We start from the raw sequence: 72089 nt of genomic DNA on the forward strand, positions 1-72089 counted from the left end.
TCAGCGTTTATTTGTTTACCTCCTATTTATTTCCCTCACTGTTCGTAATTTTAATTTATAGTAAAATTTGAAAAAGAATTTTAAAACTTAAATCTTTCATATTTTTACAGAAAGGAGGATTCATTTGTTTTTTATTACACTGAAAGTATGCTGAACAAATTCGAATTCTTATTCTCCCTTGTTACTAATTATTATTTCAGATTATTTATAAAACCTGATCTGCAATTTTCTCTTACAATATATTTGAAAGAACTTACCTTACTTTCTGATAAGTAAATAGATAAATTTTTCAGTGACTTGACGTTATATGATGTATGCATGAAATTTCACATTTCCTAATATGTAAATTTCAGAATGAATTTGAATTAATATTCATTTACATAATTTATTATTAAATGAAACCAAAACTGATTTTTAGCATTTTGAAATTATTCTATTTTAAACATTTCATTTCATTTTGATACTAATACTAAATGTCTCTGAAAATTTTTTCGCAAATAAAGAATAAAAATATGCACTATTCTGAAAAAAAAAATTGTGATTTCCAATGCTTAAAAATTTATACACCAATATAGAAAAGAGCTTTTAATTATTAAAGATTTGTAGAGTAAAAAAAAAAGAAAGAAAGAAATAGAGCTTATAATTATTAGAGGTTATAATTATTAGAAAGTTATTAGAAAAACAGCTTATAACTATTAGAGGTAGAAAAAGAGCTTATACTTATTAGAGGAAGAATATATACTTATTAGAGAAAGATTTCGGAATAAATTGATGGCAGTCAATAGATTGAGTTTCCGGCTTTCTTATTGGCATCACTACCTTTGTTCTGAAATTAAAGTTTGAATCATTAACGCACTGAAAATTCACCAATTAAAATAATAACACTGTCTTCAGATAAAAATAGACAAGGAATGTAAACTTTAAAGGAAGGTTTGAAAATGCAAAATGAGTTTATGAAAACATTATCATTACTAGAATTTTAGTTAAACACCTCTCGTACAGTTATTTTAAACTAGGCTTGATTCTTAATGCAAAACAGTTATGCAACATCATTAAATCTAAAGTCTTGGTAATCGCTAGCTCCAAATAACTGTAATTGTCATCAAATATTCCATTCATTTTGCTTCAAGTCCTCATTTATAACTAGGTGCGACGACGTTTACGTGTCCTACAAGACCTCTTAAATACCCAGAGGAATAAAATAAAACGATGTTAGCTTCCTCATCGGGGAGGGAAGAAATCCTTTTTAGCATTTGAAACTGTCGTTATCATCCCAATCTCCTTACACTGCCTAAATGTAGGCGATAAACCTCAAGCCCGAAGTGAAATTGTTAGCGTTAACACAAACGCTTCGCTGCCCAATTATTACACACGGGCATTTACACTAAACACATCCTCGCCCATATGATCACGTCCACGCTATTATCTGCTCCTTCTTTCAATATTGGAAATGGAATGCGTGCAGGCAGCAGTGAACAAGACCCCAAAAAGACAAGCGTGGGCAGCAATTTGTTGAGGTACTTTGGTGATAAGATTTTTTTCAGTATCTATATAGCTGGCTAATTTACCAGGGCTATAAGCGTAGGTAGGTATCGCATCTCGTCAAGGATGGTCCATCAGCAATACTTCATCAGCGTCTGCAAGATCGTTGCACTGTTGATGGATGCGTTTAAGGAGTAGCTGCGAAATTATGCCCTGCTAGAAACTTGGCCGCACCTTTTTCTTCATTTTTTAATTTTAACTTTGTTTTCTTTGTTTTTTCTAGGTTTTCAAGTACTTAGTTTAGAAAAATCACCACTTTTTTTCGATGTAATTCCACACCGATTGCTGGCGAAATGATTGAGAGATCTTGGATTTTCTTTTCTTTTTTGAGTATATTCTATGGATTTGAAGTGATATCTTTTCGTTTACAGCCAATCAGTGTGCGATTAGAAAGGAAGATAATTACCCTTAAACCTCATAAAACTACTTTAGAATAACAACAAAGTGTCAAACTAAAAGTTAAAAATCAAGCTTATTGAAAACATTCAATTAAATTTTTAATGGATTTGGAGATCTTTTGGCCTGTGATTAACGAGTGGAGGCTGAATTTATGGAATTTCCACGTATTCTCAGCTAATGGCAAACACCCTCGAAAGCCAAACTACAGAAATACATGTTGGCTAACCATGCAATTCAATAATCTGTTAACAATTTATTAATTTGACAAAACAGGAACTCATTGGGAACATTTATGGAGGTCTTATTATTTATTTAAGCGTCTTTAGAATTTTTTCTCGTGCCCTTTTTTTCCGAACAATTTCAAACAAAAGACTTCCTAGGACATTTAATCTACTTATGAAATCGAAAATTTTAATAATAGCTTTTAAATGATAAATTTTCCTATCAAATTTTCTGTGCTTATTGTTGCATCTAACTTTTGAAAAGCTAAAAATTCTAATTCAAATGTTTTATTTCATCAATAATAATCCTATACTTATGATATATCATGTTTCTTTCCTAACAGTTAAACTAAACCACTAAATGGTTTATTCTAAAGCATTGAATAGTTCAGAACTTCATTATTGAAAAATTCTCTAATAACCTTCCAAAGGTTATGGACATGAAATTCCGCTTAATTTGTTAAAAGATAGTTTCTCTGTTCAAAAAACAAATTCCTAAAAAATTTCGGCCAGCTTCTGATAAATTCGATTCCGATTGATTTGTGTGTAGTATGTTGGAAGAAAAGAACTGAAGTTACAAAGTGAAGTGGTCATTTTAGAACTATAATCAAGAAAATACCATGTATTCTTGACATTTTGTGGAACTTTGGAGTTCGGGAGCACCAAATTTTTTACCATTAATTTTTGTTGCTGACTTCAGTTTAACTGAGATGCCTCATTATCTGAAGACGCCTGTGTGTGTAATATACTGCATTTCTTATAACTCACGGAAATATATTTCTTTGAGTACTATACTAAGAGTACAGGAAATCTATTCAAGTTATCTTGTTATTGTACATAATCGAAATACCTTTTTGAATAGGCCGTCGTCGAATTTGAAACTCAATGAATTATTACAAGGGGAGAAAGGCAAATTAAATTTAAATTTTCAAGAAAGCGATTAAAATATGTTACAAAATGATTTGGCTTTGTTATTTTTTTACCAGTTTATTTTCAACTTCAATAGAAAGAGAAATATTTATAGTGAAATACAATCTCAACAATACACATTTTCGATCTTAAAGTTGATGCATAGCTCATGCATAAATTAACTGTTTAACAAGTCCTCGTTCGTATAACAAATTCCTAGTCGGTATACTGTATAACAAATTCCTAGTCGAAAAACGTATACTTTTCTTTCATATGATCTCAAATTCTGGAATACATAAAAAATTAAATATGATACTTTGCAGTTTAAACTTCGGCTATTTTATAGCAGAAATTTTGATCTAATATAACTGTGATGTTCCGTTTTGTACGAGTTATTTAAAATTACTCGTGCAAAACTGAATAATGTAATATGTATGTTAATAATGTTTAATATATGTTAATAATATATACTATACATTAATATATTTTAAGTTAACTTAATATATTTATACGTTAATTTTATTTATAAACTCTTAATTATTTTGTACAATTTATTTAAAATATCATTGCTGCACATTTCACGGAATAATATGGATTTCGTTATATACTCTATTATTTTAAAATATTTCTTGACTAATTAATCACTAAGTGATATCTTTTTCACTGTGTCGGACGGCTCACGTACTGCGACAGAATGATTAAAAAAAAACTAAAAACTAAAAAAAAAAAAAAAGTTTAAAAGGTTTCAGATTTTAAATTACCGTATTTGACGGCATATAAGACGCACTATTTTTCCTAAATTTGGTCTCAAAAAAGTTACCTGCGTCTTATACGTGAAGGATACAGGTTAACTTTCAATACTGAATGCTATTTTTAGCCCGGATAAAGGTCTAGACACACATAACTTTTTCTACATCTGCCATAATTATTCTGCGCATGCGTGAAATATCTGTCGCCAAAAAGCGCCAAAGCTCGAAGCTGATGTCGAAAGTTCGAACAGGTTCGACGGTCACATTACGTCTATGGAGCCTTTCCTTCTTTACATAGACTTTCTTTGACTCAGCCGACACACGTGTCGGTATCGGTGCTACTCTGTATAAACGTGTCGGTATCGGTGCTACTCTGTATAAATGTGTCGGTATCGGTGCTTAAAACTATTTGTTTAAAAACAATACCCTGGAAAATATGACTACAGAAAACAAGAGATTAAGCTATACCATTCAGTATAAACTAGGAGTGTTAAACTGCTCCGAAGTTCATGGAAACAGAGCAGCAGCAAGGCATTTCGTTGCTACGTACTTGGCGACTGCAGGAAGATCAACTGAAGACTGCTAAAAAACAAAAACATACCCTTCGATGCCCAGCTCCATCTTGGCCTGAACTCTGAACTTGAAAATGCTGTGAAAATGTGGGTGATAGATAAGAGGATATCTGGGACAAGTGTTTCACCCAAAATGATAATCAATGAGGACAAAGGATTTGCAGAAATACTAGCATTTCATAGGTTTGTTATAGATGCACGCAAGAAAACTTCTTTTGAGCTCGGTCAAATAGGAAATATGGATGAAATTCCACTCACATTTGATGTACCATCCAACAAGATTGTGAGTATTAAAGGGTCTAAATCAATAACCATAAAAACCACAGGTCATGAAAAAACTCGATATACGGTAGTTCTAACATGTTGTGGTGATGGCACAAAACTACTGCCGTTTTTCATATTCAAAAGAAAAACTCATCCGAAAGAAAAACTTCCAGCGGGTGTTTTTCGGTTCATGCTCATCCGAAAGGCTGGATGGACGAAGCTGGAATGAAACTGTGATTACAGAACGTATGGGCGAGGCGACCTGGTGGACTCTTAAGAAAGCCCTCTCTTTTGGTTTTGGATCAGTTTAGCGCCCATAGAACTGAAGCCATTAAGAATAAAGCGAGAGAATTAAAAACCCAGATAACTGTCATTCCTGGTGGACTGACTAGCCAATTGCAGCCTTTAGATGTATCGGTGAATAAGCCATTTAAGGAAAAAGTGCAAGAACGATGGAACAAGTGGATAGGAGAGCCACCTCACACCCTCAGGTAGAATGAAGCGGCCCTCTATTTCATAAGTGTGCGAGTGAGTAAAAAGATCTTGGGAGGACGTAAAGGCTGGAGTAATTGTTAAGTCCTTTAAGAAGTGCGGAATCAGTAATGCTCTTGACGGAACAGAAGACGAGGCATTATTCGAAGAAGGTGATACTAGCGATGACGGAAATAGTAGTGATGACGATATTCTCGTTTTCGATGATGATGATAGTGAAAAGGATTTTTATGGTTTTGAAAGTGTTTAAAATCTAATTTCATGATAGGCAACGTTTTCCTTGAATGTGTTTTTTGTTGATTCTGCTTTATTTTGTATTGTGTTTGATTGCTTTCGTTTATTCATTTATCCATTATTGAAATTTACATATCATGTTCAAAATAGATTGCCGTTTGTTAATTTCCCTTAATAAAAAATATGTTTGGTAATTGCATTCATCGATTGTTTATTTGGCTTTTACGAAAAGCGAGAACTAAAAGAAACCACATTTTAAGTTATTGAAACTTTTTTTTTTCCTTGTGTGGGGCCTTCTAAATAAGGGTGCATCTTATACGCCAATGTGTCTTAGTATATGCCGTCAAATACGGTACGTCCAAAGGGGCATTTTTTAACGTTTTGTGTGTTACCTTTATTTATTAAATACCATGTTCTTTGCACTTAAACCATAAAATTCAGTTCAACAGCAATATCGCAAAATATTTTAAAATGAGCCTATCCTTTAGAATTCCCGATACACAGTTCCGCGGGCTGGAGATAAAAAAGTTTTTATTTCCCCCCCCCCCCGTAGAGTCTTGCCATTGCTCGCTTTGAAATCCTTGAGCTTGTTAATCAAACATTCGTTTTTTTAAAATATGAAATCATAATAAAGCAAATTCAAATTTCAAATTTGGGCTTTCCTATACGCATATTCGCAGTAGGATTACGTCATTCAAAATTCAATGGCTTTATGTACCGTTGTTTTATCACAATGCGAGAAATATGCATACATTTATGCAGATTTTTCCTTATTTAATTTCTTCAAATATAATGCAGGACTCTAACATTTGGTGGCAACAGTTTGAAAAGTGAAACGGATATTTATAGTGATTCACCGCAAAATCGCCAAACGAAAACAATAGTTATTCAGGAACAAAGCCTCTTTGGACTGAAAAAAAGAGTACTTATGATAATCTGGACTTGATTCCAAACACTGTGAACATCCCTTCGAAGTCTTCCTCAAAGTTTTCAAAGTTTCCCTTTTTAAGATAAATAGACCTGGAATCCTTTACCGGTTAACGTTAAGCATGCATTTTCCCAAGAATTAATCATCCAATTTATTTCGTGTAGGGAAGGTAAGGAAAACATTTTGCAAAAGTTGCGGTATGTATTTCAAATGAAGTAATTTTTCATTTAGAAATAAGTTTCTTAATAGTTCTGTCATTATTCTTTCAACTTTAGAATTATTATATGTATAATAATTGAAATCTTCATGGGTGTAACGAGATTACTAACTACAACAAACAAAAGTTCGAAATAATTTAAATTCAATTATGTCGCACAGAAAGGGGGGAACGGCCACTGATCTTCATCCATCAAGTGGCATTCCCTTTCTGTGGGAAGGAAATAGTTTTCTTTATTCATCAGTCGCTATGCCGCTGATAGTTATTAATTACTAAGCTATCTGGCGTGACATAGCAACTAATAATTTTAACGAATATTTTGTCTACCAGTCAAAGCTCGTTATAAAATATTTCAAATTTATTCTTTCTTTTTAAATTTATGTTTAGTCGGAAGTGTTTATTTGTCTCTATTTAAGTGTATTTAAAACTCTTTTATTTATTTAGTTAAATCAGCCCTTAAGTTTGCCTTACGATATGTAAATATAATATAATTTGCATGTATTATATGTGCAATATAATTTGTTACATTTTAAAGTAATACTCAATATTTTTTGGCAGTCTAATCTAAATAAATCTTAATAATCTAGTCTAATTTACACTCATGTCCATAAATTAAGGATAATGCAAAATCAGGCAAAGGAAGAGCTAGAAGCAAAACAAATTTGACTTATTTGTAAAACTTATTTATTAAACAAAAGGTAAAGAGCAAAAAAAGATCGTATATGTTTGATATTATTAAAAAAAATAGCGATTTTTTATTCCTGGAGCAAATTACAAAAAAAAAAAAACTATTTACAAAAAACCAATATTACATGGTTGGTATGATTGTTAATACATTGTACGTCTCCCAGACGATGCAATACAACCCATACAACGCCTAGGCAGGCTGAGTATCAAATGATCTATCTAATCTTGGAGGATATTACACCACTCAAAAAGCAATGCTCTCCGAAGTTCCGGTATACATGTAGGAGGAGGTTGACGGAGTGCAACTCGTCGGCCAAGCATATTCCACACGTGCTCTACTGGATTCAAGTCCGGTGAGAATGCTGGCCAGTCCATAGGGGTGATATCCTCCGATTGAAGGCATTCCCTTACGATGTTTGCACGGTGAGGCCGGGCGTTGTCATCCACAAACGCAAATTGTGCGAACATGGCGCCCCGAAACAAATGTACATGTTGTTCCAGAATGACGTCCCGATAGATTTGGCTTGTCATGGTTCCAATTTGAACATGCAGATCAGTTCTGGAATTCAGAATAATTCCACCCCAAACGAGCACTCCTGCACCACCGTAACGGTGTCGTTCAATGATGTTTTCTTGGTGGTAACGGGTACCTGGAGCTCTCCATATGAAAGTCCGACGAGAATCAGACTGCAGGCTAAACCTGGACTCGTCGGAAAACATTACCCAAGCCCACTGTTGCGGTGTCCACAATACATGCTCTCTACTCCAGGCTAACCGCAGGCGACAGTGAGTTGCAGTAAGTGGAATGCATCTGACAGGTCTACGAGCATATAGACCAATCTTCCCTAAGCGTCTGTACACGGTCTGCCTTGAAATTGTCGTACTAGTGGCCGAAGAGAGCTAACGAGACAGGTCTGAAGCTGTGCTCCGCCTGTTTCTTTTGGCAGTAACTGCCAAATACCGGTCCTCATTCGGCGCTGTAACTCTGGGGCGACCTGTGCTGTAACATCTACTCACATTACCTTCATCTTGAAATCGTTGCTAAAGCCTGGAGATGACACTCTGGGCAATTCCAAGTTCGTCTGATACTTCCAGTTGGGTACGCCCACATTCCAGACGCCCGATAATTCTACCACGTAAAAATTCATCCGTCCTTTGTGTCATAACTATTCGGTTATTGCACTGAAAGGCTTATAAAGCACCTGCGAACAATTTTACTTCTTTGCCTGTATTCCTTATATATCACCCTCTTACACTCTCGTCATTGTGACGTACCATCGGTGTCATCTGGTTACTTCCTGAAATTTGCATATGATTCTTGAAGATGTGTGTAGTGATTTTACAGGTGATATATTTGTTTTAGAGTTCGATTTCCGCGTGACTCCGAATTATCCTTAATTTATGGACATGAGTGTAAAAAGAATGTTCGATAGCTGTCACGTTAATTGTTCATTATTTAGTATCTGTGTTATTAAAATCTGTCTATTTGTTATATCATCTCCTCCGAAACGGCGGAGAAAGGAGTTTCGAGGGAGGTACCGCGGAATTCCAAAAACTCGTGGGAAGCCATTTCGACCATTCTCATCTTCGTACGCCTTTAATCAGCCGAGATATTAATTAAAAACTCTGAAAACGCTGATTTTCGTACTCATTTTTCCGAGTGGCAACAGCTCCATGCGTTGGAGATGAAAATGCTTTATTTCGAAAAGTGTTGCCACTGCTGGCTTTCAAATCGTAGAGTTTGTTAATCAAAAATTTGTGAGTTTTACAAAATATGAAGTAAAAATAGCTTTTCCAAACATTATACATATTAATATGTAATGTTACATTCTGACGTTGAAGAAAGCACGCGACTGCATGTGATGTTATTGTATGTCGACACAATATATTACTGCCACGTCAATTCTTTTATTGATATTGAGAAAAAAAAATTTATATTCCATTAAATTTAAATAATGATACGATGAAATCAGGTCATACGTATACTTATTAACCTGAAGTGTCAAAAGTTTTCGTTTCCTGGTTTGCAACAAAAAGATTATTTACGCACTGGTTTGCGCTTGGAAAGATTGAACTGATTTCATTTATATTGAAAAGTCTTTATGCATTTTCTTTTCAGATGTACACAGAAGTTATAAATTTTGTTTTGACCGCAGCTAACAACTTTGTGTACAGTACATTAAATTAATAGCTGATTTTATTTTCAGTACATGGTACTTATAAATATTGCTTTGACCACAGCCCGCTCATTTGGCGGGCCTACCAGCTAGTTTAATCAATAAATACCGTTGTAGCTACATTAAGTAAAAGTGTTCTTAAAAATTCGTCATTGTCATTACAGCTTCATTATCAAAATATTTTTGACAGAGTTTTAAATATTTGGATGTGTTTTTATGATTAATAGTAGTGAATAGTATCATTAATTATAGTATAATATTTAATAGTACAATTAATAATAGTAGTATCTAATATTACTTAACATAATTTAAGGCTAGCTTTCGCCACAAATTTAATAATACAGAATGTAAGTGCAGCAAAAGAAACTTACAGTTAGTCCGGGCTTATGATTACGGTTAAAAATTGTAAATTAAACAATTATTAACTAAATGAATTTGCAAAAGTTTATTATATCTCATAACCAGTAACTATTTCAAAAGCAGCAACTTTTCCCATTATTATATGGTAATTATTATAATATAATTATGTAACTCTATGATATTTAGATAATGAACAGAAAATAAATTCAGGCCTCGTTTACGAATAAATCAACAAGCTTTCATTAGATCAGCCCACTTACTAAATTTTCTTTGCACAAAGTAATATTTGCTAGGTTCTGTGAAATTCCGAAAGATAGTTAAAGGTGAAGGTAAGAATTATTAATCAGCCAACTAATACTATATCTAATATGCTTCTCTTCTTCTTTCGATATCATATTAACGCACTGGTTTGCGCTTGGAAAGAATGAACTGATTTCATTTATATTGAAAAGTTTTTATGCATTTTCTTTTCAGATGTACACAAAAGTTATAAATTTTGTTTTGACCGCAGCTAACAACTTTGTGTACAGTACATTAAATTAATAGCTGATTTTATTTTCAGTACATGGTACTTATAAATATTGCTTTGACCACAGCCCGCTCATTTGGCGGGCCTACCAGCTAGTTTAATCAATAAATACCGTTGTAGCTACATTAAGTAAAAGTGTTCTTAAAAATTCGTCATTGTCATTACAGCTTCATTATCAAAATATTTTTGACAGAGTTTTAAATATTTGGATGTGTTTTTATGATTAATAGTAGTGAATAGTATCATTAATTATAGTATAATATTTAATAGTACAATTAATAATAGTAGTATCTAATATTACTTAACATAATTTAAGGCTAGCTTTCGCCACAAATTTAATAATACAGAATGTAAGTGCAGCAAAAGAAACTTACAGTTAGTCCGGGCTTATGATTACGGTTAAAAATTGTAAATTAAACAATTATTAACTAAATGAATTTGCAAAAGTTTATTATATCTCATAACCAGTAACTATTTCAAAAGCAGCAACTTTTCCCATTATTATATGGTAATTATTATAATATAATTATGTAACTCTATGATATTTAGATAATGAACAGAAAATAAGTTCAGGCCTCGTTTACGAATAAATCAACAAGCTTTCATTAGATCAGCCCACTTACTAAATTTTCTTTCCACAAAGTAATATTTGCTAGGTTCTGTGAAATTCCGAAAGATAGTTAAAGGTGAAGGTAAGAATTATTAATCAGCCAACTAATACTATATCTAATATGCTTCTCTTCTTCTTTCGATATCATATTAATTTAAATATTCTAGAAAGAATGGGTGCGGCTACCAGGTTTGATGAGATACTGTAACTAAAACTATAATTCGTTATTCAAAATTAAAATAAAATCTTATTAGGCAGTTATCGGTGGTTTTATGAGCCAAATAAACCAATGAGGTTTTATGAGCTTCTTCAGCTGAGGTTAATAAAAGGTTAATTGCGTTGAGAGTCATAATTTATAAACCATGAGAAGATTCTGATGAAAATGGAGTGAAATTTATGTGAAAGATCGGATGGACAATTTAAAATTGTTTAAATAACAATTTTGTTCAGATAAAAAATAAATTAATCTGTTAACACAAATGCAGGTATGAATTTCGTAAAGCAATGACTAAGCAAAATAACGTGCCGGTAGTAATTATTGCATTGATGTTACGCAACTTTCTGGATAGTATTATTCAATCTCAACTCAGAAGTCTTGATGCAAAAGAATACATTATGCAATTTGCTGTTTAATATCTAAATTGTCTAAAACGTATAAGTAATTAAATTTCTAGTGAAATTCTTAATAGTGATAATGTTTTTATATACAGTAAGGCCTAAAAAAGGGGAGAGGCTATATATCTTCCATTCTAATTAGCCGATAGATAAAATTCTGTTTACAGATAGCACTGTTGTAACATATGCAATATTTTGACGAAACGTACTTTTCTGAAATGACATGCCGACTTTTTCGCTAATTTGACTCTACGCCCATGATTATGCAAATTAATACAGCAGTAATAGGTTTTTTTAGAAGTAACACTGAAAATTTTACATGTGTGATGTTAATTGAATTGGTTTTTATTTGCTAATATCGCTTATGCTCTTATACCTTTTTGCGTAATGTGTAATTTAGGCTTAATTCAATAGAATTCCATACATTATATACTATAATGTGTATTAAAAATTTTTATGTGTTTCTTTTAATTTCTGAAATTTTTTTTATTTATAATCTATGAATAACTCAATCTACTTGAATAATTTAGTATTAAAAAATAGAAAATATTCGGCATGTCATTTTAGAGTGTCTCCAATTTTATGTCAATGTATTGTCCGTTATGTAGTAAGTCGCTGAAGGTATATATAAACCTAATAATATTTCCCAAGTAAGTGAGGCTATCGAGCTATGAAAAATGAAGTTGAATTTTGTTGAATTAGAATCCATGATTCCAACATCAAGCGGTTCCAGAATGTTAGCAGGCATATATGTCCATTCCGATACGTCTAGCTACAGAACCATTTATGATGACAAAAAACATACGACCACATAATCTACTGTAGATGTATTTATGAGATAAAGCTCAAAACATCGCCCAGACGAGCTCGATTAATCTCAGCTTTCAAAATCTAGAGATGTAGAAGTTGCTACAGAACAACATTTCTCTTCATAATCATCTAATTCTAGTCCGATTCTACCATTATTGAAAAGCTGTAATGCGACATTTTTTGATTTCAAAGTGTTATTTCAGTACTTTTTTAATGTTTTACATATATAGTATCTCTTTTCAGCTTATATCGATGGAAATATTATTACGAGATATTTCATTTTAAAAATAGCATACTTATACGTGCATAAAATAATAATGCTTTAATGGGAAACGATGGATTAAAAATATCGCTCTGGGATTTATTTCTAAAACTCTCACATATGCTTCATATGATCCTAATGTTACAGCATGCGTTCATAAAAGTCCATTACCACTGTTCTTTTTTCTTGACCATGACACAATGACAAAAATTGGGCTCCTACCCCCCCCCCTCTCCAAAACTGGATGCCATATTTTCAAGCATTCCAGACATAGCTTACTATCTATAGGCTCATTTGATATTCAAATTGGTCAAAAATTGGGATCGCAAGGCTTTATTTCCTTATATATTAATTCCACACGTGTACTTATTGTTGCTAAATATTTAAAGTAAGGCAGAGAATTTTTTTAAATAGTTTCAGTTTTGGAGATGGAAAGGTTCTGTAAATATGAGACATAAATTTTTATATGATTTCTAAAAGTGAAAGAAATGATTAAAATATCCAATATGCTTCCAAGAACTGAAAGCAAATCTTCAGCACTTTTACGTATGTAAAATTCCCAGAAATGTACATAATTTATATTTTCAAGAGGCTAATTATAAATTGAATAACAAATTCTTCATATATATATGAAATAGTAATAGCCAGAAAGAGCAACTTTTTTTCTAAACTTGATCCTTAAATTTGGTTGGAAAATCGTACATTTTGATTATTAAAAAATCTTGAAAAAGTGATCTGTAAATTCGTTCTAGGGAATGTGGAAAAGAGCTGAAAAGTCCAAGATATAGAACTGTTGTTCATAAAAACTTCTCGAACTTTATTTATTGCTTATTTTTATCACGCAACCGTAACTGCTTTCTAAGCTTAATATTTGCATTATTACTATCTTTTTCTAGTTAATGAATGGAGGCTACTGCTTTATTATTATCTGCTTGGTGCTTTTGGTTAATTATGACTTTCTTCATAGGGGTATTAATGATCTATATACGCTATCCAAAGTTGTTTTTATTAAATCCTTCGTCTCAGGGTTTCATAAACAGTATCTTGGAATAATTAAAAACTATTAATTAATTAATTAGCAATATAATAAATCAATTTGTTTGTTATAATATTCGATTCTAGGTTAAATTCATAGGACAAGTACCTGATACGTTTACCTCAGCGAAAACAACTCCATCTAAAAGGTGGCAACCATCTTCAAAAACCAAAATGGCATCCACTTTTAATGACAACCTTAGAAACAGTGCATAGACTTCCAATCGTATTCGCTATCTATTTAAGGAGGCATTTTTTATAGGTAAAATCTGATGGATGTCGATGAAAGTCTACATTACCATGCAAATTAAAGATCCAAGGCTATAATTTACAGGAAGCGATTTCAAACACTTCCAAATTTGCACCTAGATTATCCTACGATCGACATCTTGGCTAGCGCTGTCTGTACTCTTTATTTATTTATTTATATCTGTACATATTTTTGTTGGACATTCCATGCGATTTATCTTAATGGAGTTCTTTTTCCTATCCTCATTCTAGATACTGTTCTGCTCAATAGATCTTGAGGTAAAGTATGTAATATCTGGCTATGCGGAAAGGGTGTTATGATTAATATTGTGATTACTGTTTTTTGCGTCCAAACCAACTCTGTCTTATGAATTGAAAATTGTCGGGTTGTACAGGCAAAATAATAAAGAAAGAAAATGAAATAACTTAGATAGTTTTAATTTTGTATGTACCTCGAACATATCTGAGATGCATTTGCATATTTTTTAGTTATCATCTAATGTTAAGTGTATTGCGCATTTGTATATATGAACTCAATGTAAATCAGATTCTTTTCGCAGATTTGAGCCATCGAAAGAACAGACTCACTACAAAGGCTGTTCACACATTTTTTAGACGATTGTCATTGTATTTACAAGAATATTTTACCTAAACCTTTTTTAAGTTTTAATCGTTCCATTTGATAACCCCTATTCTTCATTATCTTTGACACCGAAATAATGACAATAATGCGCTTTGTAGTACCAGAAAAGGTATTTTATCACATTCCTTTTGAACAGCTTTCCAAAGTTTTCCAAATCTGAAATGTTTCAAATGTCCAAAGATTTTGAGCATCAAATATAATATGTATATAATGACAAAACAATTTTCTTAAAAACAAAATATAATCATGCCTATTACTTTTTGTGAGTTTTAATTAAGTCTTTTTACTAAAGTTTTATAATTTCACTTACGTGTAAAGGTAAAATTTTGATTTGAATTTATCACTGAAATATTTTATTATTTCACTTACGTTTTCAGTTCCTTAAATAGAATACTCTTTATTTAAGGTACAGGTTTCTAATTAGAATTTTCTTTGTTTTTCCTTGCTTTGGGGAGGGCTAGAATTTTCGGGTGAACTATTATGATTAAAATACATTGAAATGGTTCATCGGTTAATTCTGGATAAAGAAAAGCAAGAATTTTTCTGGAAGAGAGATTTCGATTGATTTCAGGGTTCCTCCTCCTGACGAAGTGACATTGAGGCTGATTGAATTCCTCTTCTATATAGTTCGCTTTTCTTTAAATTTCATTGAATTTGTGAATTGGGGTATTGCTGATTTGAAAAGTTTTGTTTTAAACATTTTTAAAATTCTTTATTGCATTTATAGGATTATTTGAAATTTATTACTTAAGAATTTCTATTTTTGGTCTTTGTGAAAAATTAGTTCTAAATTTTTTACTATATATATATACATATATACGTTTGTTGTAAGGAGGGTTGTAGGTCGAAGTTTGGACAATCCACTTTTTAAAACTTCAGAGGCACAAAAATCTATGGGTGAAATACCAGAAGATTTAGTAGGGATGTGAGTGAATGATATGGCCTTGATACCCGTTCCTTAATCCCTTTTTTACAGATAATTAACAGCGGATTTTGAGGTATGGCTGCTTGCTTTGTCTTGATGCAGTTCTACTAACTGATGGCACTGTGGGTAAAAAGAAGGTATTTCATATTTGAAAGTTGGATATAAAATTTGTTCCTGATAATATGTACAGTTGATATTAACATACTTTTTCACTCCTTTTATTTTTAATTTGACGTAATATGAAAAAAAGCAGCAATCATAAATCTCTTTGAGAAACTTTCTTTAGATTCTTTGAACCATGTTTTATAACTTTTTTTCCTCCTCTTTGTTAATAATAAAGGGATTTCTTTTAACTGCAATAATTTAAATCATCTATTGGGACAATATCAAGTGAGAAATAGAACTTTTGGCTCGAGTCTTGCAGCTTTATTTTTCTATCGCTTAGCTCTGCCAGTTAATATTCTGGCATTAGCCATTTGCTAGTCAACATAAAATCGCGCCATTAAAGTTCAGTTAGGCCAAACTTGTGTAGTCTCGGGCTACAATCTCATTTTAATTCAATTCAGTTTTGATTCGATTCCTTTTCAATTCGATCCCTTTTTAACTGTAAATTCAACTTTGTTATTTTTAATCCCCGCAAATGATAGAGTTTAGAGTGTACGCACAAGCTGTGATTTCTGTTCAATTCAATCTTAAATAAAAAAAAAGGTTTATTTAAGATTGAATTCATAAGTCTTTTTTGTACATTTTGAGTCTGAAGGATTTCACGTAAATATTACACAAATGTGCAAATAAAATTTAGAGTGTAAATTGTGTAACTGTTTTGATGTCCAAAGGACGCCATCAAAAAAAGGGCCTGTCATTTATCTAAAGATGCTTTTTTGTTCTTTTTTTTCAGTCAAATAAGAAAACACAAAAAACAGGAAATAAAACTGAAATTGTCCGAGTTTTACAAACTTTCTTTAGCTTTAAAGGAAAATCAAATAGAAAAAAGGAATTATGATATTTGTTTTTTCCAGTTAATTTATTTGGTAGTATTCTTATATCTTCTGAGTAACCTTATTTAAAATATAAAGCTTGTTTGCCTAATAGCATCCAAAAATTGGGTTTTTTTTTCCAAAATTTTTGATGTGATGTATTCCTTTAAATAATAGTCACTGTCAAAACTAAACCAACATTCATTAGCATTAGAAATTTCGGGTTTATTATTAAAAAACTGTTCTTTAACAAGAGAAGACAAGAAAGGCTCTTTGCAAAATATTTTTATTAAAACATACAAATTTATACCTAAATCTATATATAAATTACACAAAATTTCATATATACATTTCTTTTGTACGTATTACAATGTAAATTAGCGATACTGTTTCATATGAAGATATTGCATTTCTTTAATTTACCTGTAAAGAAAAAATAAGCATTAAAAATGTGCACATATTAAAGTCATTTATCAGACAGCATATGCAGTTTTGAATTTGCATATAAAATTATAAAGTCGAGCAACACTGATCCAAAATCCTAAAACCGAAATGTTTGAAACGGACAAAGATTTTGAGCAGCAAATATAATATATATATATATATTTGTGTAAGACAAAAAGCATGTAATCCAAAAAACTACCTTTAATTTTCAATAGTATCTCAGTTCTCTATTTTAAATTAGATAATTCTTCTTTCTATTCTAAAAATAGTTATTGTTTATAATAAATCTCCTTAAACTGCAACATTTCAGAATTTATCTCACGTCATATGAATCTTGTGTAACGCTAGTCATGCAGATAATTTGCAAACTGAAAATCAAACAACAAATATCAAAACTTTTAACAGATAATAGAAATATTTGAAAAACATAATTTTTTTCCTTCTGTCCCAAGCTTTCATTTAGAATGTGTTATGTTTTCGCTCTAACTTCTGTCCTGCTTGGTGACACTTGCTGATTAAAACGCATTTCGAAATTTTATAGCTGTCGATGTAGTTGAGAAAATGTGCACGCTGCGTCCATTTTGTATATGTATGCTGGTTAAAATGCTTCCCTAACGACAAATTAAAGGAATTATTTAAGTTGGCCATTACTAAGAGCTTCTTCTTTATGCATTTATTACACCATCAACATTTCTAAAACATTTCATATATATACTAGCCGCTACGCGGTCAGTCTTAGTCTGGCTTTTAAATGTACCGGAAAATTGCCTAACACCAAACATTAAATTTAAAAACTACACAGAATTTTACTCTGCAGAAGAACTTTATAAAAAAAAACTTAATAAAAGTGTATACCATGTTAAAAATCACAATCAAATAAGCAATCAAACAAGTAAACATGCTTAAACGTAATGTTGTTGTTCAATACATAGCATTATCATTAGCAAAGTTTTAATGTAACAGTGTTTATGGAACAATGAAATATTTCTTTTTTGTACTCTTAGTTATTCATTTATTCATTAATTTTTTGTTCTCGCATGTTAAAATTCCGCTTAGTGAAGAAAATGAAAGGGAGAAAATTAGGTGTTTGTCTCTTTACCATTATATGTAAATCACATATAAGTTAATATGAAGTTCTGCTTTTTGCAGAGGAGAATTTAAAGAAAACTTACCTGAAAATATTTTGACGCTATAATTTTCCTGATTCCATTTGACTAGAATTTCAAGATGAATTACTCCCTGTTTTTCGTTTTTTACAATTCTTCCATCTTTCGCTTCAGTAGCTGAACTTCCTTTACGAAATCTGAAAGGAAAAATAGAATGGTATATTTTAATCAGCTTGTCTCAAGTCTTCATATTCTCAAACCCTCAGAACTCGTATGCGAAAATATTTTTACCTTGGCTTATCGCTAATACGAACACCAATTTCTTTTTATTGGTTGAAAACAAAATTTACCTGCCTTAAATGTATCCAGATCTTTTATATCTTTAAACAATTTTCATATAATGTTTTATTCTTTGAAATGGTTACCATACAACAAGAAAAAGGAATTTGGAATTTGTTTTACTATATATTTCATATTTTGTAAACCTTTAACGAGTTTTTGATTAACAAATTCAACGATTTCAAAGCAAGTAATGGCAACACTGTATGGAAAAAAAGAAATATTTTTATCTCCAGCGCACGAGACTGTTGGCTTAAGTGCGAAGAACGTGATATTTAATAAATAAAGGTAACACACAAAACGTTCAAAAACACCCCTTTGGGCATAACAAAATCTGAAAGCTTAATTTTTTTTTAATTTAATTTAATTCTCTCCCTATCGCATCTTAACAAACAATATGGACGCAGCAAAAATCGTCACATAAGTACCATCGCATCTTGCAACGTCCTTGTACTAAAAAAGACCTTTACGGCCCATGATTAAAAAAAAAATTATTTGCCCACTCCTACTTTAACCTCCTCTAGTTGCCCAAGACTGATTTTCTTTTAATCCGTCAAGTTTAACAAAGATATATCAGTAATGGTTTCGTCTTCGTAACACAAATTATGTCTTCAATAACTCTGGCTTTCACATTTTAAATCCTTCATTGATGGTGTAGTTTTAATAGCTAGTAGTATATACCAATATCTGGGTGCTTGACATTTATAGTGCACTGCATTTAGTGTAACAAATCATAAAATCCTGGTAATTCAATAATATATTTTCAGCGATGGTATACAAGCTTTTAAAATTATATTAATAAGATAGGGTTAATTCCAGTTTCACACTTCGGGTTGTTTGGCGGAGCTATTAAAAAGCGATAAATCTAAAATATGGTAACCTTCCCATAATAACGTAAAAGAAAAAGTGAACTACGTTTCAAATTCTGGGCCGTGGCCAATGATTTACGATCTGCAAACCATAATCACGCACACACAGTCAAGGACGGATGGACATTAGGACGGTCTTTCCGGTTAGAACCGAGGGAACATCTCTGTAATTAAATGCATTATCGTAGCTCGTGGAGGAAAGGGGTATGCAACTTGCCATGAAATTCCATTCACTGAGTTGGAACTGAATAATGAATTGGAGACTTAATCGAAATTCAGTATCTTAGATCAGAACATCGTGTTTCAGTTTCGAAGTCTAATGGCTCGGGGTTAAAAGAACACAGAAAGAAAAGTAAATAACTGCATATTTCGTTACAGTTTATCCATACACACACACACATATATATATATAGGTACACTTTGCCACATATTTATCATTTATACACCATGTATTACGTGTTTGAATATGTCTATATACATGTTTATATAAAACCAAATAATTGCATTCTGAGGAATGACATAGTATATGGTCTTAGAAACGTCTTTTGTTTATAACAAATAATCAATACTGTAAACATCATAAATTTATTTTTATTTATATCAATCAATGAGATATTTTACTTAAAAATAAACAAGGATTTAAATTATTAAGAAATGCTTTTACTGTATTAAGTCCTTCCTGCTAGGCAATTACGCTTTGTTTAAATTTAAAAGATGAATTTAAGATCATAAGCTCTGTTGAATATTAGCAGTCTGCAGAATGGATATTGATGAAGCCCCATAGAAGGTAAATTAAAGATCTTACATTTCAAATGATAGCAACACTTCCTAAGTCGCACTGATGATGAATGCAGAGTACTGTAACATAATCTAAAATTTTAGAAAGACTTCCGTAAAGAAGTTTCTAACATCAGGATGTGATAACTGCTTTCGCCAATAAAAGGAGAGAACGTATTTAGAATTAATTAATTAATTAATAAAATCAGTTTGAAATCTAATTTTTCAGATTATACATAAACACCAGAAATCTACGTTACGACTCTGTGTGGAACATCCAGTCCAAAACTGATATTGATTTTTTAAATATAAATTGATATAATATATAGTTTTTGATATAATTTAATGTAATACATATTTTTAAAACAATTTAATAAATTATAATATAATTTTATAATATTTTATTATACTAATATTTATAGTTTTATATATATATGTATAATAGGGACACTAAAATTCCTGTTTATTGATATAATACCTCTCGAATGATCAATTAAAGATCCTGAAGTAAAACAGGAAAAAATAATTGCAAAAGTCTTGAACGATAAACCTGCATCCAGTGATCTGCCACAGTTAATAATCCAGCGCGCATGTCTCCGATATAGCAACCTCATGATGAGCACGTTCTTTTAGCAGTATTTAGGAAGCATTTTGGTAGCTGCTTCGCACCATATATAGTGTAATGTTATGAAGCAAGAAGAGGAAATATTGATGATGCTGTGATGAACAACTCTGAAATACTGAACAAACTGAACTACAAAATTCAAAATGTTCCTTCGAAACAATCCAGTAATCACGTTTGCTGAAGACTAAATCATTGATCGGTTTGAAACTGACGAAGCTGAGCCAAATATGAAAAGCTGCTTTAGTTCAGAATAAGTACTTGAAAATAAGGAAGAAAATTGACCTAACGTTGTTTGGCATAAGATTGCCGAAACTTTAAATACATTTGTACAATCTGATATACAGCATTGGCAAAGAATGCACGCTGATATTCTCTGTAATGTTTTCTTGAAAATAAAAGCTAAGTCCATGAAATAGGGGATATTGTAAAACCATTTTGTCATATTTTACCGATATAATTATGCGAGATATATTATTTTTACTATTAGTTATTTTAATTTGTTAGCCTTTTCTGTCCTTTCCGGTTTTCCTAGCTTTGTCTCGCCGGGATGTAAATCAGTTATGATGATCCAGAGTATATTTAAACTGAAGTAGCGAAAACGTTAGCCAGCGCGTGTTTTCGCTATTGAGTGTGCACGTTGTTACTTCTACTAACAGTTCGATTTTGAATCTCGGCTTCGCATTCTTGCCGCCAATCGTATCAAATCGTAGTTAGTATCAAATCGGTGTAGGTTTCTGAGTTAACCTGCTAGATTAAATTGACTTGGGTAGCCTTGAACTTCTAGTTTATCTCGTAAATTTAGTTTATTACCATTATCTTTACGTTTCTCATCACAAGTATCTGGTGAAATTGTAATAATTGTAATCAATAAAAGGGTCTTTTACACCTTTTTCCTGTTGCATTCATGTTCTAGTTTGAACGATCTACACAAACTGTTAAGTAGGTTTAGTATCAGTGTGTGTTAGCAAAAAAGACTATGTCTTACAATGCCATAATCCGACATATTTGATAAACTGGAGTTACCAAAATCCCAAGCATGCAGAATTATCGGATTACAATTATTACTATTTATTAATACTACTTAATAACTATTTAATAAGGGGTCACCTGCAGAAAACTTCTTATTTATAACTATCATTTTACTTGTGTTGATACTACCTTCTATTCTGAAAAACGTAGTTTTCTTATAAAAAAGATAGCACCTTCTTTCAAATGTAATAATTACGAAATGATTTTAAAATTGTTCACACAGCGCAACAGAATGTTTTTGAACATTTGAAAAACTATTGAAAGGTTAAAATTTTTGAACTCGTAGTAAACTTGTATCAAATGTTTTATTAATGATGTTGAATTTATGTTAATATTTAATGTTAAATTACTTTGAAATGAAGTTATTTGCTATTTAGAATTATAATTAAGGTCTTATATAATTTGCTCTTCGTCGACATAGATGTTAAGAACGAAAGTTGCTTTGTTCACCTAGAAAATGACTTCCAAGAAACAGAGCGAGAAAGGAAGGCAAACTAAATAAAAGGAAGAAAGAAAAGAAGCTGTCGCTAGCTTATGCTAAATAAAATATTTCCTTTTTCTTTAAAATTATAAAATATACATGATTTATCAATGTCGTATGCTAATCGTATGTATAAAACAATAGCCTTAATAGCATTGCAGTAACAATGAGATTATTAAGTTAAAATGTACTGTTCTAAATGCTGGTTATGAAGTATTTTCACTTATTATTTCTTAAATAGTATTTATACCGCAAATATAATTAAAACTATATTTCTAAACAAGGATCTTAAATCATTAAAAATTGTACAATGCGGAAAAACCTTAAACGCCAAATAGAGCTAAAAGCAGTTAAAAATTGCATTTTTGCAATTAAAATTAGAGTTTTTACGGGAAAACAATCAATTCGGCCAACGATCAAGAAGACAAAATTTTCGGTGCAAAAACATTTCAAGTCAACTTTCGGTCCCACTGGGCAGAAAGATACTGAAGTTGCTAACTTAATTCATTTCACGATTTGTACCCTTGTAGAAAACATTAATTTATGGATCAATTCCTCACTCTACTAATTCTTCAGGTTGCCATCTTTAATAGTTTAAGAAATGCCTCTATATATCATCTAGACAACGCATATACAGAAACTAACACACAAATCTGTGTATATGATTTACTGCTTTCTCATCAGTTATTCTCAACTTAATTACTGTGTTTCTACCCGTGTGGGTAGACAATTAACTTTAGCACGAAAATCGTCACGCCCAGTTTGGAATCATAATTCTCCTTGCCAGCAGCATAAAACAAAAAGGAATTTTTTGAGGTGGACATACGCCACATTTTCATTTTTACCAACATTAAAGAAAAACATCAGTGTCTATCGAAGATACTCTCGACAATTATGCAATTATGCATTCATCCTATTAATTTCTTTATGTTGCGAAACATGGAACTGTAATTAAGGCATTATAATTTAATCACAGTGGAATGTAATTAAGACTTTTAAACGTAGTGTTTTGTATGTTTAAAATGGAGAAGATGGCATTCCATTGACGATGTCACACATCAGAAGATTAATCAAATGCTTGTATGCTAAACATATTACAGGTGTTGCGGATATTTTATTGGTGTGTCAGTCACAAGTGACATACACCGAAGAAGTATAAAAAAGGAATGCGCATTTATCACTCGCGCAAAGATATGTAAAATCAAAAAAAGCAAACAAAAGTTGCTATTTTATTCTCTTTTTTGGGGAGGATCTGTTCTTCATTGTCTCGTTTTCTAACTAATACTTACAGCTGAAGGGAAGACATTGACATCATATTTAAAAGAAGTAAAATAAACAGGTGAGCATAAATAATCAGATTAGTGACAAGGCAACACCTCTGCCTGATTGCAAATGCATTTAATGTGCAACAGCTTATTCCCAGCCAACTCCTATGCAACAGCATCGTGACGAAGCTATGGCGAGAAAAACAATAGCGATGGGAATACATCGTGGGAGAAGGAAAAAGGAAAGATGCTATTTCCCAATGTTAAAACATCGTGGCAGAAGAAAATTCCGTAAGAAAACTTTCAAACAAATAGTTTCAAAATATTTTCACGCAAATTTTCATGGTAAAATTAAACAAGTTATACGGCTAGAGCCCCATTTATACAATTGACAAGTTAAAAAATCAATTAACATGTACTTTTATGCTTGTTTTGTTTTTTACCGCGATATTTTATACTAGTGTTTTCCAACATTGCGCTACCACCCCTCATTGGGCACTGTGAAGGGGGACATTACTGATCCGAATGGCAGTAATGGGTCATTGAGATCAAACTGGTACTAAACTTGGATGGAAAATCTGTTTACTTAAAAATTTTTGAAACAAACATTAAAAAAAATTCACGTGGACAATGTCTTTTTACAAGAAGCATACCAAAGCACGCCAGTTCATGCATAGGTACACTCCTTGTGTAGGTTCACTCTTTTTTTCCAAAGGAAAGGAAGTTTCAAAGTCTAATATTCCAAAGACATAACCATACTTACAGTGATATTCAGTACGCGCAAATATCATTTACTTTCATTATACGACACTATAAAAATTCTTTACCAGGAATTAGTGCATGTTTTGTTAAATTCGTTACAAAATCTTTTGAGAAGCTTTTAATCATTACCATTCTGTTTCCACATTATGCAATGTTTTTAATTAACAATATGAGGCATTACAAGGTGCAATAAATACAAAAATGTTGATGTTTTCTCACAATTAGTTCCTACGGATTATATTCAAAAGACATTTAATATATAATTATTTCAAGGTGTTGAGGCGGCGCTGAAGATACTTGAAAGAACCTCTGAGCAAAAACATTCGGAACAGATATGATAAACGAAAAACAAAAATTTTATACTACGTTATTTCAAAACTGCGTAATTTTATTGCCGCTTTGACTTTTAAGACGGTGTTTCAAAAATGCGAAGCTTTTTGCTAGGTTTTTCTCAGCGAAGTTTTATTTGGTGATATTTTCACTTTGCATCGTTTCCATCTTGAGTACTTTCCCAAACAATATTTTCGGTATCTATTTGATTAAACAATAGCTTAATTTAAATATCCCGGAAATCCAACATTATTCCACTAGATTATAAGTGAGGGAATATTTTTATCCTAGATAAAAAAATATTTATGTTAGGTACTGTGTGCTCCGGCCAGAATAAAGTGGAAACAAATTCTTCATTATTTTGTTAGATTTATTACAGTTATTTATCATGATTCTTTAGCTTACGACGAAGCGAGTAAATGCCGAGAAAGACTGCTAATTCTTCCCAAGCTAATTTCCAATATAAGTTAGCTATTCAAGGTTTTCATAATATTCCTCATGAGTGCCATAAATACCAAAAATACCAACCCTTTTCTCTTATTGGACCTCTGAGCCTTTCCATAGGCAGGTAACTATGTAAATTTGGCATATCTTTGTCATAACTAGAAATCCAACAATCAGCATACATTCACAAGTATCTGCGTAGCACAGTCTGGCTGCTTCTACATCTTTTTAAAACAGCAAAAGATGCACCATACAAGTAAGTTCTTACATTTAATAAGTAAAACTCTCGAAATATGATAGGTGAATTTAAATAAACTGATTAAGACAAAACATACCATGGGCTATCTGCCTAAAGAAACGAAAGTGAGGACTTTTAAGGATTTCCGGGAAGAACTTTAGGAGCTGTTACTGTTACGCTGAAGAAAACCACAACACTCCCATATAGCTTCGCTGGAATTTAAACCCCGGCAGTCAACAGAGCTGTTTAGTATGTTTGGCCTTGAGAATGCGCAACAAGCCACACACTTAGTTTGGTTATTTATTTTTAATAATTAAATTACGCATATCTATTCGATACTTAATTTAGGTGTCTTTTCATACTTATAGTTATTTGAAGCATAATTTCTTTAATAACAATACACATTTTCTCCTTTTTCTTTGTAAAATACTCATGTAGTAAGAACATAAGTAGTAAATGTAATAAAAAATATGTTTGCAATAGTAATATATAGCAAAGCTACGTCTGCTTATATTATGAAAAGAAATACAGTTTATAAATGAGTAAATAAATGTCTATTATCAAATTTTTCTTCAGTTTTTCCTAAACATTTCTTTATTATTAGAAAGAAGTAACTATATAAATGTTTTTAATCGTTACTTGATGAAATATCTTATTAAGTCTCAGTTTTTATAAATTTCTTATTTTCTTTGTTATTGACTTGTAATTATAGGCTCCTTTGTACACAGTTTACCACTTTAATGTCTTTACTTATGCATGCCTCAAGACAATTTCACTGCACGTGCCTTTGATTGACATTTTTGACTAGAAGCTAAGACGAGCGTACTTATTAAGTTTATTCCCTACAGTTAAGTTTGGCAAGTTTGTACAATGATTATTAGTCTGCTGAAATTATATAGGATTTTATCTTCTGTTATTATCTCTGTGTTTCCTTTGTCAGACTCGGATTTTTACATTCCTTTGGTTCTGATTCAAATGAATAGTTTCAACAAGTATCCGATAACATTTCAGCTGTCTTATTTAGGATTTAATCACGTTGAATTTGTATTATTTTATCGCTACAGTCATAGTTTTGTTAAAGTCGGTTTCTGATTCACAGGTACCTATGTCCATTAAAATATACATTATGTCTATTAAAATAAACATTGGTTATACATATTTTATACAGGTTGTGGTCTTAAGCGGGTACCATTTGCAATTGAGTTTAATTCGTTGACATTCAAATTAGAGCAGATGTTCCCTACGATCAGTTCATTCATATTTTTCCCCTTCTGTTTAGTGCGGGACGTGTGCGGGATAGGTACATTGCGCCCAAAAAAAAAAAAAAAAAAAAAAAAAAAAAAAAAAAGTGGGGGATAGTTCTATATCTCCCGTTCTACTGGGCCAATTGATGAAATTCAAATTATGTTTTTCATGGCTCGAAAGCACGACTTACTATATATATTAGATTTTTATATAGCATTGTTCTAATATAGGTATTTTGACACATAATCGGACTTTTTCTGAAATGACATGCCGATTTTTTTTAATATTTCGATTCTATGACTCAAATTATTACTAAATATTAAATTTTGTAAAATTTGGTCCGAAATTTACAGAGAAATTCAAAAATTTATCTTGGCGTATTTTTTCAGTTTTCGCCAAGAATAATTTCTTGGCGAACTTCCTAATTTAAAGCAACCTATTTTACTTTTCTTTTTTTCATTGTAGACGATCGGGGGGGAAGTCATCATTCATACTTTCAAATAATCTTAACAAAGTTCATAAACCACATTTGGCGTTATTATCGCTAAAAAAAAGATGCCAAAATTCCAAACCCTCCAATATGTAAATTCATGTATATCTTAGAAAATTTTGAATACTCTATTTTTTTTGGCAAGTGCGCCTAGAAATATATCTACTTTAAAATGAGGTTAAAAATTTTATAGTTTATAATACAAAATGTTTTACGAAAAAATGTAAAAAAATATATTTAAAAATACAAATTTTAAAATTAAATCATAAAAAATGTGTGAATTATATTTGGATTAAGCCTACATTTCGAATTCTGGAAGAAGAAACCAAGTTAGTTTGATAAAAAAAGAGATATTAATAAAAATATATTAAATTCCATTAACATTGAGGAGCTAAAATTTTGAGAGCTAATTTTTTAAAAACCACTCGTACGATTTTTACGAAACCTGGCAGTTTGGCGTGATTTGAGTCGTAGAATCGAAATATGGAGAAAAATTGGCATGTCACCTAAGGAAACATCCTATTTTGGCTTTCGAGACGTGAAAAACGCAAGTTGAATTTCGTCAATCGGCCCAATAGAACGGGAGAATTAAAACTGCCCCCCCTTTTTTTTTTTTTTTTTTTGAGCAGTGTACATCGTCGGGGGCCGATAGAGAATCAGGATAGACTACTAGCTCGAAAACATTTGAAAAATATATAGGATATTAAGTAAAATGGATATGTGCATGGGATATTAGGTAAAGGTGAAAATGTTCGTTTTTGAAACAAAATAAAAATTTCTCGATATTTGACAACATCAGGACGTCTAAAACTACGTCTATTACTTCCTCAGGATAGCCATATTTCGAGTCAAGATGTCTCATCTGTGACGTCATCACGAGAGAGTAAAACATTTGAATTAAGAATTCATGGAAAAATGGCCCGAGATCGCGAAAGGAGCGTAGAGACAGGCACACTGTATCGTGCTTGATTACTTGAAATTTCCCGTAGATGTTCTTAATATCTTCTATAACTAATATATCCGCTATCCTTAATATATGTTTCAATCATGAAAATACGTTTTGAACAAAAGATGTATTGATCATTTGGATTGGTGTTACTTGATTAAAGATGAAGACCGCCTACCGGCCCTCGCAAAGGATCGACGGAAAACCGGTAGGCAAATTTTATGTTTCTATCATTGATTTAGTTTTGAAATACCCCAAGCCATGTGGCTTCTCTTCCCCCGAAAGAGTTTTACGCTGATTGGACCCTATTTTAAAGATAGGAGCTTCGACCTAAGGCTTGAATCCATGTTCCCTTTTCCTCGTAGCTTGCTATCGGAAGCTATCGAAGCTATCGAAATTCAGAGCCAACTTCCTGTAACTCCTGGTTGAAGTAATAATTGCATTGGCGATATAGTAATTTATAACCGCGCATTCTTCACAGCGAAATTCTGGGAAGTAACGTAATTCCACTTAAAGTACACTTTATGTACTTTACTGCATTTCCCCTCGTATTTTTCATTTTTGTTGCATTTTCAAGTTAAATATGAATTTTTCAAATGTAGGACTAAGTGAGTATTTTTTCGGACAGAGTGCGTTGATTAACAGGAGCAATGATTTTATAAAACATATTTAAAATGTTTGAATTTTATATACATGCCCCGAACAATCAGAGATTTTTCTCAGTAAACCACAAGTAAGTAGCCTCTTTTTGCTTGGTATGGATATTCTCAAAGTAACACGAAAACTGAACTAATAATTCGATTATTCATAATAATAGTTAGAGCAGATAGTAGCACATTTGAATTGAATTAGAGAACATTTAATGAGTTTACATTCGTTATTACATAAAACCATTAATGATTTCGTAATTTCTTGATCTGCTATGACATTTTTCCTGCCTTACGCCTTCTTTAACATCAGCATTTTTAGCATCTCACCAGGTTGATTCACAAGAACCATCTGGAAAATGTGATTTTTCTTCGATGCAATAAAATTTTATCCACAATTTTTTTCAACTTTAACCATTCTCTTTTACCGCTGGGATTAAAGTTACGAATCTTTCCAGTTTTCCATTTTTAATTCCTTTTTTCTTAACTCTCCGCGCGTTTTAAGTTTGAAGTTAAGCCTGAGCAATATACCGCCGAATCAGGTCGTCGTCTTAGAATAACCTTCTTTACTCTACATTTAAATGTTCCTGTCTAATATATCTAGTGTACTCGAATATTACATTTTTCATATAAATAAGGGTGTACAAATTACGAGTAGGAATATGTTACGTCTATAAATCATTAGGACGTTGATAATTTTTTCAACTATTTTTAGGACATAATGAGCTTTTTCAGGTTATTTAACATCGTTTTTAACATCATTTCAGGTTATGAATTTTTTCAGGGTATTCAACATGGTTATTTAAGATCATTTCCGGTTACCTAACATCATCAAATGAAACTGGTGGTTTTCCGAAACTTCGTAACATCTTTCATAATTCTAATGAAACAACAGATGATAAAGACCTAACCTCAGAATAATGCATTTACGAGTATTATGGCTTCAGATTAAATATACATATATACAGCACTTATCTTTACACGATCATACTATTCATACTGCGTCTTAAAAATCATGCCCCAAATCTTTAGAACCGTTCTTTCAGCTATTTATCTTTTCCCATGAGAGCAGTAACATTATCTTAATAGGAAAAGGTTTAAAAAAAAGAAGCATCTACAGTTTTTGATGTCATTAAAAGCTTGCGAGCTTATATCACGTGGTTTCACTCATTATTAATCATTCTGTGGAGGGAAATAAATGATTGTCCATAAACTCTTATCGGATGATTAAGAGATACCTTTAGATTTTTAACATTTACTGCTGTTGAGGTGTTTATGAAAGGAAATATCCAAGATATTTTTTAACTAGGAAAACTATAAACATTTTATAGAACCCGAAAAGTGTTTTTAATATAAAAACATTACATCTATTTCAGTCTATTACACATTAGTGTAGTACGTATTATTCATATCGTAACTGTGCTAGAAAGTACATTTCATTTTATAATCATATAGACTACGTGTTCTGTGAAGAATGTATTAGCGTTCAGTCTCGTTTACACAAGAACTGTCGTATCTTGCCGTACATTTTGACGATGCTCAGGTTGAGGGTGTTTCTTATTATTATGAAATTTTTACTAAATTTTTAATGGAAAAATGTTTTCGCGGTACATTAGACTGCTGTCTGAAGTTTTCGAAATGCAAATTTTTAAAGTTTATTGAATGTTTTAAAATCAACAATTAAAAGCCAACAAAAAACGTCATTTTTATTTTAAAAAGGAACTGAAATATTCTTATGATTGATGTTTTGATAGGATGTATCTATTTGTTTCATGATGTTTCGGTAATCTCGATTTGCAAAATTCGAAAATTTACATTTCCTACTTAACTATTTCAATTAAATATTAGAATACATTTCTCACTTTTAAGAAAATAATCTTCAATATGAAAATTTTAATATACAGTTCAACAATTCATAGAAAATTTTACTATTAAACCTTTACAAAAGGATACCAATTTCCCTTTTTAGACAAAAGGGATCGTACTTGCTGCCAGTTCATAAAAGATTTTATATAGAATAAAATTAAAACCGAACTCAAAAAGTATTTCAATTAAAATTATATACACAGAGAAGCTTGTAATCTATATTCTATGCCAAAATAAAATTGCACTGCACCGATAAGATTTTATTTTATATATAGACAATAGTGGTCACAAATTAGAAATTTTGAAATTAACGATTTTATAGGCTGTTAGAAAACTATCTTTTTTTTTATTATTATACTCAAAAGACAAAATAACAGTAGTTAAGTAACAGTAGTTAAGTAAGTTAACCAAGTAAGATGACACTTTAAATGATTAATTTACGTTGTATTAGACTACTCACTTTATAATACTGAAGATAAAGGAAATATCTTTTCTGTCGTGGGCCGGCAGAAACTTCTATTTATATTGGACGTGATTTTATCCAATTACTCATCTAAGAAATATCCTTTCAAAATGTTAAAAAGTATTTTTTTTAATTTGAATGTTTTACTAAGACACATGCAAATAGTTTTCATCAAAAATAAATCTTTTTCTACTTTTTATCAGCTTATATATTGCAAGTATCATGACGCCTTTCAGGTGTCAAGCTATAATATGAAAGATCAGATTGCGTTTTTCCTAAACTATTTATATTTTATTTAGAATTTTGATTCTAATATATCCTGAAGTCACCAAAGCTTAGCTGCAAGGGCAATTAAACGCCTACATAACACATAACAAACGCGTCACCAGAATAAAATATAAACCCAGCGCTTCATTACGGCTCTGTAGCTCCCTTTTTGACATGAATTCCATTCGCACTGTTAATTAAAGGGCACAAACGTCCATAATAAATTTATGAGAACTAAAATGTCAGCCAAGGCACTCCCACGTTCAAGTTTTTGAATTTTATGGGGGGGGGGACAATTTAATCGATAGATCTTGAGAGCGTCTTGAACAGCCTAACTACCGTCTGTAGTATGACAGTCATGACACTTCGTCGTGACCTGCATTTTAAGAGCAAGATTTAGGTTTCCCAACTCTCTGTGTGACAGAAGACGCAAGTGTTATTATCCTAGCTTGTGGCGCGTGCACTAATTTGATACAGAATTAGAAAAATCTCCGCTTCTGCATAGCTATCAAGCTTGGATAATCCAAGATAAAGTAGACTAATGCAACCCCGTTAGTTAAAAGGTCGTTAAAGAAATAAAAATACACAGGCATTTCGGAATAAAAAAATGGATGTAAAAAGTCTTTTGATGATTTATGCAGTACAGTGTCGCTTACAAGTCTTCTTTTATATCTTAGTGCTTAGTGCAGTTCTTTTATATCAATGAAATCAGTGGTTTCCAAAATATGGGGTCGATAGATAATTTTTAAAGAGTCGTCGAAAGGTGTTGACGCAATAGTCTTAAAATGTGAGTTGGATGAGAATTTCTGATGGATCGCGAAAACTTTTGAGGAATTAGTTTTCCATTCCATACTATACATATATATGAGATAATTTTGTGTGCATCACTTGAGGAATGCAAGCCATCTGTTAAGGATGAGATTTTATCTGTAATTACTTAAAAATACTGTAATGTGTAGACTCATAACATAACGTAACAGAGACACATTTGACCAAAAAAATGCATTAATTTTTTTTTCGTGGACAGTTTTAATTAGCATAAACATGTTACTTTGGATGTTTACGTTTACACGTTACTTTTTACACATTCACACATTACTTTGGATGCGATAAGCACCCCACAATTCTATACACAGCTCATCATATTTCGAGACAGTGTATGATACAACGAAGCAAGAAGATACGAACAAGCAGGGCAAGAGAGAATAGAAAAAATGACTGCGCATTTCAGCAAAGAGGCATCTGCAAAGATGAATCCTTTGTTTAAATAATGAATGGTGATTAGACAAAAACTAACCGCATTGCTGTTGGCATAATACGGATTAATGTTCAAGTAACGCAGTTAAGATTCCAGGAAGGGGACGTATCCAAAGTAAAATCAGGAATTAAAAGGACTATTGCCAAATTAAAGTTAGTAATTTTCTTTCATATTTTATGTCTTACCTATATAAACTTTATTTATATTATATCTTGATTTTGAAATTTCTAAACTATTGCTTATAGAGATATACAAGAGTTTAGTAATTTCAAAATTAAGACTATCAATTGTTAAAGTCGCAAATTATGCTGCGAAATCAATAAAACAATCAAGAGCTAGTAATTAAATCAGGTAGCCAACAAAATGGAAAGAAAATCAAAGTAATATAATAATATAAAAAACTAATAGTTGAAAATTCTTTGATCTTTCTCAAGGAGAAGCAGAATAAATTTCAACAAAACCACGTTTCTGAATTATAGCTGGATGATTTTCAAACCAAATTCAAGAAATAATTCAAAAGTGAGAACAAAAAATAAGAAAATTTGAAGTACTTTAAAAAAAATGTAGTAAAATTAAAATTTTTATAATAATGAAGAATCTTAAAAAAATCTTTTAATCAATCATCAAGACATAATATGCTCTGGCGTGACCCTAAACTTCTAAAATAGTCTTGTTTCACTTTACAAAATTTTGACTTTTAAATTTAATTACTTTAATGTTTTTCAAGCTACTTACCAGTTTTGTCATTTCTTTTATTAAAAGTTTCTTGGAGGATTATCAATTAAGCTCTTTTTAAATTTCTTTTGTTACTTTTCTGGTATCTGTTAAAAATTTATGTAGTACTATATTTAGGTTCACATCGTAGCAGATTATAATATATAAATATAGGGTTCCTAAAATGACACTACTATTATAACTTGAAGATTCATAAAAAGTGTTTTTAAAACTTCATTTTTATTAGCAATCTTTAACATTATAAAAAGAAATTTAATAGCCTTGCATTGTTATTTTAAACTGCTTTAAATCTGTTTATTTTTTAGTATTCACTTTTTGATATATTTCATGACTTTGTTTTGATAATCATCCAGGTATAATACAGAAACGTGACTCTACTGAACAATTTTCGTCTGCTCCTTGAAAAAGAGCAAAGAATTTTCAACTATCTGTTTTATTATATTATACGTTATTTTGTTGGCCACCATTATGGAATTCATTATTATCTCTTGATTATATACATATATGTATACTAATTTTTTTCTGGAAGTCAGAGAATATTCATTTTTAATGCCTTTAAAATTATAACCCTACCCTATCATTAACAAGCTTTTCAGTTAACAGACTGTAACGTTTTTCACGCTGTTTCAACAACATTCAGTAACAATCAAGAACACTTTTGTGCAACGCCATTATTTGTTCTGTGATAAAACTGACTGTAATAGGTTCTATTTTTAGCCCAAAGGAACATTAGCCCAGAAGGGCTGTTAGTCTGAAAACGACATTTTGCGTCCAATCACTAAAAGCATTGGATAACTTTTAAAATTGTTGTCACTAAATATTATCACCACCACTATTATTAATATATCTTTCACGCATTGTCATAGAAAAAAATAAAATTTTGAATAACGTAGTCCTCTAGCAGAATATGGGCATACCTGGAAGCCCGAATTTTGAATTCTAATATTTTTATTACCTACCTATCATATTTTATAAGACTTAAACGAATTTTTGATTAAAAAATTCAGTAATTTCAAAGTGAGTAGTGGCAACACTGTACGGAATAAAACATTTTTATCTACAGAGCGCGAGAATGTCTATTGGAAATTCTAAAGATACGCTGTTTTTTAATTAAAAGGCAGAAAGCCATCAAAGGGTGTTAACCCAAATGCACTCAAAACATGTATGTGTTTGTAAATAAAAAAGCGTTCTATTGAGCGCAGTATAAAATCTGAAACCTTTTGGATTTCTTTTAATAAGATGCAATATTTTTAACTATGATCTTTAGAGTGCTGTCTTAAAATTAAAACACGAAAACGTATCAGATACTTCGAACACTGCAAAAATAGCTAATTTTTTGGATTCAACTAAGATTTTTGTATTTAATTGCACACATAATTAGTGGCAAAAGCAACTATGTAATTAAGTTTACAGTGTTCAAATCAAAATAGTTGCTTTCATTAATAACTAATTATCAAGTAACCAATATTATGGGATCGTATTTCAATGGATTCTATTATCTTAAGGTGAAAAAGTTTCGGACAACTGAAGCCCATCGTTTTGATTATGAATCAGCAACACTAGTAATTCAGTTGCCATATACATATAACATGTATTCTGCTCATTTATATTCTAAAGCAGGGTGTTTAAACTTTGTCCAATCCTCTTTAAAACATCTCTGCTTTAGCTTGCTTAGATCTGGCGTGTTTTATTATAATCGATTAAATAATGACAAACTTTTTTTCACAAACGACAGCTTTCAACCGAAAGAAACATTTTTCCAGCTGCCCGCCAGCGACCGAAACGGTGAAGTCGCTGATCACTGGTGGTTCGGTTCGGGGTTCGAATCTCGGTGGACAAGGCTGGCTGCATGGATGCTTTGGTGGGTTTTTTTCCAAGTTTAACGTATGTACGAGACAAATTCCCTTAGAAAGCTCTCAACGGAAGCATCCCTTCCCTTAGGTAGATAGCCTTCGAGTGCTTTGCTCTAATCAAATAATCCAAACCAAATACCTTCATTTTACTTCTACCATCTCGTTTCAGTAAATAGCTATCTGATCGAAAATTACAGTGCAATTGTAATAGAATTTACAGAATTGTAGGGAAAAAAAAAGTCTTTTAAAAAAAAACTTTAAAAAGTCTTTTCAAAAAAAAAAAAAAAATTACGTAATTACCTAACAAATGATAAAAGAAAGTAAGTGCGGTTTTCTCTTGAGAATTTTATGACATGCAAGCAAGAAACGCATCATGTTTTCTGTAGAAATAAAAGTTGTAGCTGCCTCATAAATTTTAAACTGTTTCGGCTCCTGGCAACTGTTTTACAAAATCCCATCTTAGTGAGTCTCTGCGCTTAGACTAGTGATCTTTTCCAAAACATGAAAGGCCATGTTCTTGATAAGTGTTTTCTTCAAAGTGGATATACAATCAATGGTTTTTTTCCCTCTCGCCTTCGACAGTTTTAAAAAATCACATATTAGCATTTTCTTTTATTTAAAATATTTATTAATATCATAAGATCAGTAAAACGCATGAGCAACCTTATAAATACCCTCTATCAAATTTGCAAGAGTACATAATGAATTTCAAAATCCTAATTTTTCGGGGGCTATAAGTCATAACTTTTAGCTGTTAATGAAGCAAGGATGTGAGAACAATTTTTCTCTTATTTGTTTAAATGCTCACATATTTTACAGTGTAGGCTAATTAGAAATTTGTAAGTCGTTGTTTACTCGTTTACTGTACCTTTGACAGCTGGAATATATATGTATTCGGCAAAGACTTTGTTTTAAGCATGTGCATCCCAAGCACTGTGTAACGATAGTTACAGCAGTGGGGCTTTTCGGCCAACATGCTAGCGTCCAGGGGATCCACCGTGCTTCTGTTTGCGAAAAGAAAGTGTAGGCTAAAAAATATTAAATTTATGATGGTTTATTTTATGATAGTTATAAAATTACGATGGTTTATTTGATCTGATTTGCGAAAGTAGCCCCGATCCAACAAACTAAATCTGTGTTTAGCCATAATATCATAAAGTTTCCGGACCTTCCATTACAATAAAGAAAAGAAAAGCGGGCAGTCCGTGCTCTCTATACATAGTTCTCTATACATATACAACACAGGAAAATTAGGTGCAGAAAGCGAATAAAAAAACATGTCAATAATAATAATAACACATAAAATAGATCTAAAGGGATAACCAATTACATCCAACCCTTTAGATCTGAACACATACACACAAATCAATAAATAATGTGAACAAAAAAAACAGCTGGTTTTAAACTAAATCGATTAAAGAAAGATTTCCATTCATAACCCTGATTTCTACTATAATACTATTAATATAATTATCTTACTATTAATTATTTTCATCATTTCTTGTGAAAAAAGCAACACCATTTTTATACGATTTTGAGACTGTATTTTCATTGAAATCAGGTTGAGATAAATTTGTTCTCGCTATTTAACAAAACGATTGTAGAAATAAACTATAGGTACAATGAATGCAAATACAATGAATCTTATTATGGGGATCATCTCCAGTGGAAGATTGCCCTTTTAAGTGACTAGTATATCTGAGAATATGAATACGAATACATTTTAATATTTATAATATTCTTCCCTAACAAGACCATTCTCTAGCCTGACAAGGCCTTTAAAACCGCCCATTATGACGATCACCAAAATGCCTGATCTCGGTAACAACCTAATTTTAAACAATCAAATGCGAAGTAATTTCTAACTATACTACCATATTCTACAAACTCAGAAATTTATTTCCAATGAAAAAAATCAGCGTATATTTAACTGAGAAACATATTATGTGTCGATTTTAAGATCATCATCATCTTATTATCCTGTGTTCTAAAATCGCTTATTTCTACTGGCATTACCACCAGTGGACGAATGGATAAAATCGCTGAACACTGGTAGTTTGATCAGCATTCGATTTCTAGCAAACAAGCTTGCTGCGTGAGGTTTTCGTGCCCTCCCCCAAATGTGTTATGTGAATGTGAACTAGTTTTCCCATAGAAAATCGTCAACAAAATCACCATTCCTTTACGAAGAATGTCCTCGCGTGAATCACTATAATCATTTAAAACAAGCAAACAACATCGTTCATTTATATATTAGCTTTCTTTTATCTAGTATTTCTTTGAGCAACTATGTGGATCAAGTGTTTTGCAATTAATAAATCTGAAACATGAATATTTAGTTACTAATATATTATGATACTAAACTTATATTTTGCAATAAATTTGGATTTATGTTATGGCTATGAAATTTCATCTTATGTCTGTATAAATTCACACAATACTTCATTAGCGGCACCTTGTAAATAAAAGTAAGTATGCTACTGCTAAGGATATAAGATCCAATTATTGATTTAATGCCAAGGGATATCCAAACATGAGTGTATATTAAAATAAAATTATTACATTGAACTGTATTAAAACTATTTATTTTTTATTTTTATCAAATTATTATAAGAAATAAATTAATTTTAATAATTACAGAAACATGCTATTTGCTGCGTGCATGCACTTTACAGATAATTTTATTTTCCTTTCACAGCACGGTAGAAAGGAATTATGCTTTTAATTTTCAGAAAGCCTACTGTACCAGTATTAACTATATGGGCTGCTAATTTGCAAAGAAATCATTGTGATTGTGCCTATTGTCTGTTTACTAAATATCGGTACCTTTGCGCAGTAAGTTCTGAGGACACTGACTTATATTTATATAATGCGTGTGAAAATCGTCAAACGGAGAACATCAGGAAAATGGACCCAATCACTTATAATTCAAAATTTTTGACTGGTCAGTACTCTTTAAAATTATAGAAGCAATATTCGATAAACTTCACTATTAGTTCATTATGTTTAACTTTTTGTAGTAATTATTTCGATATTCAACAAATTTCTTAGAATGTAAAAATTAAAACCAGAATTAGTTTCCTGTCCTTTTCTGCTGTAGCGATATCTGCTAATATACATTAAGAAAAAACTGGTCACTTAAAGCCTTTAGAAAACAAATTTTCTCTAGTAACAAGTAGTATTTTCTTTCCTTGAAATGACAGAAAATTCAGTTTCTTATGTTAAAGAATTCAGCTGTAATTTTTAGAATAAATTTTTGTTTAAAATAAAATGAAATTTACTGTTTTAAACCATAAATGTGGAGTAACCATAAATGAGTCAAAAAAAAGTTTTAAAACCATATTGATACGTATAAAAATCCTTTTAACTTGAGAGTTCTAAGACTTTTCCGAGCTCATTTAATAAGTATAAAATTCATTAATCATAAAATGAGAAAGTATAAAATGAAAATTCATCAAGTACAAGATAAGAGCAAGAAATACAATTTTTTTCTCTAAAAAAAGTTATCGATTAATATTTCTTATTTAGAATAGGAGCTAATTTTTACTTAATTTACACAACAAAAAAGTATAATTTTAAAATGTAAGAAGCACTAATTGCTGTTACGTACTTTTTATAAATTCTATTCTTCTAAATTTAAAACTACGGATCTTTTTCCATTGATCCAGGAATTATATCTTAAATGCACGAATGAACGCCTTAAAGATATAAAAAACAAATATATTGCATTTTGTAGTAATTATTTTAACAATTAGAATATTGTATTTGAAATTTAGCACATTTTTTCCTCTCTCTTCCAAAGCACAACATATTAGTCGCTTATTTTATATTATGCATTTTTCTGAGATTTCTCTAATCTCACCAATTCAATCATGTTCAATGATGATATTTATGCTAAGTGATGCGAAAAAGTATTATTACTATTAAATTATACAGTGTTTCTCTTACGGTAAGCTTATACTGCCACTAGCACTGCAGCAAAAGAGGACGTATACAAAACTTCAAAGCAAAATAAATAGGAATAAAGTAATATTTGGAGAATATAGTACATTTGTTTGAATTTGGTAGCATGCAGATAAATTTAAAAATAGCAATAACTAATTCAAAGTAAAAAATATGAATACCACTTACTGATTAAAAATATGTACAGATGTTAGTTTCATCCTTCGCTGCTATAATGTCATCCAGTCAAATATGTCTAAAAATTCATCCTTCTGTTCGTGGAACATGGGAGGACTTTTCGATTCTGTCATAAGCATCATCACTGGTGACGGGGTGGTGCAACAGGACGGCGAAGATGAAGTATCTGGCGGTGAGGATGAAAATCCTTCGTTAGACGCTCCAGTACTGTCCTTGTCATCATACCCGATTGCCTCCCGAAGTTGCTTGATGTACTCAATGGCACAGCGCAGAGTTTCAACTTTACTTAATTTCTTTGTGGCTGAATTGCCGGACCCGGAACGACTTTTACTGGGAGGCTGAGATGTGACCCCTAAATGAGGAGGTATGTGGTCACGCAAAGTGGCGAATCCCAAGTTAACCAGGCGCACGCGTTTGCGTTCACGAGCGTTCCGCCTGGCTACCGACCGTGCTTGCTGCTGGGGCGTACGGGGTGTAGATCCCCTCCTTGCCCTGCGACGAGGTCCAATAGGCTCCTGGGTAACTCCCACGCGATCCAATGGCAGCAAAAGGCGATGCGTGGGCGGATCGGGTAGTTGGTCCGTTGTAGTGTTCTCTGTTGTTTCATTCGGTGGAGTTGCAAAACAGGTGGAGGTGGAACTACTGCTGACGTCTTGCGCAACGTCGTCATCTTTGAAGTCCATTGTTCTGCGATAGAGTCAGGAGTAAAGAAATAAGAGGAGCGCTGGTAAAATATGTTTACTTTTAAGATCAATACATTCTTTTGTGTTCGTCTTAATTCAAAAACGGTACTGCCGTTTGCGATTTTTTGTTGCTACTGGAATATAAGTTAATGAGAAGTCCATTTGCTCATACGGGGGATAAAATTAAAAGTTAATTTAAAAATTCACCAAATATCCTTTTGTCTGTTGTAATACAACTTTTTTACATATAATTTAGTGTTGATCTGAAGTTCTTTTTACGTATAGCACTAACTTCAAGTATCGTTTAAAAGTCTACCTGATCACCTAAATTTATAGAAACTGTAACTGCTTGTACACTGAAACTGTAACAACGGCTGAAAGAAAATATATAACCGCTAGAAACAATTCTAAAAGCTAAATTGAAAATTTAAAAAAATACTGAATGTCAGCTGAAGTCGTTATCTTTCCCTTCGATGAGGATCAAAATCATATCTATAGAAGTCAGTCAATATGCCAGTTAATTCTTAATTAATTTTGCTTGATTCTGCATAAATCTCAACGCGGTTGTCATTCGAGAGATGTCAGAATTCAGAAGGGAGGAGAACCATCTCATCCGAGAAGAGAAATCGAAGGGAATGGGAAGAAAGTATCGAATGTCAGTCGGAGGAGTCCGTCCTGTCCCAGTTTTGCGAAGAAGCACGGCTTTAATGATCTTTGGCCCTGACCGCGCCGCTTTATCTGCTACTAACGGTCATTACGTACAGCCGAAAAAAGACTGGTTTTTCTTTCCCTCTCGTTCTTCTCGCATCCTTTAGGGGTGGGGATGGCTTTCCTCCCCCCACCCCTTCCTCAGGGTGATTCTATGACGTAAGCAGGTTCCCACCGTAGACTCGTCTTTACCCTGCAGGGTAAGGAGGGGTTTTTAGGGATAGAAGTAGATCTTCCAGCTCTTTCACTTTAATTATTGAAAGAGATTTTTTATGTTGATGATCTTTCCTTAACGCGAGCAATTGTGAGATAAATTTATGGATTGATTTTCATTTTATTCTGTTTCTTAAAAATATTTTGATTTTCTACTTTATTAAGGGCTATGTAAAAAATTATTTTAATGTTAAGTATTCGAAAGCTTTGCTGTTAAATTTATGCCTGTTAATTTAAGCAATATTTGAAAGCAAGTCTACCAAACGTAAAAGGTTTATAAATATGGAATATCTGTTTTGGAAATAATTGTTTTCACAAAGATGTACTTCCTATTATTCTCGACTAAAGGACGAAATATATTTAAGTAAAATTTTACTTAATTATAAAAAAAAATAGTGTAAAATTTTAGTATATTTATACAATTTTATTAATAGCTTTTTATTAATTCTAAGTTCATCAAAATAAATAAATAAATATTTTCCTCGAAAAGCTTATGGCTTCATTATCTGAACGTCATATTTTATTTGCTAATGTTTAATCTAACATAGATTTCAAAATCAAAATGGCAAATTTTACTTTCTTCCAAATACTTCAAAAAGGGGGTTACTTTTCGGGATTTTTCTTGTATTTAATGAGTGAATTCCATAACTTAATAATACAGAAAATATGGATACTTGAAGGAAATATCCGATCCAGTTAAATAAATACATAGCTATAACTTGAATAATCAAAGGTCTTCTTTATTAAATATGAACACAAATCTCCACGTGCGTTAATTTAAAATGATATAATATAATTTCATCCCTCCGCTCACTCTTTGATTTTGCCAGCTCGTTTTAAAGATTAGGACTTTATTTTTCATGTCTAATTTCTTAGGGTTTGCCCCCCCCCTTTTTTTTAAACCGAAATTTGTATACCGAAATCAGAGTGCGTTGTTAAGGTAAACTGTTCGAGATCTTAAATTGCAGATCTTCTTGTTCTCTCTCTCTCTCTCCCCCCCCCCTTTTTTTTTTTTTTTGTTGTTTTTTTAACTTTATTTAATATTTTAAGCAGGTATGTGTACCCATATCTACAAACATTTACAATATTTACATATATACATCTATATATATATATTCTTTGAGATAAATTCCACTTTTCATTATAAATTTCATTATATTCCATTTTTCATTATAATATTTCATATTACAGGGATTTCATTAATAATACTTCTATGAATGTATAGAGAAAATATAATAATAATCCTGTATATATACATACATGTAAGATTAGAGTAATAACAAATTCAAACGGCTAGTTAAACCCAAATTTCATAAATTGATTAACCAATCGAAAATAATTTCCGAATCATATACAACTTCGCGATGATTGAATGATTTATTTACGCATTCGCAATGCATACATTTCGGAAGGTATTTCTTAATTTTCCTGAAAGAGGGCGCCACTCAAGCGCGATATTAAAGAGCTGATCTGACAGATTTCATTTCCGAGGTGTAACCCAAACTGAAGGGAATTCGTAGACGGCACTCAAAAGTGATTATTTGGTAAAAAAAAAAAAAAAAAGGGGGGGGGTTAACAACATTTCTTATTACTTGCAGCAGTTAGTAGCAGTTCAAAGTATCAGTTCTGTATATTATTTAAAAAATAATGATATTAATGATTAAGAAATGAGTACGCTGATTACTTTTAAATTGTTCAAATTTTAAGCAATATACAGCCTTAATTAGAAAGATAAGATAAAATAAATTAAAGATCTTGTATCACGTGAAATGTACCATTTCGGAAAACTGAAAATTCTCCGCGTTACGTGGACGATAACTTGGAAGTGAAACTTGATGAGTAAAATGAAAATATTAAGCAAAGCATTCTCAAATATCAAGGGAAATATTATAATTTCAAATATTAAGCAAGGAAAATAATTAAGCAAGGAGGGAATTAAATCTATGAATACACTTTAGGAGAGGGATTTTCTCAACTTCTGACAGAAAGGCTTACAATAAAAGATTAGTTATGGTACTGTTGAAATCCCATGGTCCAAAAAGACTGACAAAAATTTAATGTAGGCTTCAAATAAGAGAATGAAATCAATAGAAATGTTTCCAATTTTCTTAAGTACAATAATACGCTAATAAATACATAATTATACTAATAAATATGTAATAAATATACTATGGAAGTAAATTACATCGTGTGTACAAACACAACGGTCTTTAGAATAAAATAATGTATCTTCTTTTTACTTCCTTGTACGAAGTAGTAAAGGAATTATTGCAATCGTGAAAAACTTCGGGTATCATATTTCATTCATTTTGACGGCTCTCGAACGCATTAACGATGTTTTTGCATAACATATCTACGTACGGGCAGAATATGGAACTCTTTTTTATTCCAAAATGGATTGGAAGACAACAAAAATGGATTTAGAAGAGATTTTTTTCGTGACGTTCGTACATACGTATATATATATCTCGCATAATTCGAAAACGAGTAGCTGTAGAACGTTTAAATTCCGTATATGGGACTATTATAACATGTAGTTGTGTACCTCCCTTTTTCACGGCACCAAAAATATGTATGTCTCTATTACCCGGCTCGGGGTGCCCAGTTTTTAAATTATTATATATTGATAAATTATGCATTTTTTGCTTTAAAAACTATTGCATTATGTTGTTATTTTGTTCCGATTAAGGATTTTTATGTCTTTAGTTAATCTTCCTTCAATAGGTACAGAATTATCAAGAATTTAAAATTTTAAGTAAAAGCCTAACCAGGCAGCCATTTGTTTACATTTAAAACTCTTAGTAGAATAGTGAATTAAGTCAGTTGGTGTTCCAATTTCAATGTCTTTTGCCCAGTGTGACCTAAAGTTAATTTTTAGATTTTTTGCAGTGAAAAATTTGTCTTGCTACCCGCTGGCCGAATTGCGCTTTTTTTTTTTTTTTTTTTTTTTTTTTTTACTGCGTAGAAACTCTAATTTTAATTGTCATCTTTTTAACTGTATTTGGTGCTTTAGATTTTTCTCTACTTTACATTTTTTAATGAAGATTGAGTTTTAATATATTTTTGCCTTGCAGCAATGTGAGCAATGAATTAATTGAATTAGAAATATATGTCTAATGAAATTCGAGGAAATAAATTTAAATAAAGAGCAGTAAAAAATTTTAATAATTTAATAGGCCGTAGAAAAAAGTCATGTGGTATCCACATCAGATATTATATTTTGATGTTTATTTATCATGTAAAGATGTCAGGTTTCTATTGTTGGTTAATTTATACTTATGGATAAAGCAGTACAAGAGATTCGTTCACAAATCGATTCAAAAGTACGGCACGGTGAAATATTGCGAATGACCAGTAGGCCAGCTCCGCTGAAAATGTTTATATTGTCAAAATACTGGGTTTTCCAACTTAATGTGGAAAAAAAAAAAACCTTACAAGGGATCTCTTAGATTATTCAGAACATGAAAAATCTCTTTTAGTCTTCTTAGTTAGAAACATGGTGCAAGCCGAATACTTTTCTCAGTTAGAAACACGGTGCAAGCCGAATACTGCTGCTAACCGTTGTGTCAAATGAGCATAGAGAAATGCAGTTATAAATAAGCGTAAGTATAATATAAAATGACTGACGCATGAATTGAATTAAGGAGAAAACAACAATAAAAATATGCAAGTATCATCAAAAAGATGGACCTGGTTTTAAAGAGTTTTATTTCAAATGGGGCTTAAGACAGCAATTTTTATTGTGAAATAAATATAAGAGCTTAAAAATTTCATCATAGAGAATTTCAGTATGAACTCTGCCATTGTCCTGCAAACATCAAAGCAGTATTCTGTTTCCATCCATCGATCTGTTTTCCATCCACCGACCATATCTGTCGTAATAATTGCAATAGCAGCTACTGATTATTTTGCAGCAGGTAGCTGTGTCTCATAAGTTCTCCAAAAATTGCATTGAGGATTTTTAACAGATTTTAATTTTACATACCAAGCCACCGTTGCACGTTTTTGTTGCACTGTCGCAGTTTTCATGCGAACTAACTGGTTAACGCCGGCGACGTCATTACTTCTGTGAAAAGCTTCTGTGCATGTCAAAATTACTACTTCCATCCTTAAATTCAAAAGTGAATAATTATTTTGATATAAAAAACTAAAAATATTGATTTATGATAAAGAATATTATGGCGATTAAAATCAGATCTATTCTTTTAAGTGGCTGTTTATTTTCATGTTAACGTTTTATATTGAAGGGCTTTGCTACGATCTCACAGGATCACTAGGATGAAAAGGCAACGGGATTCCTCCTGAAAGAAGCAGTTGACTGATCTAATCATTACAGTTGAGTATGTGATTTATAAATGCATATTGTAAACCTTAAATTTATGTTCCAACCTCTAAAAAATCCCTTTTCTGCAATACATCATTCCAAATCATCCTTGTGGGTTGTAAGTGACTTCCCCCAAAATTCTCCATGCTTATGGCCAGTCATGTTCCATGCTTCTGGTGAGTCGAAATAACGAAGCTGAAGGTCCTGAAAGTTGTGCCGAAGTTGCAAGCTTTTGCAGCACCTTTGAGTTTTGTAACCTTGCGTAAAAATTTACTTAGTGAAGAGTGTTATTTTAGTGGAATATTTTAAGATATCGCTTTGTGCAGCGAGTCGATTTCGAAAGCTATAAACAGTATTAGCCTGTTGAATTTGGTGGAGCATACTTTCTAAAAGTGGTGAAAAACAAGTTTCGAATTCCAATCTTTATACACTGAAGAATAGATGCCAGTACCATCTTCTCGTAAATAAAAAAAAAATTTTTTTAAATGCCAAATGATATTAAAAACAGTAAATTATAGCTCCAAAAGCTATTTTTCATGTTTTTTAATTAATTTTTAATTCATTTTGAGCAGCCGTTTTAAATTATTTCTCATTTTAACAAAAATGATTTTCGAAATTAAAATGATTTTTGTTTCAACCAGATTTATTTAAAACGACTGGAATTTACAATGCTTTTTGATATAAATTTCCGAATGCCTACCATGAGGATAATTTAGTTTGAATAACCATTCGAGCCTGTTCACAGAAACAAGGAAGCCAGTTCCGGGTCTGCTTTTTATCTTAAAGTGCATCTCGATCAGTGACATAGTCATCGATGCTTATCATGAATCAAACTTTTTTTTCAACTAGTAGTTAAATTTCTGTTTCGGGCTAACGTTAACCACAGCTTCGATAAGTGATAATAATAAATTAGATAAAGAATAATTGATGGTTGACTCTTCAGATTCACGTAACCGCTTTCTTATTGTAAAGGTTGTTATTTCTCTTAATGCTTTTTGCTAACACTAAACCATCTCATCAGCCATTTTGGTTCACAATTCCTTTTATCCTTTTTCCCCTCCATTATTCATACCTCATTCGGATTCATTATGCACATTTACTTTTAAGAAACAAATTTCCTAATACTCGTTTCTTATTTCCATTATAAGCTTGATGAATCGATTGAAAGATCGAGTAGCTCGAGTTCAATAGTTTGAACTCCATAGAAATAATGTTTTAATAATAAAAGACTTTTACATCGATCAACAGAGTTTTTCTCAAAAATTAAAATTTAGTTGTAGTAAACAGTTTCTTGAGACATCAACACTTTGTACAGCCCATCAAATAGTTCTTCACAAAGTTAGCTTGCTTGGTTTTCAGTCAGTAAGGTGACTTCCATCTGATGAACAGCTGTAGCCAGCTTAGTTGCTGGAAGCAACATTTTAGGTGTAGATGTGAAATTGTTCGCAGAAAACGTTAACTCCTGTTGCTGTGATGCTCTAAAATATAGTCGAGTGTGATAAGGCTTTTAGCTGTGTGAATGTTTTAGAAAATGATAGTCCTACTCTCATGTAATTTTCAGTATCTACAATAAGGTATTTTGTCATGTGCTGATAAAATAACCTATCAATATGTAACAAAAGTAACCTGTTCTATAATTACCTATCGAAGCTTTGTTTCACGTAATTTCGAAATAGGAGCACAGGTATAATTTTTAAAAAAATTTATTCATGATGAGCGCGTAACAAAAAAAAAAAAAAAAAAAAACATACTAAGGGAATTGGAAAGTAAGCTATATATTTTTTAATTCTGAGCTACTCATTTCAGTCTGTAATTTTATTAACACTTGGCAATGGTTTTAGAACTCTCATGTACCATTTCAATGATTTAATAATGATTTTATGAGTCACAGTTATCAACTATTTGTTGAGTAACAGTTGTCAGTATTTGATAAGTAACAGTAATCAGTTATCAATTTTAGATTAAAATTTCGTATAGAATTCCTTGCCGCTATGTGGAAAAAGTTCCGAAAATGTTTGTAGGGCAGTTCTGCTTCAAACGCAAACACCTGTATGCTACCTTCGAAGTAACATCCAAAGGAGCACGCATGTTTTCTCCTGCAGTTTTAACATTCCTAGAAGCATTGCTGGAATGCCTCGTTTGGTCTCTATCAAAGCTAGCTATTACATCAATTTTTATAGTTTGAATTATCTCAAAATTCTTAACCTGCAGAGCGTTTTTGTTAAGAGAAAACAACAGAGTCAACCAGAAAGAAATCTGGCAATAAAGGCAGTTGTGGGTAAGACAGAATCCTATTTCTGATCAAAGGAAGTCAAGATTTTTCCTCAAAGAGCGACATCGTACCGAAAGGTGAAATAATGCTTTAATGCTGATTTTACTGTATATGAACTAGGGTTGTAAAGTCAATAGTTTTTTTCCCTTGAGACAAGAGGCGTGAAAAATGCGCAGTGTCCTTGTCGGACTCGAAACCTGGACTTCTCGAATACATGTCGAGTATGCTTTCAGTTACACCTGGGTTTCTTAAACTGTGGGTCGCGACCCCCAAGGGGGCCGCCAATAATTTCAGCAGTTTTGATATTTCTTTAACTTATTATAATAATTTTACAATTACCAAATATTTTTACACAATGTATCCGAAAATAGATAAAGATAAAACAATACAGACCAAGAAAAAAATGAAAACGTTTCGTCACATTCTTTTTATAATAGAAACGTTCATTTTCCTTACTTTGCACGTGACGCTGTCATTTCGTCCGTTACTTATTTAAAAATTTCACATTGTTCTATGTCTTAAAATTAGAAATTAAAGTTAATGACCTAAAACTGCAATAGTATGCTACAGTGAAAGTGAAAAATTGACAATTTCACTCACGCGTGTGTCGGATTTGCGCAGTACTTATGGGGTCCCACAAAATTTTTTTTAATATTATGGCGGGGGAAGGCAGGAAACATGAAAAATATGCACTGCTCTTGGGACTCGAATCCTAGACCTCTCGAATACGGGTAGAGTGTTCTTCCAATTACACCATGAAGGCATGTGGAAAGGATAGAGAAAATACCTTATACGGTTATCCCGAAAGAAGTCACTTGATATATTCAAGTGTGCAAAAACTTAACCAGAAAATACATTTTTCAACATAAAACCTTGAATCTTTTGAAAAAGGATTTTGTAATCAGTACAATGAAAAAGACTCAGAAGGTACGTTAGAGGCGCTTAAAGGGTTCGTGAAAGCACACGAAACGTGAGGAGTCAGCGCTCGCAGTGCAAGGCAACTTAAAAAGAAGAAAGGAGTGCTCCCTTCCAGGCTTTCTTCAAGTGCAAATGAGATTGCACGTGCAGAATAGCCCCAAGAAAACATAATCAAGAGGTTTGTTTTGTGCATTTAAACGTTTTAAATTATACAAACTAGAATTACCCATCCATCAATAATACTGCTTTATATGGAAACAACTTTGCTTTCAAGTTTGTGCGAAAATGTGTGCGAAGGGTGCCTCTAAACTCTTCCTTTTGTCCTAAACTAGAGGAAGTACCCGCTACCATTTAAGTTAGATGGAGAGTAATGTATCTAACAACACAGAGATACCGCTGTAATCCTTCTCTAAAAACGATGCAAAAAATAAGATTTATAGTCATACATTTTTCAATTTGATGCTATAGGAACCCACATAAAAAATTTCCATACAAAAATAAACCAATTCTCTCCCGTTATATCAGCAATAATGGCACGCAGTTTTTAATGAGTTTCACCTTTCGAACCAAATCGTTGTAAAAGCTGATGTTCCATCCAATATTTCATCTATATTCAATTTTAGTCGATTCAATGTGGCAAAAAAATTGATCATAATGGATCACAAATTAATGCGAACAACCAAACACACAAACAGATATTCTTCTTAATATATATAGATTTTGTAAAATTTACAAGTTTTTGATTAACAAACTCTGCGATTTGAAAGCGAGCAGTGGCAGCACTTTTCGAAATAAAGCATTTTTGTCTCCACCGTGCGAGACTGTTGCCACTCGCAAAAATGAGTGCGAAAATTAGCGCTTTCAGAGTTTTTAATTAATATTTCGGCTGATTAAAGTTGTACGAAGATAGGAACAGTCGAAATGGTTTTCCATGAGGTTTTGGAATCGAAAATAATATATATAATGTTTGGCAATGGTATTTTTATTTCATTGTAAAACTTGGTAATTTTTTATTAACAAACTGTACGATTTGAAAGCGAGTAGTGGCAATACTTCTCAAAATAAAGCAAATTTTTTATCTCCAGCGTGCGAGACTGTTGCCACTCGGAAAAATGAGGGCGAAAATTATCGCTTTCAGAGTTTTTAATTAATATCTTTGATTTTAGGTATTTTTGTTTTCAGAAAAAAGTGGGCGTTGACCTTTTCCAGGACCCCAAAAAAATTGTAGACCAAGAAAAAGTTTGGTGACTATAGCTGATTATAACCGACTGTGTTAATCGCGAACAAACACTCAAACAGCCATTTTTCTTTATATATATAGGTTAGAAAATTCAAATTTCATGCGTTTCAGTGTTATATATGCGTGTTCAATGTTATGAACAAAGATTGTCGGCGTTGTGCTAGAAACTTTTGTAAATAGTGACAAACTTGAAAAGGGAGTTCTTTTAGAGCATACTGAGAAACGTTATTCTGAACTGAAAAAAAAGGACAGGATGTAATTTTTATGCGCCATATAAGCCGAACTTCTAAATGCACCTTTCCACTACTATTATTTCCCATTGAAACATCCGTAGAATAAACCATAACGCATTTTATTAAACCTTTTTCCTTGTCACATTTTTTAATATTATTACTGCTGATGTAGAGCTATTGGTAAGAGCTTATTGAAACATTATATCCTAGCTATCGAATTTTATGTCATAAAGTCTTTTATTTTCGTCCTTTAACCCATTGACACTGAACTATCTTTAAAAAAGAAGTTGAAGAGAATAAGACAAGATAATAATGCTTTCACTGTCATTTCAGTTATAATTTAGTTGGATACATTTTCGCTGAGGCTTTTTGGTTTCCTTTCAAGATAGAATGTGAGTGGGCATATTTGAGAGCTCTTTTCTACCAGGCCTTGTCACTAATTTTGACGAATGAGTTCGGTCTCAAAAAGAATCATTATGTGTTTTGCCTTTGGGTGGCATCGAAGTATGATACTTGATACATTATAAAAGATTATAAAGTTCGAGAAGTTTTACTTTTGTTACGATAAATTATAGCTCATATATTTTAGCTTTTTATTGACGTTACGCTTATTATTTAATTACAACGGAAAAATGTCATAATAGTCTACTGATAAAAAAGCATGGAATAACCGCCGTATCAAATTTAATACTTTGAATTAGCAAACAATCAGCAAGAAACAAATTATTGTGAATTCGAAAAAAAAAGAAAAGAAAAAAAAAAGAAAACTTCGTATTTAAATGCAGCCTGTAGAAGTTTGCGTGAACAAATTATGCCAAATGTTAAAAGAAACTTAACTGATTACAAGAATTTTTTTAACTATAGCTTTTACATTTTGATAAACCAGAATAACTAACTTGAGATTCTCAATAATAATACATGCCTATTTGTGTATGGTGATCACAGTGTTAAATACTAATTTTGCAAGAAAGGTTAATGAAGAAAACTTTATAATTTTTCTTTTGACCTTAGACATATACTCCAATTAAAAAGTTTCTGAGAGTAACATGTAGAATTTTGCGATAACTATTCTATCATGCAAAGTGGACTTTCAGATCGGCAATATGCTTTGTTAACTGCATGGATTATTTGCTAGTTGAGTGCAAAACTTCATCTTCAGAGATCTGTGGACTTAAAGATTTTTTCGACAAGACATCGGACATCAGAATCTATACTTTATATGCATTACATCAGCATTATAGTTTTAGCGATACTGTACGTTTTGGAGGTGGATTTCTTGAAACATTCATTGTGCTCTTATGAGAAATCGAACTCAATTCTAGAGATTATATAGCTGATATGATCAACACTATATTAAAAGAGCACATAGAAGGAAGTCTTTAATTCTAACTTTCACCATCCAGTATAAAGAGCGGCCGGATAAAGGAGATAATACCCAATCGACTAACTCATACTGGTGATGAATTATTTTATACCATCTTGAATTCCGGGCGTAACTATAGAAACATTAGAAATTTGGAGCAGATTTTCATGAAATATTCTCCATGCCGTCGTCGGAATTCAAATCCGAAGCTTCAGATAACTTTACACTTGTACACCACAAGAACAACGGAAGAAATGCCATTCATTAATTTGTAACGTAGTAACTGTTAGTCAATTCTTATGATAACAGTTCTCATTCTTGATGAACATCTAATCGAATATGCATTTGCATGTAAAGAACTCTTTCATACTACATGTAATATCTCAATAGTATGAAATATCGTTCATAAATATAAAAGGGGTCCCAAGTTATATTTCTGTTGACACAGCCTTGTCAATCATACGGATGAGCATATCTTTTTAACATTCTTTATCCTGTTTAGGATATTTTATCCTTGGAAATGTATGTCTTAAAACAATGTTTAAAGAAATAAAGCGTATGCTAACCTTTGTTAAACGTCCTCAGTATATAGAAGTTGAATGTTTCTAAGTAACGGTTTAATTTCTTAATTCTAAAAATGTGTCCATACTTTAAATAACAAAATGGATTGAGTGTCAAAGAGTTTAAAAGGGCTATAATTGCAACAAGAAGGCTTAATGAGAAACTGCGCTTGTTTTCGAGGCAGTTATAAGATCAGATGTGCGGGATGTATAGCATGCAAGACTATTAATCAAATAGAATTTAGGGATTGTGTATATTTATCCAAACCTGGGTATCGAAAATTTTCTTAGCTCTTGAATATCCTTCTTCTGTAGAGTAAAAAAGCAGGCCTGAATTATGTATTATATAAATATAACCGATGGCAAAAATATCATTATTTTGTCAAACAGCAATAAGAGATGTATAATCGGGTTTTTTAATATACATCATGTTTTCGCTCATTAAAAACGTACCAACATATGAAAGAATCTTTCAAAAGGATATATATGATATAACATTTTACTGAATAATACAAAACTTTAACTCCCTATCACATTTATCAACTTGAAACTGAAAATGACATCCATGATTTAGTGTGGGAACCTCACATTATAATTATAATTATTGCTTATTACCTGTAGTTAACTTCATATATAATTACTAGGTAATTATTCTTTAAGCATGTCGTCAACCATTTAAGGAATCGATTTGCCAATATACGATAAGCGACGATGCTTGGATGCATAATATATGCTTGGAAGTCATCAATAATTTCCTTTCCAATGGAAATATAACAAATAGGCATTATCTGACAGAAACAGCAATGTCTAACAGCTATATATAACTGAAGAACATATTAACATCTGAGACAGAATTAAAATGTCCCCAAACAAGGACCCGTCTTTCGTGTAATGTACCAAATGAACAGGCTCAGTATAATTCGCCAATTCATCTTGCAGCAAATTAAAGAACGCAGGACATTCCAGTATCTGTATAACTGTCTATACCTCCCTCGAGGAATGCCAGTAAAACACGAGATATTTGTTTCAATGGGGGCGTGGCAACAGTCAAGATGGCTACTGAGACTAAGCTTACTTGTTTGTTGGTAATTACCGAAGTTCAATCTTCTGGTGTCGTTTTTGTGTACAGCTTAATTGGGATTGTACGAAATGAAGATGTTCCAGGCTTCGTAGTGGTCTGATGATTTCGATTAGTGATTAATTTATAGAGGCGTTTCCCTGGACTTGCACATTGAAACATGCCCTCGAGTTGTATATTTTTGGGTGGTCAGTGAATATATCATTGAGCATTAAGAAGAAGCATCATTAGGAATGAGCACAGAATAAACAGGAGGGAAATAGAAATCAGAACTGCATGTATATGCCAGTAACACGAGATACAAAACGTTTGCTCGCAAGAAACAGAATATTTTATATACATTATTACTTAGTATGTCATATAAAAAAGAAATCAGCTTTTCAGAAATGTAAAAACCAGAGTAGATTCATAGAGGCTTATAATCACATAGAAGACAACTGCACATGCTCAGTTTTTTTGTCACTTACTATATTTTGCAAGAGGCTATATGTGATTAATTTCTGTTGTTTTCGTATGATGGCTAGATTCAGAATGATGGACACTTTTTGAGGTAACGACCTTCTTCAGAGTTACAGTAACATAATATAGAATCTTGTTTATCCGCAGAATGTAGGTCGATACTACCTGAGAAAGTTGGGTCCTTTGGAAGCGGGAAGAAAAAAAAAGGGACTAAATATGACTACTATTTCATATTAAAAATTATAATTTTTTGCTGATTATTTGAATCAGTTTCACTTTTATACTGAACACGGAGTTCCTAACACTACATAAAAAATAGAAAGAGTAAAAGATGCTGATATAAATATTCAGCCAATAAAAATAAAAGTAAGTACATATAAGTAAAGTAAAAATAGTACATATAATGTAGCTGCACCGTACTGAGTGAAAGACAATCAGTATAGTGAAACGTTACACGTGGCAGGCAGTGACGATTATGTTTTAAGTTGTCGTAGATTATGTAGCAGTTAAAGCAATATAGCATGACGTAAGAGAGAGCAAATCGCGTTCATGTTCGCCAAGTTACCATGACTATAATCTCTCCATCTACCTACCTAATGTTGACATGTTTATTGTGCTGTTATTGACCCCGAACTGACACATGAGTTTTTATAATTTTTTAACAACAATTTTTCGCAACAGTTTTCCAAAGGCAGTAAAAACAAAACAAAACAAAACAAAAACTTTAACAACAACTTCAAAACTACTTTTAGCCTGCATGCTATTTGACAATAAATTATAGCCATAGGCATTTTACTTCAACTATTGCATGAAGCACATACTGAATGACCATTTTCTCTTTTCATCTTTTTTCGAAAAATGGAGAGTTTTTTCGGATTTCTTCCTTAAGCTTAAAATATTACTAATATAAGTCTTTCTTAAAAGAAGTTTTGTAAAGCAAACTTCCATAAGCTATACCTGTATAAAAAAAAAGAAGGAATAATATGTGTTTAGCATTTATCCTTACAGTATATAACTAATATATAAAATAGTTCGCGCCATGCTGCTGTGTACAAGTTTAAGATCACTTTGATATTCCTCTTCAGTGGCCGAATAATTAAAGACCGCTATTTGGCCCACCAGTGGCCGAGCGGTAAAGTCGCTGAACACTGGTAGTTTGTCGGGGATTTAAATTCCGGCGAACGGACTGACTGACTGCATAGGCGCTTTCATCGTTTGGACACATGGGGAATACGAGCCAGTCTCCCATAGAAAGTCCTTGACGAAGCATCCCTCCCTTTAGGCAGACAGCCCTCGAGTGCTGTGCCATAATCAAATAAACTAAACTAAGAGAACCCAGGCGAACAAGCTGGATGTATGGTAAATTTGCTCATGTGTAGTGTGAATATGAGCCAGTTTCCTTTCGAAAGTCCTCTACGAAGGCATCCCTTCCATTAGCCAAGTAGACCTCGTGTGCTTTGCCTTAACCTAGTTTTAATGTAAGATTACATTTTAATATGAAGGTTAGTGTCCCATGTTGAAGTTGAAAATAAATTTATAAAAGGTAAGAAATCAAATCATTTTGTAATACTTTTTATCCTTTCGTTTCCTCACAAATTTCTCCTTTTAAAGTTTTTCTGTTTACACTGATTCCTTATCTCTTTTATGCTGTGTTTTACACCATCTTCAGTTTCAAATTCTGCTGTAATGTTGCAGCTTTTATTGCCTTGTGCAAAAATGCTGTTTTCATAGCACTGAACCACATGTAGAAAAAAATTTAAGTATGTTTTTTGTGTATTTGGAAGTGTTCATAGCATGGCTTTCATGCATTGTAAGAAAAATTGTCTTTCATACTGGCATGTACAGCACACCGATGGATCAGGTCACATTTCTACCTCTTGTAGATAAATAAATGCATTAGAATAATCCTAAAATGTCACGATCTGTTCATGAACTTACAGGTGCGGTCAAAGTCTCACGAATCTATACTCTAGAAATCCACGCACATACGAATCATCCCCAGTCGAACATGTGATGACATAATCCATAATTGCATTGATGAACGAAAGTGATAGATGAGCTGTCACCTTACGCAACAAAACAAACAAACAGAACAGAAGGGTTTGCATATTAATGGCTCTATACACGAACTCATTTCTGGGTTCTGATAGGAAGATAGTTGGCAGACTGATGAGTGACAGCTGATGCAAGTATCGTGTTTCTGCCCGTCTTCTTTTTGCTGAAGAGAGCTTTTCAAGACTTGATGAATGTCAATGAATGTCAATTATAGTTTAGTGATTGCACGTAATATTGCATATTTGCTTTGATGCGTTACATGGTTCTGCTGTATCAAAATTCTGAGTAGAACATGCATTGCTAAACGGCAACCACAATTATGTCTGAGATAACTGTTGCTATAATTTGAATACAAGAGTATTAGAAAGGTGGCCATGGCCCTTACTTCGTTAGAAATGAAAGCTAGGTATTTACTTCGAGTTACAAAGTGTCTTGAACTACGTTCCACCATTATATGAGAATTCACTAGAAACTATTGAAAACCTGCTAGAATTCTTAGCAGAATATATTTGTTCCTAGAATTTGAAGAATGAATGCGAGTTTTTCTCTAACATAGAGATTTTACCTAAAAGTCAACATCAGTTTAAGGTTGAATTTTACATAACTTTAAATTCTTTTTTAAAGAAAGATGTTGCGAAGAGGGCAATTGTTCCCTATTCCTGTGTAGCAAAAATTCCTAATAATAAAATATTTATTATGTTTAATTAGTAAAAACTGCAAAATTTTCTCGTAAATTTTGCAGAGATATGCTTAATAAGATTTTTCCAGTAAAATCAAATCTGGTATATAATTAATAAAAAATTTATTTTATCCATGCCGCAATCATTCATCGCTAAACTGAAAGTTTTTCCTTTATGTCTACTCCTTAAATTTGTTTCAAAATTCTAGAATTTAAGTCGGTAATGTACCTAGAAAGATGACCTGTATCAGTAAATTTGTTCCTTAATATGGCCACTTATTTTATGAGCTGAAGAAATTTCTATTTGCTTCTAATTTAAGGAGCAATTTTATTTTGCTTTTAATTAATCAAATAATAATGAATATTATTCTAATTGGAAATTTAACCCTTTGGGGAGCAAATACTAATTAAGATTTTATTTTACATACTTATAGTAAGTGCTTTATTTTACTTACTTACTTATAGTATTTTATTTTACTTACTTACTTATAGTAAGTATTTTATTTTACTTACTTACATATAGTATGAAAATGCTTCTATAAAATTCTGTGTACCTTGTTTTAAAGGATCCACCAGAGACTGAATGGATAAAACTGCTGAAAGTGATAGTGGACTCAAATTTAAACTGGATTGAACTACCTCTTTCGGGTGATTGGATTAACTGCAGAGTATTTTCGAGACTCCCCACGACTGTAAGGTGAATACGAATCAGTTTTCTATAGAAACATCTATGAAGATATTCCTCCTTTTGAAAAGATATCCTCTGCATGCTTTGCGACAATTTATTAAACAAGTAAACAAAGAAACTTTATTTTAAGGAACTATATTGATACTGTACAGGGTGTACCGTAAATGTTGCGATAAACTTCTGGGAAAGGTAGGCCACATCGTGAGGAACCCCATGCCCAGAAACGTCACTGTACGCCGCCAGGGGGTGCTCTACAGGAGAATGCTAGTGGAAAGTAAGGATTGCCTCATTCGAGCAATAGCCACCATACGAAGAGCATAGAACACTAAACGAACGGAGAGCTTGCGTACATGTACTTAGTGTATAGAATAGCTGAGGGTGATGGAGGAACCGCTGCACGCATTTATCGAGAACGCTTCTCCGACAGATATCAACCATACCACAGTTTGTTTGGACGTCTGCTTCAAAATTTGTGCGACTACGGGTCTTTAAGAAGTGGACTCATTTTGGACTGAATGTTCGTAGCCATTTGAACAGATCATTCCCGCATCGATGAACTGGGCGTGGTGGACCGGTTCCCTGGCCCCCACGCTCACCGAATTTATAGAGTCTTGATTTCTTTTTATGAGGAGCCATCAAAAGTGTCGTGTATCACGATCCTGTTGTGTCTGAAATGGATATCTTGGCAAGACTAATCTGCGCAGCTGCTACAATCAAAGAAACTCCCAGTGTGTTTGAACAAGTTCAGCAATCAATGGTCCGTTGTCGTCTGATGGTGTAAACTTCGAGCATTTGTTGTAACATTAAAGCTGTCGAAACACCATTTGTATTCATGTCGTCCAATAAATATTTTAAATTAATCACTCTCTTGCTTTCTTTCCCATCTTCTACCTCTGCTACCACTTAGACATTTCCGGGTATAGGTTCCTAAGCAATTCTTAATCTTAATGATGTGCACTACCTCTCTAGAAGTTTATCGCAACATTTACGATACACCCTGTATATCAAGGACTGATATCTTATAAAATAAATCTTATAGCTGTTCTTTTTGGCATACCCTCAAATACCATATCAGTACTTACATATTATTCCGTCGAACGTGAAAGTTGGCTACCATCGAGCCGTGGAAGCTGGCGAAGATCCTGCCAAAGTTGCTCCAATCATTCCTGCAAAATTCTGAAGGAACTGTAGCCTCTTTAATAAACAATCAGTATTTGACCAGCTTCGTTTTGTGCTTCATAAAAATGTCGCTTTATCAGCCATATTCAGTTCACCATATCTTGCCCATTAATAGGCACTTTGAACGTAGGATCTCATAAGTCGAATTTTTATTTTCTGTAGAAGACAGGTCCCAAATTTTAATTATTTTTTCAAAATGTAAGAAAAATACAACAATAGCAGATAATGTATATCCTTTTTCATAAAATCAAAAGGTGGCTCATCGAGAATCAGTGGAGGTTACATCAAACCAAAGCGCAGATGTTACGAGTGTGTGACAGATTCACTGCGGCCAGGATAATACGCAAGTACCAGTATGTCATAGACTGATATTATTTCAATTTAACATTTTCGCTTTGTGCGTCTATATTTTATATTATCCGTGTTTGAAATACTTGCCGGGACGGATTTGATATTCTATTGATATGTATGAGTAAACATTCCTCTAATTTATTTTTATATCATGTGTTTCTATGGAAAGTTTTTAGCAAACCGGCCAGTTTTAGTATTCTTCTTTCAGACATTCTGCTGTAGAACAGTCTAATGCATTCTTAAATTCTATTCGTTTTTAAATTTTGTTTTACAAATTAATATAACTTTTAATCGTTGAAGATTATGTAAAACAAGATAGGTCTTGGATTCTTCAGCACAATCAATGAACTGAACCCAATTTAAAATTAGGCAACAATGATGTAAATTTGGAGTAAAATTCCATTGATTTCAAGGGCGATCAAACGCAGGTCCATCTTCTTCAGCAGAAAAAAAAAATTCCTAATTTCAGAAGAAGAAAAAAAATGGTGTATTTCTCTTCCGTTTGAAATTCAATTCACGCCTCAAAAATCCATCGTATTGTTAAATTATGGGCAGTTAAAGTTATTTGACTTAGTGGTCCAATTTTAAATGTACTTTCATCCAATATCGTATTCTTAAAGGTTTTTCAGTAAATTTATGTATTTTTATATTTGCTTCCTGCATGAATATTCTATTAAAACTGTTGTGAAGAGACTGCAATAATCAACATATTATGTCAGTTTTTAACTTATTTCTTCCAGTTGCGGGCACTAGCCATTATAGGCTTTGACCACTAATAAGGCCAGAAGCGCTGGTCACTAATAAAGTGACAATGGCTATTAGGGGCCTCCATGATAAATGGAGGCCCCTGATAGGTAAGCCAGTGTTGCTTCCTATGAAGCGACAGACAATTTTATATCTATACCTTTCCGGTGTTCGAACCTGGGCTCTTCAGAATGTCAATCGTGAGACCTAGACGGGAAGACCTAGACAGAACGATAGACCTAGATGTTAAACCTTAGACCTAGACGCGAAAGTCACTAATCACTTTCCCGTCTAGGTTTCACTTTAAATTTAAGGTGGCCATTAATTATATCAACTTCAAATTTGCTAGATTTATTTCCCTTAGCAATTTACACAATTTATTGGTTTTAATTAATTTTTCCCAATTTATTCCCATTGGCTGTCAATATTTAGTGTTTTTTTCATCTAATGGTGCACCAAAGAGGCTTTAGAAAACAATAACAAAATTTATTTGCAAGAAAAGTATAACAAACATAAATAGTTGAAGATATATTGTTAGGCATCTATATCTTCCACTTCTTACATCTTTAGCATCCTGCCTGCCACTGGCTAACGGAGAGTACACAGCGCCCTCTAGCCAAATGGCGCGTGAATTATGTAACAATGTTTACTTCTATGTTGCTTTTTCAAAGGCATTCATACTGCAAAATCTCTCCTTCGTTGAATAAATGTTGCCAAGCATTTAATTTCTGTATTATTATATTATAAATGAGCTAATAAGAGGCCTAAAGTTGCATCTATAAGCTAAATAAATGGGACCATTCCGATATACTTTGAGAGATGTCTCACATATCGCATAACAGCAATGCCAGATGCCTTTTTTCTAAAAGGCATCTGCTAATCAAGCTGTCTGTATTTTTGAACGTCTCAAAGAGCGGTAACGTCTTTGAAACAACGTCTCAAACGTCGGTAACGTCTCAAAGAGACGAACATAATTAATGTGGTCATTTGCAGTAGTGACTTCAGTGGCTTAAATATATGATAAATTCCAAATTTGCAGTCAAGGTACTATATAGAGGTAATACGATTTTCGAAGAAACTGATTCTAGTTTACGTCGATTTTTTTGGAAGAGCGACAAATTGTCATGTTGTGCTAGAAATAACAATGTTATAATACTTTTGCCTTTCAGCTGAATAAAAAGTGTGTTGATAATGTTTCAATACATGGCTTTATTTCCCGTCTTTTCAAAATAGATAAGCCTGTTATGACGCTCATAATTGAAACCAGTTCTTTATTAATGTCTCTAGATCTCAGTTGCCGGTAACATGGTAAGGTTCTGTGGGAAAATACCACCCTGAGCTCATTGAGAAATTCACAAATGTAAATGCCGCGTTGTTAAACATCTTTACTCTTCTACCGCCTAAGCTCTATTCGTACGTTTAGAAATAAATGTCTTAATACTTTTATGTAAGTACACACAGATACATTTTGTGATGTAGGAAAAAGAGTCCAGATACAAATTTTCAAAGTCATTTTAAAATTATTATGAAGTAAATACCTCTTTCTACTAGTCAATTTGGAGACTCGGGTGTTGGAGCCTACTCTGGAGAGCTGAGAAAGAGGCGACATTTGTCGTGATGCAATATGTTGGATAAATCTCAAGTTATGCACCGCTAATATCACAATTATTTACCTCGAATATCATTCCTGTTATAAAATGATAATTTAAAACTTCTAACAAGTAAAATATCTTATATTAACCGAGATTAACCGAGTTGTACTTATCATTTTGTTCGTAAAATGCATAATAATTGAAGTATTTTTACACTAGAAGCAATAGTGTAAGGATCCTAAGTTTTACTAACGTTTAGTTTATTTTAAAACTTTAATATCACTTCTTATTTTCTACTTCCGGCCAGAATGAAATGCTTTAACTTGTTTATGCAAATTGTCTTGCTAACGCCCAAGTATTTAAGTTGTGGCTTTTTGCCAAGAGGGAGAGAGAAGGAGAGTTAGGAAGCAAGCCGTTTGCCACTGCAGTTCTACGAGTTTTCACTCGGTTGCTGGTTGCCTTTAAGGCCAGAGGTTTAGCCCTCTTGATATTTGAAAACATATTGTAGTTTCAGCAGCTCGGCGTACTACATACGTACCCTTTTAAATAAAGGCCAGTCTTAGTGCTAGGCATTTATATACTAATTCAAAATTAGCTTTTAGTTAGAGTTTTAGTTAGTAGTTTTATATTCTTACGTTCAGACACAAGTGGTTGGTCTCTGTATCCCAAAGTTCGGGAGTACCTGTAAAATATTGAAAATAAAGGGTTTCGTATACCCTTCCTGCTTGTGTTGTCTACTCCACACATTGTTGAACATAGCTTGAATAAGCTCCCTGTTCCTATTCAGGACACATCATGTTTCCAATGCAAATCAAGAGAAACACAAATCCTGACAATAGTACATTGGGAGTTTGGAGAAAGTAAAGCATTTGTTAAAATATTCATTCTGTAACTCTCCTTTCATTCTCTATCACTTCATTTCCAGCCTTTCGTCTACACTCTAAAGGGCCTACCAACAGCCGAGCGATAAAGTCTCAGAACTCTGGTACTTCGGTCCGAGGCTTGAATCCCGCGAATGGGCTGGCTGCATAGGCGCTTTTGCGGCTTTCCACATGGCAACGTGTACACGAGCCAATTTCCCTCAGAAAATCCTCCACGAAGGCATCCCTCCGCTTAAGCAGACAGCCCTCGAGGCTTTGCCGTAATCGAATAAGCCAAAACCATCTACAGTATGAAATACTATATTTACAATAGCATTAAACTGTGGGATGAATTTTTTAATAAAAATACTAAATACTATTTTTAGGCTAAAATTAAAACAATTTTTAAAAGTTTTATTTCTGCAAACTGCATAATTAACAGAATCGGAATTAATCTGGTTTGAAATCCCCTAATCAAAGTCTTTAAAAAAAATGGTTTAAAGGAAAATTTTGAAAAACATTCCATGTTAATCAAATATGAAATCAATGAAATACATCTCAAACTATTTATATTAATGCTAATTCGAAATGAGAATTTATCTCACTCGTAAATGGAACGATTTCCTAGCTCACATTTTACCTTGAGAAAAGATAATCAAATTTGCAATTACGTAAATGGAAGAGTAAAAGAGGATGTATGTTTCTGGTTTTTTCTTCCCCGAAAGAAATATGAAGATCGCCATTTTCGTTATTACAAATACTTATTCATAAGTAAATGCTTATGTTCAGTATAAAATATTCTTCGGAAGAACCAGTTCTCGAAGCCTAATCATTTAATATTGCAGATCGATATTAAAAAGTACTAAGTCCTTGTATTTATTTCGTTATGAATTATTGCGATTTTTCAAGAGGGTTACAGTTGCGGAGGCCCTGTATATAACCTACAAAATTATTGCCATTTAGTTTTTATAAACCACGATTAATAATCAAAGAGTATTCATGATGATATAATAAATGGAAGAACCGGTTCGCTACCGGCCCCTTCATCTCTGGCAATTGCTAAATCATTATTCTTGCTAAAAAATCTAAACTATAATTGGCAAGGGGAGAACGTAGCGACTTTTCAATGGGGCAGCCTGCTCTACCTACCATCGCTAAAGCATGATTTATAATTTCATATTTTTTCAGTGACAAATAGAATATTCATATTCAATTAGAAACTTCTCCTTTCAAACGCACCATATAAATCTTCGCTGTAACGAATTTCGGGGGTTAATAATTTGTGTTAAAATATGCGCGGATACTAAGCATGTAGCATTAAAGTTCATTTAGTTGTTTGTTCTATTATTATTTCGTACTTTGATTTCTGCTAATCAAATGTACTTGAATTAATTCGGAGAGGTTCGTAATTTTCTTCTTTATATATTTCAAGCTGCAATTAGACGCCTTATTAGAATGCATGACATTTATATCGACATTTTGAAATTTAGTAACTTGCTTGTGCATGTGAGTAAAAATTTACATTAAGTTAATCCTTTTGTGTTTAAATTTTATATTGCTTTACTATTTATGTTTCTCTTTCTTCCACCATTACTAACTCCAAAAAACTCAGAGCTATATAATATAGCACTCAGATCATAGGTGTCTCCCTATAAGGCAAAGTTGCCTTTAAAAAATAGAATATTTTCAAATTTCTATATTAAAAAAAGTTTGGACAAATTGTGCAAAGATGCAGCAGTCATTAAAATTTAATTTAAAAGCAATAAGAGCAAAATAATTTTACAAAGTTTAATGAGAACAAAATAATAACAAATAAAAGTACAATTAAACAAGTAAGCAAACAAAAGTAAGAAAAGTTAGTTATTGAAAAGAGTTTGGCAACTATGGCAGAACGAAAAGACAATGAATTTCCTTTTACTTCTTCTAATATTCGCTAAAAGCAAAATAAAAGATAAAACTGCTACTTCACTCAATCTTACTTAAAAATTTACTATTTCTTTACTGTGCGAATGTCTATTACCCAGATTTACCGACGGCGAGACATTTCATGACAGATAGAAGCACTGCCAGCTGGAAAATAGAGAGGATAGGATTATTTATATTATGGCAAAGTGTGCGAGGTCTATGTGCCTCAAAGGAGGATTTTTTTCCGAATTCACGTTGCACATGGCGAAAACAACGCAAAACGAAACTCTGTAACATTTTAAGGCCATGCTTAGAACTAGTTTATGTACATTTAAAACAGTAGGCGTATACGCATGTTTTTAAGTCCAAATTTACAATGTCTAGAAATTCGACAACATGAAGAAGTCCTTATTTGAATGATTGATCGGTTTGCACACAGTGATCATGCTTCATAGCTAGGACATTGCTTCCATTCCCCCCTTCAAAAATGGTTCTCCCTTTATAGTTACCTTTCCAATTTTTAATTCGTTCATCCGTTTTCCCTTGCAAAGACAGGCCCACCAGCGACAAAGCGGTTAAGTCGCTAAACACTGGTAGCTCGGTCCGAGGTTCGAATCCCGCGAACGGGCTGGTTACATGAGTGTTTCGTGGTTTTCCAAATCTATAACGTAGATATGAACCAGTTTCCCTTAGAAAGTCCTTCTCGAAGGCATCCCTCCTCTTATGGAGATAGCCCTCGAGGCTTTGCCGTAATCCTATAAAACCAAACCAAAATAAGACCTTGCAAAGACAGACTTTGGGGAACATGTCCTAAGGTAATAAGAAATAATTATAGTCGTCAACAGGAGTTAGGTTAACAAGCACATTTCTAAGCGGACCGGCTATCCTGCCAATGGAGGAAAGAAGGAAATGTTAAACTATTCGTGGGATTTAAACATTAGTGGAACTACCAGTATTCAACGGCTTCATGAATCATAAGCTGGTGAGCCATAAATATTACTGATGTCGTAATAGAAATAGTTAGACAGTGATTAATGGTTGAACCATCACAAATGTTACATCGCTTTACTAAAAAACTAAATGCGTCACTCGCAATGTTCTTTCGAAAAAACACTTTAAAATATAAGACATTTGGAATAAATTTCGGATATTTTATTTAAAAAACAGAAATCTCGCAGAAAACGAATGTGAGAGTTAAGTGTCTTCGACCAGCTAGCCATGAAATGTGAATAAATTCAGTTTTACTCCTTCACAAATGGGGAACTCTAGAAATGGTATGGTTAGTTCCTACGTATTTAAAAATAACATTACACAATTTGCAAACAAATCTGACATGTGTAATTATTTACACCTGAAAATTATTAGTACTTCCATTTTAAGACAAAATGTAGTCAACGCTTTTCCTCAAAATTTCGAAAATACGGATGCATGTAACACTTCCGAAGTAATAAAAAAAGTGTCCTTTTCTAAAAGGTTATGCTTGGATCTGTGGATACTTGGATATACATTTAAATAAACCTAATCAAAAGTTGCTTCATACGAAATGAGATCTACGTACGTAAAAGCAACACAACTTCGCAATCTATGCGGATGAAGTCTTTGTTATTCTACTGCTCAGATTAAACTTTCAAAAGGTGGTTCTACTCCAGCTGTAACCTATAGTGGTATATATGTTTTAGATATATCATGAATATAAAAACATTCAGGGAACGTAAATACTCAACAAAATGATCAATGATTTTAAAGAAAATCATTGAATCTCTACAAGCAATTATCTTTCTATGATATTTTTACGAAATAGGCCAGCTAGAGACAGCGCATGTCTGTCCTTTTGTGTGTGTGTGAGAGAGAGAGATAGGCGAAGATAATTATTTTCCTGTGGAAAGTTTCCTATAGACGACTTGTGTCCTCTGGTGATAATTTGTACTGCATTTTACATCATGTGGTTTCACAGGAGTTGCTGAGAAATAAAGTAGAAACAATTCATTATTTTCAGGCATGTAGTGCTTTGCCAAAATATCGAAAATGTTCCAGCTCTTAAGCAGTTAAACTATACATGACAGAAGATTTACGATGGAATTTTAATAATAATAAACAAAGAAAACAAATTCTTGGAGTAATCTCATATAATAATTGAGAACTGGTTTAAAAGAAGTCACTTACCTTCTTATTTAATAGTTGTAACCCATCAAATCGAGGCGCATATTTTGCTGCGTCAGAAAATGTAACTCTTCATGAGGGAGCGCAGATCTTGTAGCGTTATTACTGACTATTTTAGTACCACAGAATTAAATGCAACTCTCTGTATCGGACGCTAAAGATTGAAACGTCAACAGATATATGTGAACGTTTATGTATCGCTAACAGACGTTCAGTGCTGGCTTCCGCCCAAATGTGAATGTCTAGTGTGTGTTGTGTTTTATCATCAGAATAAATGTTGAATGAAAACTGCAAAATTTCTTGAAATAAGAACAACACAGACAACATGCAACCACCCCTCTGGTTACGATGAGATAATTCATGACCCGTCAATTAGTTTTAAGTGATTTTTTTTAAGGCTGCTTCCATGATTTGAAAATTTGTAGTGTAACTTTAAAGGTATGCGAGCCACAATTTCCATTGAGAACCATTGTTCTATTATATTAGTGTTTTCCAAGAAGCATTCCAAAATCCTAATGTTTCGTGAGAAATCGCTAGGGTGTTCGCGAAAGCTAGTATTTATTTGTTGTTGAATAGTGTAAGTATATGCAGATGTAGATCTAATGATATGCAAAATTTATCTAGAAGTTTCTACTAGATATGAATATCATTTCAAGGGTTCTGGAAAAGGCATGAAACTAATGGAATTCTGATTCTAAAGAGACAAAACTTTTTTGTACCTAAACAGGTAGTAAATTGTAAAAGTTTCATTTTGAAGATTAATTCCAGAAAACCAGATTTTGTGTATTTGGAATAATAAATGCTAGCTTAGGAATCTTGATATCAAGTAATAACTCAAACTAGATCAATTTTTCAAGCTATTGCTGATTCTGGTTGAGTAAAATTAGTTAATAAATTAAACCTGTTAAATCTTTGTTTGAAAATGTTTCAGCATTACTATTATGTATCAAAATATGCATTAATTGTGTATGCATTTACTTGATTTTTTGTTGTTTTTTTTTTTTTGCCGCAACTATCCATTTCATGTTTTGTGTGAAATAATTTCTTCTCTGGGAAAAAAGAAGACTGGGAGTAAAATTGACAAAATTCTGTCTGTCGTGAAGATAGTTCACGATTCTGCATTGTTTAAAATTTCAAGGTTCTGGAACCTTGACTAGAAAATTGCTAGTAAGAGAGATTGAATAGACTTTCCAAAGCAGGCATTGTGAACAGAATAATGAAACAGGAACTAGCTTCTGCGGAAAAATGATAGATAGGACAATTCAAATTCATGAATAGAAGATAGCTTGTATTGGAGAACAAATGACAGTCTTGTGCTATGAATAGAAGGTAGGTTTTTACTTCGAGTAAAAGCTACTGGATAATAATGGTATGCAAAACAGTATCTAAAAAAATACTGAATATAAAAAAACATGTAAGAAATAATGAAGCATAGTTTCAAAAGAGGAATGGGAGTATCACTTGTACAGAATAAGTAATGAAATAGTAGCATGTAGTGAATGAGTAGTGAATACGCTAACCTTAAGCTATGAAGATGAGACGATAGCTTCGAACTTGATACATTATATTGTCAATTTTGGGACGGGAGATGGAAGATTGTACTGACAGAAAAAAAAATTGAAATTTTCATAGCTAACATGTTAGATTTTCTAATACAGTTAGTTAATGAAAGTGTTATTAGTTTGCCTTTCAAGATCATCTCTTTCCGAAGAAATTCAAATATGAATTAATAACTAATTATATGAAAAATTCCGGTTATTCGAGGCAACATGGATTAGTGCTGCTTCAAGCAATTGAAAACTTAAAATAAAATGAAGCTTTAAACTTTCTGAATGACAAATAATTGCGTATACAGTGTACTTCCGATTATCCGGACCAATGGCGTCGAAGCAGCTCAAGGATAAACACGGATAATCCAGTTTATTAATTTTCATGCATTTTGTATAGTATTCATTTCTTTAAAAAAATCGAGTAATTTTACTTTGTTTTGAGAACGTTTGTGGAATTTCACTGCGCGTTTTTAGAAATGCTATTTTATCACTGTATTTGAATCCTCTTTGGTCAACAAAGTCCAGTAGAGTTTCAAAAAAGTCATTGCTGCCTCCCAATTAACGTAAATGTCAGTGTCTCCTTCCCTTGTATCTTCATTACCACTATCTGCGTCTTCTATGTGTCATTCAAGCACTGAAAATCCAGCTCAGTCGAATCGCCATCGAATCATTCCTCAGTGTTTCGACATATCCGAAGAATTTTACAATTTTTTTGGCAAAACTCCGACACCTATATTAGGTTTATTTAATTATGGCAAAGCACACGAGAGCTATCTACCTAAGGGGAGGGATGCCTTCATGGAAGACCTTCTAAGGAAAACTGGCTAGTATACACATTAAACATGGGGGAAAACCACGAAAACACCAATGCAGTCAGCCTATTTTTCAAGATTCGAACCCCGGACCGAACTACCAGTACTCAGCGACTTTACATCTCGGCCGCTGTTGACCTATCTGTATTAGGAAGAATGTTTCTCCATGCTCGGACTTGCGCGTGTTTGTTTTTTTTTTTTTTTTTTTTTTTTTTTTCTAACACACTCTCGCGCATACAGTTGAGAGGGGGTACGTGTGCTCCGCCACGCATGGATAATCCGCAAACCGGATAAACCGCACCCGGATAATCGAGAATACACTGTATATTAAAAAATCGCCAACTTATAAGTTGTAGTATTAATTTTATGCCTTCTTTCATAGTTTCCTGAGTTTAATGTAACTCTGAAACAAATACACATGCATAAAATTATTTTTGTAATACCTGACTTGTTATAAAGCTAATATGTAAAAAGCTTTAAGAATAAGTATAAAGAAAATTTAACTTTTATGAGTATAAAAGTTACTCTTTTATATAAATTGCTTGTCACCTTCGAACTTAAAATGATTAATGTAACAATAAATCATATTTTAATGAGTTACAGAGTTCCGAACTTAAAAATCTCCTATATTCAGCTCTTTTTATTATTATTATTATAACAATTATTTTTCTTTCGCTGTAATTTTCCTCGGTTTGGTGAGCATGAAAATATTGACGAATGCACTTTTTGTTTTTTGTAATATAAAAGTTTTGTTTCGCGATACTGAGCACGTTCGTATGAGAAATGCTTTTTCTTAAGTGAGAAATGCTTAAATGCTTTTGCTGTGAGATCTATAAGTTATTTAAGCTTCCAGTCCTTATAAGAAAAATGTATGAACCTAGAATTTCAATTTTTAACTTTTATTTTACACAAATCGTATCAGAAATTTTTTCATCCTTTTAAAAATTTACCATTTAATCCATCTGAGGGAAACTCTAACAACATTTCATACTCGCCAGTTTGCCTACAAACAGAACTGCGGAGCAAAAACCTTAACTGCGCAGTTAAAAATCATATTACTTACACAATATTGGCACATATTTATGAATCAAAAAGTAACAGGAGTCTGTAAATCATACAAGCAAAATTTTCATATTCTCAGATTTTATTCTAATTTTTATAACTTACGTTAATCCTTTACAATAAAATTTAAAATTTGTCAAATATCTGTTAAATTATTTATAAAAGTTCGTCTTAGACGACGCGAAACTTTGATTAATTGAGATCGATGCGAAACTTTGGTTATCAGAGTGAATAAAATTCTCTAACTTAATTCCAGTATCTGGGTTTAGTGTATATTCTGAACAATGTAAATAATTATTTACGTTAACTTAAATCAAAATGAATTTTGCTGGCGCTAGACCATCTAAGGACAGAAGTATTGCCATGAGATCAGAATGGAAATACGTTCAAGAATCAGATAATCCTGTTTTGGGAAATACTCTTACGGACAATCCGAGGTCCATAAAGATAATATTTTACAGGAGGATATTTTAGCTTTTATTCCAAAGATGGTCAATATTTTGAGAGAAAAAAAAAGTTAATGTGTTGTTGTTGTGACTTATCTCACTTGTCTGACAGCAACATCAGAACAAGCCCACGAAATTCATGGAGGCAAGAAGAGCAAGGCTACGTATCTCTCTGGCAAGAGCCTTGAGCACCATACAGGTAACGACGCGACTTCGCTCAGTTCCGCCCCCAATTATGATGGAGAGCACGGCGGGTAACGGGATGGAGAGTCTTCTACCCCTTTTTGCCTACCAGCAACCTCTTAAGAGAACTTTCGGCTCGCCATTTATTTAGAGTCCGCCGTGCCGCGAAGACACTATATTTTTACAAACATCCATGCCTGCTCCGGGATTCGAACTTAAGCCCTTCGCTACTCCGGTAAGCTACTTAACCACTATACCGTCTGGGGCTAACCGTCCCTAACCACTATACCGTCTATAAAAGTTAATGTAATTCGGGTAAGTGGTGAAATTTAAATTTTGTTGAAAAATGCGGTTAAGTGGAAGGATGTGGAGGAACGATTTATGTTTGCAATAAAATATTTTGACTTACGAAAATTATCTTTAGAGAATGAATTGTTCTGTGAAATGTCAAATTTAAAAAAGATTTTCACCAACAGGGAAGTGTTTGCAAGTAGTTTGAATATGATATTGAAAGGAATGTGAAGTGGACCGAAATATTTCGCCATGTCGACATCTAGAAAGAAGGCTAAATATTGAAATTCTAAAGCGAAGGTCTTCGTAATAGTACCTCAATAAAAAGGATGTTGTGAAAATCAGTTTTTTTTTTTTTTTTTTTTTTTTTTTTTTAACTTGAATAAAGCAATTTTTATAAAGCTTCCGGCACTTTTATTGGAGATGCGGCTATGCAAGTAGGTTTTTAGCTTGCTGTATTAGTTAGAGTGGTAATCCAAGCCTGACTTAGGGCCTTTAAGAAGATTGCTTTCTTCGAATCAAAAAGTGGGCGCGCCGACGACCGAATAGTAAAGTCACTGAACGTTGGTATTTCAACCTGGGTTCGATTCCAAGCAAACAGGCTGGCTGCATGAGTGCTTTAATGACTTTTCTCATGTGCAAGGGATATACAAGTCAGTTTTCCTCGAAAAGTCTTCTCAAAAAGTCTTCCTCAAAAGTCGAAGGTATTCTTTTGTGGAAGATTCGTAGAAAGGATTCCTTCGTGGTATATGCAGATAGCCCTCGTGTGCTTTGCCATAATCAAATAAACCAAATCAAATCAAAAACTGATTTTCATAACAACACTGCCCAGTACTTTTATGCCAAGACACGTTTGTGAAGATTTCTGTCTTTGCGAACAACGATTAACTTCCTTAAAGATGAAGATTTTAAGCAGTTCTTAAAAGGGAAATTAGGAATTCTTAAAGAAATATTAACGACGGATGTGACAAGAATGTTTCAGCACATGTAATAGAGTTTGGATACCTTATTGTTTGGCTTATGTTTTTTTTATTACATAATGTGCGTGGAATAAGAACTGTTAATTATTTTAAATAAATCACGTTATGCGCTTTTCAGCCCTCTCGACACAAATGTTGTCAAAGTTGCCTTATTTTGGATTGAACTGAAATATTTGACAACTGAAATATCTGATCATCCTAATGATCGGTATTCTTTAAATCTTTTTATTTAACGAAAACTGCTCTAGAATATGCATTGTGAAACTTGAATGAGAATATACCAATATTTTTTTTAGCTGAAATTCTTCATACATTTAATGGGCTGTGAATTCTGGTCGTTTCTTTCAAAAGGAACATCAAAGACAGCTTGGCGACACTTCGCGGACCGCAATGAATTATTTATGTCAAACACAGTAGCAGCATTTCATCAGCTGCTCTCATCAATGCCTATCTGTGGGTGTTCGTGATCAACAAGGTCTAAAATGCGGTATTTTGAAGTTGCGAGACTCGTAAGATGGAGCACCAGCGACTTCAACACCTCCTCAGAAAGCTTGATTAAACTATCGGTTGGGAATGCTTAGAAAAAAAAAAAAAAAAAAACAGACGTTGAGATAAGAATTTAACCAATTAAAGATAAGGCAAATATGTCGACTAGGTAAGGCTGAAGGCGCTTTTATTTAGGAAAGGTGCACACGTGTTTGCTTTGCTTCTTTTTTTTTTTTTTTTTTTTTTCACTTGCATAGAGAGTACTGTTAACACCATAAGCTGCTCACGATTTAGTTGCTGAAGTCTATAAATTCTTGCATTATGATAATGAACGTATTCTTCACTGTTTCTTAATTGCTAATCCTTTCCTTCATTCTTCTGATTTTTCTAAGATTTACATTTGTAAATACATGTTTAGCGTTAAAATTAATCTGAAAGTTTTCACATTTTACATTACGTTCAAAGGGGCGCTTTTTTAACGCTTTGTATGATACATTTATTTATCTATTAAATATCATATTCTTTGCATTTAAACCATAAAACTCTATTCTACAGCAATATCAGAAAATAATTTAAAAAGACTGTATCTTTAGAATTCCCGATACACAGTCTCGCGCGCTGGAAATAATTTTTTTTCGTTCAATGTTGCCATTTCTCGCTTTGAAATCGTTGAGTTTGTTAATAAAAAATTCGTTAAAGTTTTACAAAATATGAAGTGGATAATAAAACAAATTCCCGATTTGGGCTTCCAGAGGCCCATATTCGAGTGGAAGACTACGTTATTCACAATTTGATGTCTCTAAGTACCGCTGTTTTTTCACAGCAAGAGAAACATACATACATTCATACAGATTCTTCATTATATAATTTCTTTAGATATAATGCAGCACTGTAATATTTGGAGGCAACAATTTGAAAAGTGAAACACCGCTTATAGTGAACCAATTGCCTTAATGAAATTAATAGCCCTTCTGGACAAATTGCCCCTTT

General features: G+C 32.5%; 1 protein-coding gene and 1 long non-coding RNA gene across 2 annotated transcripts; one reads left to right on the top strand and one right to left on the bottom strand.

Moving 5' to 3' along the window:
* Positions 1–16676: 16676 nt before the first annotated feature.
* On the bottom strand, positions 16677–40458 carry LOC118191521 (uncharacterized). The gene is made up of 3 exons (XM_035362325.2): positions 39017–40458; positions 18023–18153; positions 16677–16829 (listed from the first exon to the last, which is right to left on the bottom strand). The coding sequence occupies exon 1, from the start codon at positions 39706–39708 to the stop codon at positions 39058–39060; it is 651 nt and encodes a 216-aa protein (XP_035218216.1). The 5' UTR covers positions 39709–40458; the 3' UTR covers positions 16677–16829; positions 18023–18153; positions 39017–39057.
* LOC118191522 (uncharacterized) lies at positions 39641–58708 on the top strand. The gene is made up of 3 exons (XR_004758612.2): positions 39641–39752; positions 44877–44969; positions 56377–58708. It is a non-coding gene; the product is annotated as an uncharacterized LOC118191522 (long non-coding RNA).
* The last annotated feature ends 13381 nt before the right edge of the window (positions 58709–72089 follow it).

The sequence above is a fragment of the Stegodyphus dumicola genome, chromosome 7 (genome assembly GCF_044657685.1).
Source record: "Stegodyphus dumicola isolate Sdum_Otavi_A_Nest chromosome 7, ASM4465768v1".
NCBI classification, from domain to species: Eukaryota; Metazoa; Arthropoda; class Arachnida; order Araneae; family Eresidae; genus Stegodyphus; species Stegodyphus dumicola.

Coding starts and splice junctions, on each gene's coding strand:
- LOC118191521 (XM_035362325.2), bottom strand. CDS start 39,708: ATGGACTTCAAAGATGACGACGTTGCGCAAGACGTCAGCAGTAGTTCC.